Below are 70,238 nucleotides of genomic sequence, written 5' to 3'. Positions count from 1 at the left end.
CCTTTTGGGCTTGAACCCCAAAGCCCAGAGTTTGAGCCACAAAGCCCAGAATTTGAATCCCAGAGCCCCAGGTTTGAATCTGAAAGCCCAGGGTTTGAATCCCGAAGCCCTGGGTTTGTGCCCCCAAGCCCTGAGTTTGCACCCAGAAGTCCTGAATCAGATCCTCAGAGCCCGGAGTTTGAATCCCAGAGTCCTAAGTATGAGCCCCAAAGCCCTGGCTATGATCCCAAGAGCCCTGGCTATGAACCTGGGAGCCCTAGGTATGAACCCAAAAGCCCAGGGTATGGTTCGAAGAGCCCCGAATTTGAATCTCAAAGCCCAGGGTATGAATCCCAGAGTCCTGGGTATGAACCACAGAACTCTGGAGATGAAGTTCGGAATTCTGAGTTCAAAACCCATAGTCCTGAATTTGAAACTCCAAGTTCCAAATTCCAGGAAAGTGCAGAAATGCTTCTGAACCCCGAGGAAAAGAATCCATTGAGCATCCCTCTAGGAGTTCACCCCCTGGATTCCTTTACTCAAGGGTTTGGGGAGCAACCCACAGGAGCACTGCCCCTAGGGGCTCCATTTGACATGCCTTCGGGGGCTCTGCTGGCCACACCCCAGTTTGAGATGCTCCAGAATCCCCTGAATCTGACAGGAACCCTTCGTGGTCCAGGCCGGAGGGGTGGCCGGGCCAGGGGTGGGCAAGGCCCTCGACCTAACATCTGTGGCATCTGCGGGAAGAGCTTTGGTCGAGGCTCGACCCTGATCCAGCACCAGCGCATCCATACCGGTGAGAAGCCTTACAAATGTGAGGTGTGCAGCAAGGCCTTTTCCCAGAGCTCTGACCTCATCAAACACCAGCGCACTCATACAGGCGAGCGGCCCTACAAGTGTCCCAGGTGTGGCAAGGCCTTCGCTGATAGCTCTTACCTACTTCGCCACCAGCGCACCCACTCTGGCCAGAAGCCCTACAAGTGTCCACACTGTGGGAAGGCCTTTGGCGACAGCTCCTACCTCCTGCGGCACCAGCGCACCCACAGCCACGAGCGGCCCTACAGCTGCCCCGAGTGTGGCAAGTGCTATAGCCAGAACTCATCCCTGCGCAGCCACCAAAGGGTGCACACTGGGCAACGACCTTTCAGCTGTGGCATTTGTGGCAAAAGCTTCTCCCAGCGGTCAGCACTTATCCCCCACGCCCGCAGCCACGCCCGTGAAAAGCCCTTCAAGTGCCCGGAGTGCGGCAAGCGCTTTGGCCAGAGCTCCGTTCTGGCCATCCATGCCCGCACCCATCTGCCAGGCCGCACATACAGCTGCCCCGACTGTGGCAAGACCTTCAACCGCTCCTCTACACTCATTCAGCACCAGCGCTCCCACACAGGCGAGAGGCCATACCGCTGCGCTGTGTGTGGCAAGGGCTTCTGTCGCTCCTCCACGCTGCTGCAGCACCATCGCGTGCATAGTGGGGAGCGACCTTATAAGTGTGATGACTGTGGAAAGGCCTTCTCGCAGAGCTCCGACCTCATCCGCCACCAGCGGACCCACGCAGCCGGCCGCCGCTAACCAGTCACGGGTCGGGGGGAGATGATGTGCAGAAGAGATGGGGTCAGGGAACTTAAACTGCTTAAGAGGATAGAGGAAAAGCTGGAGGAGAAAAAAGGATAAAATATTCTAGAAGATGGGTCAGGGTGCAGGAAGTCACATGCCCTCAAGAAGTATGAGAACTGGGCTATGAAGGGGTTGGAGGGAGTTCAGACAGGCAACAGGAAGCACCAGGAGAGAGCCATGCTGTTTGCAGCAGTGAGCTCTTCATCTGCGACGCCCTGTTCTGGCAGAGCACTAGATGGGGAGGGGGGAGGGCAAGGGAGTGGCAATTAGAGTAGGGTAGCTTAGATTGGTAGCTGCTGAGACCCTTGTGAAACCAGGAAGAGGGCAAAGGTAGGTAGTTGGGAGGTGAGGCCCAAGAGTAGGGTCTGGACCGCAGAGCAAACCCCATCCTGCCTTGTCTTCCTCAGGCTTTGGAGCCGTTTGAGTTCAATAAAACTTTTATGTGGTAAGAGATTTGTCCTTAAGCTGTATATGTGGACAGTTTCCTGAGCAATGGGAGACACCAGTCAGAACTGCAGCTGTCGGGGGTCTTGCCAGGGTCTTGTCCCAGAAGTGCTTTTATAATCGGTGGTTCAGTGATCTTAGCATTTTAAGTTCAGAGAATAGTTTATTTACCCACGGGCATCGAAGTTCATGTGCATGCCGCATAAATTTAAAGGGACTGATTGTGGGAGGTGTGAAACAGTCCTCAGCTCTTTCTAAACTCCGTCTGTGCTTATGTCAGAAAAACACACCTGGGTGCTCCTACCTTATGGCTGTTCCCCATCCTTGACTTACCCCACCCTGTCCCTGAGGTGCCACTTGCAGGCACCTCCAGTAGATCTTTTCTCTAGGTTCTTGAGACTGGAGCCGGCAGCTACACTTACGCCACCCAAAGAGGAGGCCAGGTACTTGTTTGACCAAGACTAAGGAATCACTTCTCCAGCCCCTTTACCAACCCTTGGGCCCAGCTGGGCTTGCTTGGTCTGCTTTCTCTGGTACCCTGTTTCAGTTAAAGGGACCTCCTTGCTACTACCCTGTTTTCCCACCCAAGTCCCAGACTCAGGCTGATGCAGACCTACTATCAGTGAGAATAGAGGGTTCTAGAGTAAGGAGTTTTGTGACCTTAGCAGAGAAGAGCAGGCACACCATGGGGAGTCTTTTGGGAGCACATTTTGAGACAATGCCTAGTAGGAGGGCCTGATGAAGCATCTGAAAGTTTGCTCCTGTTTCACAGAAGTGGAGACAGGCCACCACAGAGGGCAGTGGCTGTTAGTCACTGTGTGTCTAAGACCAGATTTGACATTCACAGTCCATTTACCTAGCTCCACCCCTGCCCAGAGCTTGGCCACGTGGACACATTTGTGTGTGTCTTTGGTCTTTGGATCCTGGTGACATTCCCATCCTTGGGGCCTTCAAACTTATAAAAGTAAATGGCTTCTCAGGCCGTTTCCATCCAGCTGGTCCTGCTGCAACTCTGACTCAATTCCACCTGCCTGGTTTTCAAAATTAAAAGTACCTTTGAAAGTAGAACATTATTGTTCAAGTGAAATCTTACAGTAATTGAAAGACCTTTCTGAACTTGATGCAAGCAAGCAAGCTGCTGCTGCCGCCTCCTCCCTTTCCCTCCCTCCTCTTGCTCCTTCCCTTTCTCCTCCTTGAAATGGTATGTCACTATATAACTCACCCTGGCCTCGAACTCAAGACCTTACTGCTGAAGTCTACTGAGTGTTAAGAATACAGGCGTGCAGCACCACACCCGGTTTATATAAGGCTGGGTATTGACCCCAGGGCAAAGGGGTCCCATTAACTAGAGTAGAAACCCTGCTTACACGCTTAGACCAGCCATTACCAATACTTTCAGCACTATACCAATAGAGCTATGTCTAAAGACTTCATACCGGGCATTTTATTTTATTTTATTTTATTTTATTTTATTTTGAATTAGGGTCTTTTTATGTAGCCCCAGCTGACCTGGCACACACTGTGTAAACCAGGCTGGCCTCAAACTCACAGAGATCCACCTACCTCTAAAGCATGAAAGGCATGCATCATTATTCCTGGCCTCACACCTGGCTTTTAAACAGTTCTATCGTGGTTTTATACTTGGATTTATTTATTTTATATTTGGATTTATTACAGGACTGGAGCTAGAGCACAGGATGTGGTATTTGTTAGGCAACTGTTCTAGCACTGAACTAAACCTTCAGTTTCAAATATTTTTGTTGTTTTTCCTTTTTGGGTTGATTGGTTTTGCTTTTTGAGGCATGGTTTCTCTATGTAGCCCTGGCTGTTCTGGAGCTCTGTAGACCACGCTGGCCTTGAACTCAGAAATCTGCCTGCTTCTGCCTCCTAAGTGCTAGGATTAAAGGTATGTACCACCACTGCCTGGCTTAAATATGTATTTTTAATTTTTTTATATAGTCTCACTATTTAGTCCTATTTAACCTGGAATTCCCAATGTAGACCAGGCAGGCCCCAAATTTGCAGAGATTTGACTGCCTCTGTGTTCTGATGGAAAATGCATGGGGGGGGGGGGGAGAGGGGGAGGGGTAGTAGTGGTACATGCCTTTAGCAGACAAATCTTTGAGTTTGAGGCTAGCCTGATCTACAGAGTGAGTTCCAGGACATCCAGGGCTACACAGAGAAACCCTGTCTCAAAAAAATTTTATTTGCTGAGTTTTTTTTTTTTTTTTTAAGATTTATTTGTTTTAAGTATATGAGAACACTGTAGCTGTCTTCAGATACACCAGAAAAGGGCGTCGGATCCCATTATAGATGGTTATGCGCCACCATGTGGTTGCTGAGAATTGAACTCAGGACATTTGGAAGAGAAGCCAGTGCTTTTAACTGCTGAGCCATCTATCTCTCCAAACCTATTTGCTGGGTTTTTTATTGTTGTTTTTTGTTTTTGTCTTGAGACTGGTCCTTATTCTCAAGGTCTAGGCTAGCCTGGGATTTACTATGTAGCCCAGGTTAACCTTGAATTCATGGCAGCCCTCTTGCCTTTGCTTCTCAAGGGCTGGGGTTTCATGCAGAGCTCTCTGTCTTCCTTAGAGTCAATTTTTGTTTTTATAGATTTAAAGTGTTTTGCCTGAACATGTGTATGTATAGTAAGAATGTTCCTGGTGCCAGCAGAGAGAAGGGAGTGTTGGCTCCTCTGAAACTGGAGTTACAGATGGCTGCTGAGAACTAAAGCTAGGTTCAATGTTTTTTGTTTCTTGGCGATGTTTCTTTCTAATGAGTTCATGTAATAAGAGTTCTTGACCATCAAGACATCTCTTCAGCCCCGAGATTTTTATCTTTTAACCCATGATTTATATGGATTATATATGTAGGCATGGACTTTGTAACAGGGCCACAGACCTTATCATGACTGACTCCATGATGGAAGAAGTGTCATTCAGGCCATAGCATGTAGACAGCAGCGCCTGCCAAAACTAAAACAAAGGCTTAATCTATCAAAGTCATACTTCCAGGAAAGTCTCTGAATGCACTAACCTTGCTTTTTGGCTTCTGTACTTATGCTTCTGGACTTCTGGCTAACTGTTCTTATTAACTGAAGTGTGTCAGCCCAGACCATGGTTTTTGTGCTTAAGAGCTCATCCTGAAGAAGGCCCGGGCTACACTGGGATCCCAATTACCCAGTGTAGTCACCAGTCAGCCAATAAAGCCTTTTTATTGGCTTAAACCCATATCGAAGCAGTCTTCTCTGGTAGATAACCCCTAACAGACATGACATGGCTTGTGGCTACACTTGTGGGGGCCAGAGGACTATTTGCAGGGTTCTCTTCTCTCTCTCTACCCTGTGAGTCCCAGGAGTTAACTCAGGTTTTCAGGCTTGGTAGCAGGTGCCTAGAACACATTTATACCCTGAGCCACACAGACTCTGTCTTCAGAAATTCAGCTGAGCCCAGTTTCAAAAAAGCATTCCAGCTGGGTTTCAGAGAGGGGTGGGGAGAGCCAGGGGACCCTCACCGGAGCATCAAGCTGCTCCATACTACCTGATATATTTAACTGTGCCCTAGTTGCACATGGCCTCAGAGAGAGAAGCCACAATATATAAGCTGGGAGAATGTGGGGCTGGCAGCTCTGCATTCGTATGTGGGAAAGCTGTAATTCCTGCTAGGTTAAGACTTTCCTGTGCAGCCTGTCCTTAGGGGGAGCACCCACACTTCTGTAAGCATCCATCACCTGTGCTCTGGAAATGTATCCACTAAACTCACTGGTTCTCCAGAGTGAACACTGGTGAAATAGTGCCTAAGTTTGTGGTTGGGACCTTGGGAGATGGAAGGCTGGTTGTTGTTTATGTCTCCCCTGGGAAGGAATTTTAGCAACATGCCTTTACCTTCTGGGCCATTTTGCTGGCTCCTGGAGCACATTTTTAAAATTTATTTTTCCTTTACACACACACACACACACATATATATATGCACACACACACAATATTTTGTTTTTATTTTATTTGTCTGAGATTTTACCTTCATGCATGTGGACACGTATGCCTGGTACCTGAGGGAGCATAAAAGGGGATCCTCTGGAGCCATTACAGGTGCTTGTCCTCTGCAAGAGCAGCAAGTGCTCTAAGCACTGAGCTGTCTCTCCAGCCTCCCACCCCCAAAACAGGTTTTAAATTCAGTTTCTAAACATGTTTGTAGGCCCTTGAAAGCTGGGAGGCATAGGCAAAGTGTATGGGGCGGGGGGACTTATTTGAAAAGCAACATCTTGTGGGCACAGGTCTTCCATATCACATGTCTTTTGGTATCTGGGGTGGGGCGATCCACTCTGTGACACCAGGATGACACTATGACATCGCAGGATGCTCAAGATCATCATAGAAGAAAAACGATGATGTACTTGCAGTTGACTTAGGTGCGCTCCCCCTAGCACTGATTGATGGTAATGTCGGGAATGGAACACACCTTTTGTAAGCTCTGCCACTGAGTCACATCCCAACTCCACCCTCACACTTCCACTTATTTCTATTTTTTAACGTATGTTAGTACACCGTTGCTGTCTTCAGACACACCAGGAAAGGGTATCAGATCCCATTACAGATGGTTGTGAGCTACCATGTGGTTGCTGGGAATTGATCTCAGGACCTCTGGAAGAGCAGTCAGTGCTCTTAACCGCTGAGCCATCTCTCCAGCCCCTCTACTTATTTCTAGATTCTTCTAAAAGCTAGTATAGCACAAGCGCTCCATATCTAATTTACTATATTAGGAAATAATGATGAGGAAAGAAATTTGGTATACATGTAAATGTATTTCTTGGAGGTGCCGAAGATCAAAACCAGGGCCTCAATGTGCTAAGACAGTCCTCAGGGTCCTGAACACTTTTAATTTGTGGTTGGTTGACTTAGCAGAAACCTGAGGACAGATAGAAATCAGACTGTATCTAAAAACAGATCAAACAAATGAGCATGGGACAGAGCTGCTCAGACTCCACCCCTTTCTTTCATGCAGATCCTCAGGGACCGCCAGAGTCCATCTGGAGTAGAGCAACCCTGTTAGGGCACATTTCCCAAAAGTCCACCACAAGGTCATGAAAGAACTCTGAGAACTCTAGGTCTGTACTGGCTGGTTTTGTGTGTCAACTTGACACAAGCTGGAGTTATCACAGAAAAAGGAGTCTCCCTTGAGGAAATGCCTACATGAGATCCAGCTGTAAGGCATTTTCTCAATTAGTGATTAAGGGTGGGAGGGCCCATTGTGGGTGGTGTCATCCCTGGGCTGGTAGTCTTGGGTTCTATAAGAAAGCAAGCTGAGCAAGCCAGGAGAAGCAAGCCAGTAACATCCCTCCATGGCCTCTGCATCAGCTCCTACTTCCTGACCTGCTTGAGTTCCAGTCCTGACTTCCTTTGGTGATGAACAGCAATGTGGAAGTGTAAAGTGAATAAATCCTTTCCTCCCCAGCTTGCTTCTTGGTCATGATGTTTGTGCAGGAATATAAACCCTGACTAAGACAAAGTCTGACACTAGGTCTAGCTGTTCAAGGTCCCACATGTTATCTGTGGTACACTGCCCTACACAAGGAAATGGTGGTTGTTTGATACTGTTGGTGAGTTCAGGCCAGGAACAGGCTAAGCAGACTTGTTTCCTTCCTTCCTTCTTCCTTTCTTTCTTTCTTTCTTTCTTTTTTTTTTTTTTTTTTTTTTTTTTTTTTTTTTTTTTTTTTTTTTTTTTTTTGAGACAGAATTTCACTATGCAGTCCTGGCTACCCTGGAACTGACTATGTGACTATGTAGACCAGGCTGACTTCAAACCCACAGAGATCTGCCTTCATGAGTACTGAGATTAGATGAATGACCCACTATATCCAGTCCAATTTACCATCCCCCAGTGTTGAGGCCCACATTCTGCCTCAACACTTTTGCCTCAACGCTTTTGGGGCTAAGTGCTCTGGTCAAGAGAGAGAGGGGGGCTCTTGGGGCAAGAGACGTGAAGAATGGAGACAAGACAGGGCGTCTGATCAAGTCTCGTATCAAGTCTCTCTTATTGAAGGGAATTCTGAGCTATTTATAGGCTTTTGCCACGTGCCTTGTAGGCGCGTGGATACCATGTGCCTTGCAGGTGTTGATATGACGTAAGCCTTACAGGCGTCTATAGCGTGGATAGCATGTGCACTGTGCGCCTTGCAGGCGTGGATAGCATGTGCGCCTTACAGGCATGTATGGCGTAGATAGCACGTGGACAGCACGTGAACCGTATGTCTTGCAGGCGTGACTACCACATGCACCTTGCAGCTGGGGCCAGTAAACAGCAACACAAAATATGTGGGATATCAGAGTGTGCTTCAGCTGTTGTAGGCTGTTGAAAACCAAATCTTTCGTCAGGGTATATGGTTCCAGATGGCTGCAAAGTTGATCTAGCCGCTTTCTGCTAAAGTCGGCTCCCAACACCCCAGGGACTTTCTGTGCAAAACAGGCTTGACTTGAACTCACTCCCCAGCCTCCGTCTTCCATATTGCTGGGATTACAGGCATGCACCTCTGTGCACGGCTGGGCTTTGCCCTCTTCATTTTCAGGATTTCCTAGGGCCCATGTGGCACATGCTGACATATGTCATTATTCTAGTAGCTCACAAAATGAGGGGCTGGGGGTTGTCTTAGGGTTTCTATTGCTTTGATAAAACACCATGACCAAAAGCAACTTGGGGAGGAAAGGGTTTATTTCATTTTACAGTTTGGAGTTCATCATCCAGGGAAGTCAGGGCAGGAACTCAAGGCAGTGACTGATGCAGAGGCCAGCGGGGATTACTGCTTACTGCCTTGCTCACCCTGGCTAGCTTGGTTTGCTTTCTGATAGCATCCAAGACCACAAGTCCAGGGGAGGGACTGCCCACAGTGCCCTAGGCCCTCCCACACCAATCATCAATCAAGAAAATCCACTAGAGGCTTGCCCACAGGCTAATCTGATAGGGACATTTTCTCAACTGAGGTTCCTTCTTCCAAAATGACTCTAGCTTGGGTCAAGTTGACATCAAACTAGCCAGCATGGTGGTGGTGTATTATTTTATTTCTATTTTAAGATCTAAATTAATAAATATCAGTAGATCTAACCCATGTCAAAAAAAAGGCATTTGGAAGATCCTCAGTATTTTTAAAAACTTAGAAATATATAAATATATGTCTCTTGTCTCTGTTTGGCTACGGGCACATGAGTGCAGGTGCCCTGGGGCCAGCAATGGTGGATCTGGATTCAGGAACTGCCTGGTGTGGGCCCTGAGACCCTTTGCAGGAGCCTTGTGCTCTCTTTACTGCAAAGCATCTCTTAAGTTTTTTTCTTTTTAATTTGGTTTGGTTCTTCAAAACAGGGTTTTTTCTGTTTGTTTGTTTGTTTGTTTGTTGTTTGTTTTTTTAATATCCCTGTCCTGGAACTGGATCTGTAGACCAGGCTGGCCTTGAACTCACAGAGATTCTCCTGCTTCTGCCTCATGAGTGCTGGGATTAAAGGAATGTGCCACCATTACCCAAGTCTCTTCAGTTTTTAAATAGAGTATATAGGGTTTCTGAGATCAAAACATTTGAGGATCACAGAATTCAACACTTACTGTGTGCTTCCTTTGTACTAATCCTGGGGAGGGCCAGATGCTGGTAACATATGGGTAAGGCTTTCTGTCTCCTTCGGGGACTCAAAAGAAAGGGAAGCCTGCCTAGAAGCAGCATGATGAGCCCCAAGACATGGAAGCAAAATGCTGGTGGAGAGGTGGAGGTGAGAACAATTTCAAAGGGCAGGTAGCACACACCCTTGTTTTTAACTGATTATTTGGGAATCTCACATCATGCATCCCAATCAGAATTACCTCCCAGTCTTTCCGTATCCTCCGTGGCCTCTCCCCTTCCCCCAAAAAAGAAAAGCAAGCCCATTTTGTGTTGACCATATTCATTGGAGCATGGTCAAATTCCTATTGGCCAGCCCCGGAGGGAGGATGAGTCTTTCTCTTCTTACATCTGTATCAGAAGCCATCAACTGAAGAGAGCTAAGCTGCTGCCAGTGCATTCCAGGGCCAGCTCTCCCTTGAGGAGCAGGGACAGCTTTCTGATGCTCACACTACCACCACTGGGCCAGCTCTCCCATGCCCATGGGTGACACACATCTTTAATCTCAGCACTTGGCAGGCAGAGACAGGTGGATCTCTGTGAGCCTGGTCTACATAGCAAGTTCCAGCATAGCCAAAGCTATGCAGAAAGATCGTGTCTCAAATCTGCTGCCCCCAAACCCCCCAAAAGAAAGGAATGTACTAAGGGTCTTAAAGTAATGACTTTAGACAGCTGAAAGCCAGGTGTGGTGGCACACACCTGCAGCTCCAGCTGTCTAAGACACAGGAGCCTGAGAATCACCTGAACTCGGGATTTGAAGGCCAGCTTGGCAAACATGGCTAAACCATGTCTCATAAACAACAATGGAGCAGGCCAGTGAGAAAGTTCAGTGGGTCAAGGTGCTTGCCATCAAGCCTGATGATCTGAGTTCAAATCCCAGAACTCAGAAGTTGTCCTTGGACATTCACATCTCTCTCTCTCTCTCTCTCTCTCTCTCTCTCTCTCGCTCTCGCTCGCTCTCGCTCTCTCTCGCTCTCACACACACACACACACACAGAGAGAGAGAGAGAGAGAGAGAGAGAATTTTAAAAATTGTACAGCTATTAGCACACAAGTGAAAGAGTACACAGTGATAGGGAGAGCAGAATGTTCAAAGGCCCAGAGGTAGCTGGGACAGGATGGATTGGCAGAGAGGGGCTGGCTGGACAGGTATAGCCCTTTCATCCTGAAAATAATGTTTTCAGAGTCAGAGAATGTGCTGGATAGTTCTGTGTCAGCTTGACTCAAGCTAAAGTCATCCAATAGGCAGCAACCTCAAGTAAGAAAGTGCATCAATAAGACCAGGCTGCTGGCACGCCTGTAGGGCATTTTTAAAATTAATGACTAATAGGTAAGGAACCAGCCCACTGTAGGTGGTGCCATCCCTGGGCAGGTGCTCCTGGGTTATATAAGAAAGCAGGCTGAGCAAGCCATCAGGAGCAAGCCAGTAAGCAGCACCCCTCTGTGACTCCTGCATCAGCTCCTGCTCCCAGGTTCCTGCTGTTTGAGTTCCTGTCCTGACTGCTTTCCATGTTGGACAGTGCTGTGGACGTGTATACCAAATGAATCCTTTCCCCCCCGCAAGTTGCTTTGGTCATGGTGTTTCATCACAGCAATAGTAACCCTAAGACACCCTCTGATCTATGTAAGATAGCTCGCCCAGTCATCTGCTATTTTATTTTATTTTATTTTATTTTATTTTATTTTGGTTTTTGGAGACAGGGTTTCTCTGTGTAGCTCTGGCTGTCCTGGAACTCACTCTGTAGACCAGGCTGGCCTCGAACTCAGAAATTCGCCTGCCTCTGCCTCCCAAGTGCAGGGATTAAAGGTGTGCGCCACCACCGCCTGGCCATTTTTTTTTATCTTGATGTGATTTTTTTTCATGGCCTCTGTCTCCAACAGAAGTCATTTTTCTACTTGTACCCTGTTTGCCCACTACTGACAGTTTCCTGAAAAGGGGACTTGACTCCTTCATTATTCCATCTTCTGTGCCCCAATAGAGTCTCACACAAAGCAGCCAAGAAACAAATGTGCAGGGCATGGTTGTGTCTGCTTACAATCCAAGCACTTGTTAAACCAAGGTAGTGACTCTCCAGCTCAAAGCCAGAAGGGGCTATACAGAGGGGCAGTCTGGACTACATAGGAAGATGTCGCAACAAAAGCAAACAAATGAGCACACATTAAATCAATGTTTCACACCCCCACATGGTGCTTGTTGGTTGTTCTGTGGCATTCCTGGGAAGCTCTGAGGGCTGGGGAGAAGGCTCAGCAGGTAAAGGCAAATGCTTTTGGCCAAGCCCGGTAACTTCAGTTAGATACCCCAGGTCTCACATGGTAGAAAGAGAACTGTCCTCTGACCACTTCCAAGCATGTACTGTAGTACACATACACTTAAACACATGCACACACTAAATAGAACGTAATTAAAACAAAACACATTATCTTCCCTTTCTGGAAAATGGTTACACTTCATTACTAGTGTCTTCTTAATGAGCCCTTCCCATGGTTCCTTGGGGTCATATCAAGCAAAAGGCTGATGTAGCTGGAGAGGTTGTTAGGTTCTACGATGACAGTTAAACATTGTTGAGACAGCTGGGGCAAAGGACGCGCATACTGGGCCAGGGAGAATAAGAACCAGAGCAGGTCCCAGACAACTGAATGATGACGGTCTTGTGTCTTTCATGCTGGGCTTAGAAACGTGCATATACCCTCTTGAGGCAGAGGAGGACCGTCAAAGGTCGCTGCCGGGGGAGTCTCTGGCTGCTTTTCTATATGGGTGGGCAATTTTCTTTTTTTCCAAGTACTGGGATCCATTCTCTGTACTTGGGGAGAATGCTGACCACAGAAGATTAGTGATTGTCTCTTTCTATGGCTTCTAGATCTCAAGGGAGTCCATATTGCTTTAAATAAAAGATGAGAGTCCCCTTGCGTCCCTTGCCTTTGTTCTTCAGTATATAGACAGACCTGGGAACTCATGAGCACCAGACAAGCTCTCTACTCCTGAGCTGAACCTCCAGCTCCTAGTAGTCCCGTCTCTCTTAGTTTGGTCAAATAGCCCAATGTGGCTGGGAATTCCAGATCTTTCTGCTTCAACCTCCCAGGTGGTGTAATTACTGTGGTAACCATCATTCCCAGCATGTATTACCCCCATATTGTGAAGGTTTGTTATTTTTAATCATGTGTATGTATGTTTCTGTGTTTACATGTAAGTGCAGGTACCCTCAGAAGCTAGAGGTGTCACATCCCCTTGGAGCCAAGCTAGAAGCAAGTTGTGAGTTGCCCAACATGTGTGTGGGAACTGAACTCAGGCCCTCTGCAGAAGCAGTCTGTGCTTTTAACTGCTGAACCATTTCTCCTGACCACATATTTCTATTTCCCAAAGAACTGCTGGGTTGTTCTTAGCATCTTCTTGCATTTAGTCTCGTTCTCTATGCTTCTGTTTAGAATTAACCCACCATGTTAGCTTCAGGTCAAGGTTAGCTGCCTGAGATTCATGATGGCAAAGGAGGAGAAGGGTGTGAGATCTGAATGAGAAACGTTATCTGTATGTTCATGTATTTGAACACATGGTCCTCAGCTGGTAGATGTTGTTTAGGAAGGACATGGGAGCCTCATTGAAGGAAGTGGGTCAGGGGTGGATTTTCAGATTTTATATCCTCCTCCACATCCTGTTTGCTCTTTGCTTCCAGACTGCCCATGCAGTGGGACAATACTCACGTTCCTGGCACATGACTTCCCTACACGATGACTTACAGCCCCTCTGAGAGCATAAGCCAAAATAAACTGTTGGGAAACCAGGTTACTTCAGGTTGAAGTCTACCATGTCCAGATAGCTCCTTTGAGCCTGGAGCAAAATGGAGGGCTCCCTTTGCCAGCAGGGCTTTCCCTTCTCTGCCTGATCTGAGGAACCTCACCCCAATCTTCTACCCGAGGAAGGTCATGTTGTTCTTGGCAAACTTACAAGTTCAACTCCTGCTTTCCTGATAAGAACCGACCCAGCAAATACCTGGATCCCTGGAATGCCTCTCCACGCAAATGAGGCATTTGAAGTACATTAAGCTCCAGTCAATGATTTTACACTCACCCTGAAGACTCCTTCCCACTCTCCAAGGTTCATATATAGCCCTTGATCACCCAAATAAAGTGTATGTGCACCAGCTGTTTCATTGAGTGTCATCTAAAAGAGCTGTAACACTAAAACCCTCTGAGAAGGCCTTCTCCTTGCTGGCACTCCCAGGCGGTCCTGCAGACCCTACCCATTCCAGACTTCACTGCATCCTTCCGGCCTGGACACCCTGAGAGAGGAGATAGAGGATGCAGGACTACAGCTGGACCCCAAGACAAGTATCATAGCTGGTGCCTGGAACATGGGGCCACAGCTGGAGGAAGCACACACACATACCTCAATAAAGTGCACACACATACCTTTCCCCATAAGTTGCTTTGGTGCTTTATTGCAGCAACAGAAATCAAAACAAAAACCCAACCCTAATACAGGAGAAGAGAAGCAGGGCTGATTATTTTGGTTCTATCCAGTACAACATTTGAGGAAATATATTCATTTAAATAAGCCAGGCTGGAACACTGCACTAGCACAAAGCCATTAGAATCAAACAGAATTCCACATTTACTGGGTAAACAGATGCAGGCATGTTGCGTTAGTTGCTTTTTCTGTTGCTATGATAAACTATCACACTCAAGAAAGTTTATTTGGGTGTATGGTTCCAGAGAGTTTAAGAGTCTTTGATGACAAAGACACATAGCAGCCAGCAGCAGGCAAGACAGCAGCCAGCAGCAGGCAAGACAGCAGGAAGCACAAGAGCAAGCACATCAACTGTAGGGATGAAGTCGAGAGTGAACTTGCAGTCTTTAAACCCCCACAGCCCTTCTCCATGACATGCTTCTTCAAGCAAGGCGGTGCCTCCCCATGACTTTTCTCAGCATCCTATGGGGACTAAGTGTTCAGATGCTCAAGCTTACGTGGGGCATTTCTCATTCAAACTACCACACATGTGCTTTGTATTGGAGCTCCTTGAACCACTTTTGGGTGGGAGCTGGGGAGCTTAACAGGGTGTGATGGAGCCTGGCAAGGCAGAACCTTGAAGGATGCAATGCCAAGGGCCCATCCAAGCTATTTCTCTACCAGAGCCTCCTTCATCGATTCAATAAAACTGTACCTACTAAATCTCTCCCTAGCCTATGATGTTACCAGAGATTCCCAGGGAGAACAGGATGCATACCCTAACCTCAAGGAGCTCAATGACAGGTAGAAATTAAATAAATCGTCAAAGAGAGAATAAATATAACCTGGTGGACAGAGGCAAGGACAGGCTGGTGTGAGGTGCACAGTGTGAAACCCTCCTTAGCCAGGACAAGAGGAGGCAGAAACGTTCCAGGGGGAGAGGACATGAGCTCAAATATAGCACTAGGAAGGAGAAAGACTCCGAAAAGGCTGGGATAGCTGCAGCCTGGGAAAGGGAGCTGGGTCCTCTCCAGCAGAGGCTGGGGAGGCCACTGGGGCCTGACTTTATAAGGCCTTCTAAAGCTCATCAAGGAATGTTTTCTCTGACTCAAGAAGGCATCTACAGTAGCCATGCAGTGACACAGATGGGATTTGCTATCTGGCAACAGAGTCCAGGCTAGACTCCAGGCAGGGAGAGAGTGGGGGGCAGATCCAGGAGGTTGGGCAGCCGAGGGCAGTTGGGAAGGCTGGAGTATTATTACTGGGTCCTGAGATGGCAGTTTCTCCAAGTTTACTCCTAAGATTCTCTCAGAGGGACAAGAAGGCAGGCTAGCAGAAGACAGGCTTCACCGATGGCCTCCCTTAGCCTACTTGCCATGCACCTGTAGATAACATAGGAATGAGCTCTGTGCTCAAGACAGGGAAACTGAGGACTAGGAAGAGCCATGACTAGCCAAGGACAGGATTCACAGTGGCATGCGGCTGGAGCTGGTCAGCACCAGGACTCTCAAGTCTATTCCTGGACCAGCAGTGTATCAGGCCTCGGCCTTAGTCCTTGTCACTCTCATGGAGGGGCTCTAGACAGCCCATGTCCTTGGTCTCTTCCCCAGGTACTGACAGAGGGTCAAGGTCTTCTGGGGGGCTTCCATTTGGAACACTTCCATCAGCTTCCATCTTCTCTTTCAGGTTCCGTTTGAAGAAGCCAACCTGTCAGAAGCACACACAGAGTGGGCAGATGTCCAGAGACCAGCTGCCCTTGCAAGATGTAAAGACATCCTATACAGACAGATAGGATACACCACAGTCAAGTGACATCTGCTCCAAGGACAGGAGGGTATCTGTATGCTTGATTCTTAGAAATATTTCTTTTTAAGAAGCAGTGAGACCAGGTGTGATGGTGCACGCCTCTAATCCCAGCATTGGGGAGGCAGAGGCAGGTGGATCTCTGTGAATTCAAGGCCATCCTGGTCTATGAAGTGAGTCCAGGATAGCCAGGTCTCTGCTACACAGAGAAACCCTGTCTCAAAAAACAAAACAAAAACCTAAACAACAACAAAAGCAGCAGCTGTAAGATGGTTCAGTGGGTCAAAACATTTGCCACACAAGCCTGGACTGCTTGAGTTTAGGTCCCAGAGCCACAGTGGAAGGAGAGGACAAACTTCCTCAAAGCTGTCCTCTGACCCATGACCCACACCTATGCACTATGGCTCCCCCCACTCCCCACCAATAACAAGATTTTTAAAATTTAGATTTATTTGTATTATTTTGTGTGTGAGAGTGTTTTGTGTGCATGTGTATCTGTGCACCAAACGCATGCCTCGTGTGTAAGGAGGTGGTGAGCCTCCATGTGGGTGCTGGGAATCAAATTTTCATCCTTTGTGAGATGTGCTCTTAACAACTGAGTCAACTTTCCAGCCCACTAAAATAAAATAAAATAACCCTGGGTGTGGTGGTACACGCCTTTAAAGTCAGCACTCTGGAGGCAGAGGCAGGAAGATTTCTATGAGTTCAGGGCCAGCCTGATCTACATCAGGAGTTCTAGGCAGCCAGGACTACACAGTGAGACCCTGCCTCCCATGCCCCCCAAAAGAAAATAAAATAAATTTGGTTTTTTTTTAATCTTGTGAATACTTTTTAAAGCTTTAAGTTTGGTAATTTATTTTCTACACTCCTCTGAACACCATGTTTCAGCCAGGCAAGGTGTCCCAAGCTCATAATCTCAGCATGCAGAAGGCGAGACAGGGAGAGCTTGAGTTTTAGCCACTTGGCCTACATGCTGATACTCTCTTTAAAAAAAAAAAAGTCACATAGAGCTGGGTGGTGGTGGCTCACACCTATAATGCCAGCACTCAGGAGGCAAAGGCAGGTGGAATCTCTGAATTTGAGGTCAGCCTGGTCTACAGAGGGAGTTCCAGGACAGCTGGGGATACACAGAAAAACCGTGTCTCCAAAAAACCCAAAACAACAATAAAAATGTTAAGAGCACTGACTGCTCTTCCAAAGGACCTAGGTTCAATTTTCAGCACCCACAGGGCATCTTGCAAGTATCTGTAGGCTCCAAGAGATCAACACTCTCGAACAGACATCCATGCAGGCAAAATACCAATGCACTGACCCAACCCTCCAGCCCCTCACCCTGATATTTTGAGGCCCCTCGTGCTGACCTCGTGCTGACCTTGAACTTTCGGAGATTCCACCTCTGACCCCAGGTGCTAAGATAACAGGTGTGCATCACTGCACCCGACTTCTTTTCTGAAACCCTGGAGCCTTTTTCATGGAACATTGGGCCCCTGCCCCTCTTCACCTCTGAGTTTTACTTGTCTAAACTTTAGTTCAAATGTCACCTCTTCTTGGTGGCCCACCAGCCTGAGCAGGCATCTCCATTACAGGTTCCAGAGTAGACAGACCCTAGTGTATTCCTCATTAACCTCGCGCATGCCCATGTCCTGAATTCTGACTGTGAACCTCATATGAGTGAGGACCATGTATATATTACTTGTCTCTGTTTCACGGGGCCTAGTGCAGTGCGTGCTACCAGAAGGTCCTCAGTATATGGGTGCCCCTCTTTCTTTCCTCCCTCAGTCCTGGCTGGGCCAGGGTTGACCTGAGTGGTGGTGAAGTCTCTCTCACTCGAACTTGAGGTCTTACAGACCTAGCTGTAGAAGGAAGGAGTGAACTGAGGCCTGTTTGGGCTCTTTTCCTCCCCAGTCCGTATGCGCCTCCTGGTCTAGGCCAATGTTTCCTCTCTGCCCCCAGCTTAACCTTCTGGAAGCTCCTACCTTGTAGAGCGCTAGGAAAATCAGGAACAGTAGCACGAGCCCCCCAATGCCACTGACCACATACAGGTGGAGCAGCTCCTTCTCGTAGATCACATCAACCTTCATGATGACCTGGGGAAGAGAGCTAGCTGAGGGCAGGAAAAACCCACCCACCCCAAACACACACACACACACACACACACACACACACACACACACACACCCGCCATGTGCCTGCTCCATCCCCAGTCTCACCCATATGTGTGGGTTGCACCACAGCATTGGGCTCTGGCCACAGATCCTCTCCCACAAATGTGTCACACTCTCTGTACTCACGAGTCACTTGGCCATGTGTACCACAGGCTGCCCTGTGACTCATACAACCTGCACTGGCCCCAGGAGGAAGGGCCTCAGCTGGGCATTCAAAGCCCCGAAGAGCCACTCTCGGTGTTTAGATCCATCTCTGGCCACACTGAGTTGCCTGAACCCTGGGCCTCTGTGCTCACTGCCCTCTGCTCATTGATGTTGGTGGCCCTCTGCTAAGGCGCCACTGCACTGATCTTTAGATCTGAGTCTGTGGGGCAGCTCAGACAAGACTGGAGTGGCTTGCTTTTCAGTGAGGTGGGACCTCCCACTTCACAAGGATTTGGATTAGATTAAGGTCTGACTGGGCCAAGCTCCCCTTCTCCCTTTCTATGAGCTGTACATGGGGTTCAGGAACTTCTCTGCTGCCTGGGCTTGGCTTCTGAGGTACTTACCTGGGCCTCGGAGGCTTTGCTGCCATACAAATGGAAATGCTTGTTGCTGTTGAAGGAGACAGAGAGTGAGCTGCAGAGGCTGAGTGTGGAGGAGGCCTGTGGAGGGAGCAGACTATCAGTCAGAACAGGACTGAGACCCTGGACTTAGGCCCATTTGCACAGGGAAGGAAGGGAACAAAACCTGGTGAGGGGAACTCATTCTCTCCTTATCTTATTTCTCGACTGAGATGGTCTAATGTGTCACTCACTCCTCAGTATCAGAAGGGGAGTTTCTTAGATGGAACGTGTAACTACCTTTGGTACACAGGTGTGGTGGGACACAGCTCTAATCCCAGTTCTTGGGAGGCTAAGGTTGAAAGATCACGAGTTGCAGGCTAGTCTGGCTACACAGTGAGACCATAACTCAAAAGCAAAGCTATGTGTGGTAGTTTACCTAGCCTTTAATCCCAGCCCTCAGAAGGCAGAGGCAGGTCAATCTCTGTGAGTTCTAGGCCAGCCTGGTCTATTTAGAGACTTCCAGAATATTGTTTTCCAAAACCAAAACCAAAGGGGGAAAAAAAATAAATAAATAAGTCTTCGACACAAAACCCAACCCTACAGACTTCAAACACATCCACATGGCTTTGCTGTTGTTGGTTTGCAGCTGTGCAAACCTGGGTGTTTACTCAAGAAAAGACAAATGGAGGGGGCTCATGTGGGAAACCCATCCCCACCACTCCTAAGGCAAATGGATCCTCACTGACAACTACAAGCAGGTGCTACCTTGATTTCCTTGGAGAGTTCCACAGTCCCTGTCACTTGGATGAGGGTCTCCCGCCTGAAGACAATTGGGCAGTGAAACTGGACTCCAGGCAGACAAAGCTGCAGTAGTGAAGAACACCAGTCAGCGGTCAGCCAGGCCCGCCATCACCAGCTGACTGCCCACCTCCAGCCTGACATGCCCATACCTCAGCTTCACTGGATGGCCTCTTCAGGTCCACACGGTGGCAAGTGACAAGGGGATCCTAGGAATTGGAAGTGGGGTCTCCAGTAGGTCTGTGGCCACTTCCTACCCCATAGAAAGGGCATCCTCATTCTCCTCCCCAAGATAACCCTTGTCTAACCCAGACATCCCTGCCTTCCTACGCATAGCAGTTCAACGAGGTTGTCTCCCACCTCGGACCAGCTCACTTTGCCCTCTTCTGAGTGGTACTCACCATCTGTACACTCCATGTGTGGTTGATGACACCCTCACTGGGAGGCTGTGGCACCCCAACCAACGCCTCCAGTATGGGCATGTCTTGGTCATAGGCAGACGGCTGGATCCTCACCTGGGAAAGGGCAGAGACCACATAGAGCTTGAACAGAGCTACCCTGACTAGCAACCAAACACCCTGTGTGACCTGAGGCACTGCCTGGGTGAGTTCTAGAGCCTGTTATTAGCTAGGCCGTGCATCATGATGGACCGGACCATATCCAGCCCTGTCCTAGTGCTTTCGGTTAAGAGCACTGGCTGCTCTTCTAAAGGACTCAGATTCAGTTCTTAGCACCTACATGGCAGTTTGCATCCATCTATATAGCTCTAGTTCCAGAGGATCCAACACCCTCTTCTGGCACCAGGCATGCAAGTGGTGCACAGACATATATATATATAGCCAAAATATCCATACATATAGAAAATAAATAAAAGAAACCATGGCTTTGAGGGCCCTTCCTTATAGAAGCTCATACCTGGTAGATATGCTGGACTTGTTGGGTCTTGGGACCTTTAGGGGTGAAACTGATATAGAGTGTGGAGTTCTCCTGGCTGTGGAGAGAGACATGTACAGATGGAAGGGTGAAGGCGTGCAGTCCAGACCCCAAGAAGCCTCTGGGCCTCCAGCACTGTGCCGGGGCCTTCAGAGGCACCTTGTCATTTAGAACTTCAAAACTAAGGCCAGTAAAGAGACAGGTCTGAAGCTCTGGAAATAGGGTCGCACCTTGAGAGCTGTGTCCTCACTACTACATGCCACCTTCATTAGTGTGTCAACTCAGCTCACTGTCTAAATGACCATCTTTTCACGTGTGCCCTTCCCACGTGCACTATTGTAGGGGGAGGTGCTGATACTAAAGTCAGGCTCCCTAATTCCTGATTCGCTTCTTGATTTGGTCACTAAAGGAGGCCAGGAGCCAATTGCTGGGCGGAAGGGACAGGTGGGACTTCCAGGTCCCAGGAGGAAAAAGAGATGCAGAGAAAGGGAGGGGCTTTTCAGTCAGGCTTTGGAAGAAGCATGAAACAATCATGTAAGGTCTTGGGGAAGCTAGATCCAGCAGCCTCCCAACAGCGAACAGCCAGGGAGGTCGGTGAAGCTAGCTGATACAGGCTGGCTGGTAAGTTTAGGGCAGAAGATTCTTTGCTTAGCAGTTGTGCTAGCAAGCAAATTCTAAAGTAATAAAGCTGTCTGAGTGTTTTTCATCTGCAGAGCAAAATGGGCAGAGAGGTGGCCAGGTCACAGCTGGCGGCGGCGAAGCTAAGCAGGGAGGAACAAAAGATAAGTCGTCAGCCAGTGGAGCGTATCAGCTCCCCTGGCAAGCCAGGAGTGGGACTGGCAGCAGCCGATCTCGGAGCTAGGCCGGGAGGGGCCAGGGCACAGGCCAAGGTTTCCAGGCAAAGGTGGGAGCATGTTTTTAAAATTACATGCAACACAATATCCTCTGACTTCCACTATTTCCGGGTGGCTGCAGCTCACCTGGACTCCATCTGTGTGAGTCTGCTCTGACTAGATGGTGCTAGAGGGCAAAAGTCACTCTGGAAATGTTCCTCCCTCTCTTCCGGTGCTCTGACCCCAGGACAGGAGGGAAGTCAGCACAACTGGACATGGCCAAGTGCTTTGGAATGAGAGAGATGTGAGTTCCTCTTTCCTAGTTGCATGGCCCTGGGTAAAGGGCGAATTTCTCTGAACCTGTGTTCATCACTAGCATCATGCAAAGTGGTAAAGCTTATTACAAGAATAAAGAAAGTTGCCGGGCGGTGGTGGCGCGCGCCTTTAATCCCAGTACTTGGGAGGCAGAGGCAGGTGGATTTCTGAGTTCGAGGCCAGCCTGGTCTACAGAGTGAGTTCCAGGACAGCCAGGACTACACAGAGAACCACTGTTCTCTCGCACCTGCTGCCAAGTGTTGGAGGCTCCCCGCTTGCTTCCCCACTCTCAAGTTCTTGCCTTTGCTTATTGTGTTCTGCTCACTGTCTCCTTCCTGTCCTCGTTCCAGTGCCTCTAGATCGAAGTCCAAGGTCAACTTTTTCCATGAGCCTTCCATCTCTCCAACACCTGCCCTGCTATTTCATATCAACGCCATCCTGCCTGACAATATTCAGAAACACTGGAGACTTGAGCTCAGACATGGGCTCTGTCCTCACCACATAGAGCCAACTTCAAAAAGCCACTGTGCTTTGTATAGTAACCAGAACACCCCACTAGAGACCCCTTTGAGTCCCGCTGCTACCCACTGCATGCTGACACCACTGACTCCATCTGTGTGAGTGTGCTCTGACTAGATGGTGCTAGAGGGCAAAAAGTCACTCTGGAAATGTTCCTCCCTCTCTTCCGGTGCTCTGACCCCAGGACAGGAGGGAAGTCAGCACAACTGGACATGGCCAAGTGCTTTGGAATGAGAGAGATGTGAGTTCCTCTTTCCTAGTTGCATGGCCCTAGGTAAAGGGCGAATTTCTCTGAACCTGTGTTCATCACTAGCATCATGCAAAGTGGTAAAGCTTATTACAAGAATAAAGAAAGTTGCCGGGCGGTGGTGGCGCGTGCCTTTAATCCCAGCACTTGGGAGGCAGAGGCAAGTGGATTTCTGAGTTCGAGGCCAGCCTGGTCTACAGAGTGAGTTCCAGGACAGCCAGGACTACACAGAGAAACCCTGTCTCGAAAAAACAAAACAAAAACAAAAAAACAAAACAAAACAAAAAAAAGAATAAAGAAAGTTTCAGAAAGAATCTGCAACCAAGCAGCCAACAGCACGATCCTTCACTGGTGAATGCTGACCTGACTGATTCAGACAGAGCTCTTAAAGAGTCTCCTTGTAATGCTGGGATGAGCTCTGATCAAACCTGAGATGTTGGAGAAGGATGAGGGATGGAGGTGGTGGGGGAGCTTGGGTGGCAAGGTCACCCAGAGGAAAGGTTTAGGTAGAAGGGATGTGTGATTGAGCTCTGGCACTCACCCCTCAGTAAGGATGTTGACAGGGTACAGGACAGGAATGCGGGTGGTGGCTGAGTTGTCTTTCCAGAGGGTTGAGTTCTCGTTCTCACTGCATGGGGCAAGGTGGAGAGACACTTAGAAGAGCCTGTCCAGGTTTCCTGGCAGTGTAAACCTAGCACACGCATGTGGATGGTTCTGCTCACCAGTGCACAGTGCCATTGAGCTGGACAAAATCTCCCCAGGAGCTGTTGAGCAGCGTGTTAAACATCACCTGGAGGCTCACCTGGCAGGGAAGCAGAGAGAAGATGGAGGAGTCTCAGGAGTAGCCAGAGTACCTCATGGTCCAAGCTGGGTCACCAGCCCCACAGTGACCATGGACTACATGCTTCCTATGTCTCTGGCACTGGGTAGGTGTCTCATCCCCACTGGGCAGGTGAAACTGAAGCTCTGGGCAGCTGAATTAGTTGTGCAAGGTCATAAAATACATAACCCAGTCTCGGATTTTTCTCATCCCCAATCCAGGCTCAGATACACAAAGCAGCTCTGTATACTGTCCTCCTTGGCCAGCCACCTGCTCCCTCCCCAGAACCAGGGTCTTCTCCCTGTTTGCCAGCTCAGGCCCTTGTGAGGGAGCTGCCCAACACTCACCTGTTGGCCTGCTTTGAAGATGGGAGAGCTTACATTGCATTTCAGTGTCTTAGTCAGGAGACTTGACTCCTTGCTGAGCTCCTCACAGCTCACAGGTACTCGGCTGTGTGGCTGAGAGTGAAGAAGCTTGCTGTGGGACAAGGTCTAGGGTTCCCAGAGGCTGCTAACTCTCAGGACTTGTAGCTCCTAGAACTCTGTTGTGCCATGACACATGCTCAGAGAGGCCAGGCCAGAGAGGGCAATGAGGAAGGCATGGCTGAACCTAACTGTGCATGTCTCTCAACAGGTGGATTGTCTGACCCCAGAAGTTTAAGTCTGACCTGGGCAACACTGAGATACAATATTAAAAGAAAAATCCAAACAAAACAAACTAAATCATGTAAAGTAAAAAAAAACCACATATATGTTGTGAGTCCACTTGCTACATGCAGTCTAATATGTAAAGTTGCAGAGCAGTGTATGGGAAGTTGGCAAGAGATGAACGGGGAAGGGCACTTATTGCTTAAGTGGACATAAAAGTTCTGGAAAGAGATGGTCATATGGCTACACCCAATGCCAGTGGGCCGAGTGCCTAGGAACTGTTAGAAAGCTAAACTTACATTCACCACCACCACCACCAAAAAAAAAAAAAAAGCTAAAAGTCTCAGCCTGAGTCTAATCCCTGGGAAGCACATGATGGAAGGGAACAGTTTCTCCATGTTGTCCTCTGCCCTTCACATATGCCATAACATGTGTGTTCTGACACATGTGCACACCTTCATATATATGCACACATGCATATACACTCAAAGTATAAAAACTTCAAAAATTTAAAAACAGCTGGGCTGTAGTGGCGCGCACCTTTAGTCCCAGCCCTTGGGAGGCAGAGGCAGGTGGATCTCTGAGTTGTAGGCCAGCCTGGTCTACACAAAGAAACCCTGTCTCAAAAAACCAAGCAAACAAAAGGAACAGAAATTGCATGTTCAAGGCCCTAGATTCAGTTGTCAGTGTTGTATACATGCATACATGCATACATACAGACAGACAGACAGACATGTAGTAATTGCTGAGCTGTCCATATAAACTCTTTGAATTTCTCTGTAATTCCCACATTTCCATGGTGACCACTTATGATTTTTAAAGCAGTATTTGAAAGTAAAAGTTCTGTCATTTTGAAGACATCTCACTTGGAGAATCTCAAGATTCCAGACTAGTCTTTAACTATGTAGCCAAGGAGAGCTTGACCTTCTAACCTGCCAGCCTCAACTCTGGCCACCCTTGCACCCTCCATCCCGCATCCCCAGGTCCACCTCCTCAGTGCTGGGGTTACAGGCAGGTACCACCCTTCCCTGCTGAAGTCAGCGCTGGAAGGAACACAGGGCTTCATTCACGCTAGGCAAGCACTCTGAAAGTTGCAGCCCCTAAAAGGTCTACTCAAAACAATGCATAATGCTGCTCGAAAGGACTTCAGCCATCTGAGGAATGGACCTGCACATTTCCAAGTGCACATTAGATGCCATCCCACCCACTCAGGCAATCCAGGCTACCCAGAGTGCACTGTGGGAACTCCAGCCAGCAGGAAACTCCACAGGCAGATGGTACCCTGGGGCTCACTTGAAGCATCTCCACTTTTCGGAAGGAGAGTCCCAGAGGGAAGTCCAGGTCCAGTCGCACCCAGTAAGCGTCTTCTCCTGAGTTCCTCAGTGTCCACTCCACAGCAAGGCTGGCAGAGGATATCAGACGCAGAACTTCGGATCTGGGGATTGGGAGGTGATCAGAATCAGGGGGCCATGACAGCAGGAAGCAGTATCTAGGTGAGGACTGCAGAGCTGAGGGAGCCGGTCAACCACAAACACCAGCTCCCATGTTCAGCTCAGTGTCCTAACACTACCCCACCACAAGCTCTGCTAATGACTGCCTTTCTCAGAGAAGGAAGTGCCCCCCCTAGTGGACACAGCCCATGGGTGAAGGGCCTTTTGACACTGTCTCAGTGCACTTTGCAGCTACCTTGGGAAGATGGAATTAAACTGAAGACAGCATCAATGGACAAAGGCTTACAGACCTGGCAGGAGATGACAGGGCCAGGTCTGCCTCACACTTCTTGTCTTCACCACAGTTCTTCTCAAAAGGGATCTGAAATGTCAAGAAGGGACCAGGAAGGAAGCTCAAGCCCAGACCCAGCAGAGCCAGACAGGGGCCCCAGGCCCACCTGTTTGCCTCTTTCCCCTCTTACCTCCGTAGTCACTGCGTGGATTGAAGGTCTCAGGATGGGCTGCATGTCCCTGCCCTGTTGAGCATGGAGGAGTGAAGACAGGATGCTCAGGTGAGTAAGGTCTTGTGATAGCACAAGAGAGACCCTGGGCTCAGCTGGAATGACTGTGGTCTTCCCACAGTCTTACCCATACACAGCCAGGTCCACGGTCCTTCTCTAGTGACAGCTACAAGATGGAAGGACGAGGCTCCATCTCACAGATGGGTATCCAGGCTGGGACAAAGCAGCCTACAGTTCCACCCTTGGCAGGAGCTCTTGACTGTTCAACATCTGGCCTCCCCTGCCTGCCCAAGGCCCTTTCTCTGTGGTTTGCCTCTGCCCATCCCCCATCCTCCTAGGCCTGTTCTCCAGCTCCTAGAAATTCAATGCCATTTTTCCCCAGCATTTCCTGAGCTTCTCCTCCAGACTAGCCCCCACCCTACCCTCATTTCTGGGCACATGTCAACGTGTAAAATAGGCACAGAAGGAGAAAGACAAGGCGATGTCCAGAGTGAGTAAGGGGTTATGTTGACACAGTACAGGAAGGCTTCAGAGCATGGGAAAAGGACTCTTGACCAAGACAGGAAGTGTCCTGCAGCAACGGCATCCCCACTAACTGCTGTATTTGGATCTAGAATGCCCACCTCTGCATGTGTTAAGGGCCTGGTCCCAGCCTATACTGTAATGGGAAGGTGGCAGAGCCTCTAAAAGCTAGCTCATAGTTGGAGAATGTTATGCCATTGGAGGAGTGTCCTTGAAGCTGGCACTGGCACCCCAACTCTTCCCTCCTTTCTCTTTACTTCCCAGCCACAGTGTTGAGGGTTGGTAGCTTTACAATGCACGCCCCACCATAACATGCCCCTGCCATCGGTGCAACAAAACTGATGATTACGGACTGTAACCACTGAGATCATGAGTCCAAATGAACTTTTCTTCTTTATAACTTGATTGTTTCTCTGAGTATTTGTTACCATCACAGAACACTGACTAGGGCACTAAAAAAGTAAAAGGATGCCAGCCAGGTGAAGGAAATGGAGAAGAAAGTTCAGAGAATACACATGGCCTGAGGCCTGACAGGCTGTGTGTGCTTCCTGCCCCACCCCAGCCACCCCACCCACACCCCCAGGAAACTGGTCTAGCTCCAGCACAGTCCATCAGAAGGATCAAGAAGGCAGAACACAGTTCTGGTTCCACTAAGCCTGTGGGTAATGCTGGGGCACTAAGATTATATTCTAAAGGCAGTGAAGCCTTAGAAGGTCTTCACAGGTTATCACAGCTGGATCTTCTAGAAGCCTCCTCCAGCCTCCAGCCTCTTCTTTAAATGGAAAAAGTCTTAGTGCTCTCTGCTGATGGCCCCCCACCCACCTCAGCATTCACCCAGGCAACCATGAGCCACTTGCTATCCAAGGCCCTGACCCCCTCAGCTGTTTTTCTGAAAGAAGCAAGGTCTGTCTCCCATCTCCCTTGACCATATTAGCACACCTGACACACCTGACACACCCGACATACCTGCACACACACAACTAATTCATTCATCTTGTAAAACCCAGAACTAATGACATTTCCCAGGAAGGTGTTCTTGATATTAATTGTGACCTCAGGTGCTGGGTCCTGCTGTGCTGGGTTTCCATTAGTGGCTGAGGCAGAGACTGGTAGCAGCCCCTACACAGGGGTCCTCACCTCTTGCCTTTGAAACAGTCTCCACTTCAAAACAAAACCAAACCAAACCCATCTTCAATCTGTGGACTCCTGTTCTTAGCCTTTCTTGCAGCTGAGTGTGACCATGCTGGCTATGTTTTAATCCCTGGGATATCAATAAAAGTGTTATGTAGCTTTTTAAGGAAATACTCTTCAAGGGAAGCTGAGTGTGCCACTCAGTCCTCCTTGGCCAGGTGTGACAGCTACAGCCCAGGCATCTCCGAGCACAAGATGCAGCCACCACAGAACCCACCCAACCCTAAAAGCAAAAAGCATGTGCTCTTTGGTTTGTGGACTCCTGATTTAGAATCTCAGAAGCCACACCAGTCTCCTCCGGTCTCATACAGGAGAAAGACTTCCCCACAGGACAGAAGGAGAGAGCTGACTGACATAAGTTACTCTCTCTCTCTCTCTCTCTCTCTCTCTCTCTCTCTCTCTCGCTCTCTGTCACACATACACACATACACACACACACACACACACACACATTCAATATATGTAATACAAGAATTTTTTTTTGATGTACATCACTTTTAGCTGGGTGTGATGGCTCATACCTGTAATCCCAGTAATTTGGAAGTAGGCAGGATTATCAAACATTCCAGACAACATTTTCTCCAAACAAACAACAAAGGAAAAACAACAACAACAACAACAAAACCAAACATGCAAATACAGCCAATGTTAATGGAAGCCTCTCTTGTGTGACGTTAAGTCGCCCCACAGGTATCTGGGCCCTGCCTAGAACTAGTTGCCTCCTGTGTGATTCAGAACCCAGATCCCACTCATTCTAAGGCTGAACTCTCTAGTCCCCTTTCCTGACATAGTTGTGCTCCCTCTAGTGCTCCCTGCAGGGGAGTGTCATCACCCACCCAGATGCAAATGACAAATGACCATTGCCATTGCCCTCAAAGTCACCACCCAAGCTCCCATTCTTTCCAAGGTTGTTTTAAATACAAACTCCTATGAATTCCTTTCCTGCTTAAGTAACACATACTAGCTTTACTACTGCTAAGCAGATTTTCCAGTCTTCCCTTTGAACACCCATCTTCCATCAGTCTTACCACCTTTTGGTCCCTTGGTGTTCCTTCTTCCTCCAAAAGAGAGAAATTCAGAGAGACATTGATAGGGGAGATGAGGTCTTGAATGCAGACCTGAGGGCAAGAACACACTGTCATGATGGATCTGAGAGTGTACATTATCACTGGATGAATCTGAGAGCAAGCCTCATCTGAGAGACTGCACATTATTGCTGTGTCTCATCAGTGATGAGAGTCTAGTCGCTATCTGTTAAGACCTTAACACTTTCCGCTGCCTACACTTAAATACACTAAGCAAATTATTTATGTGTCAGATGTTTATAATGTCCTTCCCAGCACATGCCAGACATCACTAATCAATCCCACAGTTTTCCATAGGCTTGTGATGGAAGCACTTGAACCATTTGTTTGAATGAGAATGACCCCTATAGGCTCATATGTTTGGATACTTAGTCTCCAGTTGGTAGAACTGTTTGGGAAGGATTAAGAGGGGTGGCTTTGTTGAAGGAGGTGTGTCACTAGGGTGGGCTTTGAGGTTTCAAAAGCCCATGTAATTCCCACTTGGCTCTCTCTGCCTCTTGCTTGTAAAGCAGATGTAGGCTGTCAGCTACTTCAGTGCCATGCCTGCCTGCCTGCCTACCTACTGCCACACTCCCTGCTATGATGACCATGGACTCACTCTCAGAAACTGTAAGCAAGGCCCCAACAAACTCTTCTAAGTAGTCTTAGCCATGGTGTCTCTTCATAGCAATAGAAAAGTAACTAAGACACCATTATTAAATTGATCCAGTCATGGTGGTTCATGCTTATAACACAAGGACTTAGGAAACTGAGGCAGGAGGGCCACCAAGAGCTTCGGGGCCAGCCTGGACTACAGAGCAAGATGTTTTTCAAACAACTTTTTAAAAATTGCCCTAGGGAGCTGGAAAGATGGTTTGTTTGTTAAGAGCACTGGCTGTTCTTTCGGAGAACCCAGGTTTGGTTCCCAGCACCTATATGATGGATCAGAATTATCAGTAACTCCAGAACTAGGGAATCCAATGCCATCTGGCTTCCTTGGGCATCAGGTATGCAAGTGGTACAAAGATATACATGCAAGCAAAACACACCTATATACATAATATATGTACACATATAATATATAATATGTATTATTATAATATGTGTTATGTATATTTCTGTTCTAGGTACACATTATCAAACTTCATGCAAAAACATTCCAGAATTAGGAATGTTTTCAGAACTATTAGGGCTATTAGTCCTTGACAACAGAGTTGGCCATAACAGCCCAGATAGACTTTCAATTTGATCTTTGCCTAAGGAGCCTGTTGATTGTAATGGGCGGGCATGATCATTCTCTATTCACAATGACGAAAAGAGTTCTAAAACCTGAGCCAATTGTCTTCGGACAATTAGTGGAACGGAACTAGGAACCCACATACGCAGACTCAAGGCTCAAGGTCCTCCCAAGCCATGTTGCTGTCTTCTCTGGCAAATTTATGTTTTAAGTTTCCAGAATCAGAAGGGTGGAATGTGAGGAACAGAGGGACACAGGACGTAGTTAGGAACAAACTGAGACTGTGAGTGGCTAACTGTTCAATGTGGGTACCGACTACTGGAGCTATGTTTCCAAATCTGTATGTTTCACATCCCAAGGAAGAAACCTTGTAGAAGAAAGAAGAAACAAGCAAATTCCATTGGGACATTTTGAAAACTGTCCAAAATAACATTAAAAAAAAATTGGGCCAGGGGCTGGAGAGATGGGTCAGGGGTTAAGAGCACCAGCTGCTCTGCTCTTCCAGAGGTCTTGGGGTCAACTCCTAGCATGCACATAAGTGGCTCACAACCATCTGTAATGGGTCTTGATGCCCTCTTCTGATGTGCAGGCATACATGCGGATAGAGCCTCAAAATACATATACAAATAAACGTTTTGGGGAAAAAATGGAATATGGGTGGTGGTGAAACCTTTAATCCTAGCACTTGGGAGGCAGAGGTACACAGATCTCTAAATTTGAAGCTAGCCCGGTCTTTGGAGCTAGTTCCAGGACAGTTAGGAATACAAAGAGAAACCCTGTCTCAGAAGCCTTTGCTCTCAAGTACTCCGGCAGATCTCTATGAATTTTAGGCCAGCCTGGCCTACATACATGGGTTCCAGGCTACATAGTGAGATTCTGTCTCAAACAAACAAAAATCACATTTCCTGGTATGAGTGCTGATAATAAATTCCCATATTTCCATATGTTCAGGTAAGTAATGATACACAGTTATGACTGGGGAGCAGAGTGGCAGCGTTGCTACAGGAGAGAGGAGAGTGTTGAGTATGCTATAATTCTCATCACATCAGAATGCCCAGGCTGGGCATGGTACCACATGCTTTTAATTCCAACACCCAGAAGACAGATATGAAGATCTCTGTGAGTCTGAGGCTAGCCTGGCTTACATAGTGAGTTCCAGAACAGACAGGGCTATAGAGAGAGACCCTGTCTCAAACAACAACAACCCAAACAAACAAAGGAAGCCAGTGTAGGTGCAGTTGTACATACTTATCCTAGCACTCAGAAGGCTGAGGCAGGAGGAGGACATAAATGCAAGGGCAGCTTGGGCTCTGTAGCAAGCACCAAATCAGCCAGGGTCACATAAACCGACAGGGTTACACAGCATGACCCTCTCTACACAAAACCAAAGTGCATGCAGATACAATGAAGACTAGAGAGGACATCCCTAAAGAGTGTTATGTCAACTACTGAACAACAGAGGAAATGGCAAAACAAAGAAGTCAACGTCACTTGTCACAGCTATATGGTGACAGCTAAGCCTACACCCTCGCTGCTTCTTACTGCAGCCAGCCCCTCCCAGAACCCCAGCACGGCTCCCTTACAGGGAAGTGGAAGTGGAAGTCCATGCAGGATTTATCTGGGGTGACAGACGTGTTTCCACTGAGCTCGTGGCTTCCTCCTGGGAACAGGCCTCGGCTCCTCGTCCGGTGGCCATCCAGCTGCAGGGTGTAGCTGAGGTTGGCAAGCAGGCGACCTGAGCAGGGAGGAAGGCAAGAGTTGAATGACGGGAGATCTTCCCCAGGCTGGGTTTGGGGCAGCTCTTCTGGGAGCATGGAGGAACCAACCTTGAAACTGAGGCGTGAGTGGCCGGATGTGGAAGCACACCTTGAGCTTGACACCTGCCTTCTGCTCCTGACTGGCTAAGTGGGAGCACTCCACCTCATGCACTTGAATTTCCTCTGGGGAGAAGGACAGCTCAGTGACAACATCCACCACCGGCCTCGAGCTGTAGAGCAGAGAACCACTAAATGTCTCCTTTGGGCACACCCACTGGGCTTGTGACACATATGTGGGAGCTCCATCCAGCAGAAGACAGAGGACTCTCCTTCCATGTCACAGTCAGAAGTCTCCCCAAAGTAGCAGTGACAATTAGGGTGTCCCTAGTTTACTACAGCCTTGTGATCTATTTTCCCCCCATTTAAAAGAAAATGACCTTTGAAAACAGAGAAATCAAGGCCAGTGAGCTGGCTCAGTAGGGTAAAGGCCTAGTGAACTGAGTTTGGTCCCCAGGAACCACATAGTATAAGGAGAGAACAGACTCCTTCACATTTGAACCATGGCACGTGCACACACACACACACACACACACACACACACACACTAGAAATAAACAAACATAATTTCTGTTTTTTGAGACAAGGTTTCATTATACACCTCGAGCAGGCCTGGAACCTGCTCCATAGACAGAATGAACTAGAATTCCCAAAGCCCCACCTTCCTCTGCCTCTCAAGTGTTAGGATTAAAGGAGTGAGCTACCACATGTAGCCCAATAAACATACTTTTTCAAAAGCAATGTCTGTGATGTGGCTATGCAGGTAAAGGTATTTTCTACCAAGTCTGAGAATCTGTAGCTGGTCTTTGCTACTTGTGGGTTCCTCTTTCTTCCACCCTTCTCCACCCTATTTCCACAATTTCAACCCCCTAACACTAGATAGGAGAGAAAGAAGGACAGGGGATGGGGGTGGGGTGGAGGAGGGAGAGAGAGACAGAGAGAGACAAAGAGAGGTCCCTGAATTTCATTCCATTCCCTCCCTTTCTTCTTCAACCACGGCTACTAACAAACAACAACACTGAACAACTAATAACTAATAACCACCCACCCCACCTCTTGGGGCCCTAGCATTTATATATCCTCTAAAAAGATCCCAGAATGCCAGCCTTCACATAATTGCAGAAAGCAGCTGTAGCCAGCAAAAACTGCACCCTTGCTAGAGCACGAGGCAAATCATAGTCAGCTGCTGTGGACAGTCTGAAGCAGACCCCTATCCCACACCTGGGATTAAAGTGAAAACATGTTTTTATAATATTTCTGTATTTATAAAGAACCTAAAATTCAAAAATTATCAGTAAAAGAACCTACATGATGGAAAGAAAAAGCTGACACCCATCAGTTGTCCTCTGACACCCTCTATGTGCATATCCACAAGCACACACTAAGCAAATAAATATGTGGGTGGATGGATAGATAGATAGATGTTTTCCTGAAGAGAGAGAGAACAAGAGAAGCCAGAGTGGGCACACCTACAGTCCCAGTACTGGTAAGCCTAAAACAGAAGACCACAGCCTGGAATAATGAGGCCTAAGAGGGAGCAAGAGACCTAGTTATGCCACATGATACTGGGGGAGGGGTGTTCTATGCTGTGTTTTGTGGTATTGGGAAATGAGCTTAGGGACAAATATATATATGTTTTTTGTTTTTTGTTTTTCTTGAGACAAGATCTTAGTCACCCCTGGCTGATCTGAAAATCACTATGTAAGCCAGAATAAACTTCAAGCCTTTTATTACCCATGATGCATTGCCTGTCTCAATCCTACCACACTGCCCTGGGGCAATCACACTCCCATCTTTCCTGTCAGCCTTCCACTTTTCTTAAGGCTGTGGCACATGCTGGGCTTTCTGTAAAGCTCTTAACCTAGGCTTCTGCTGGCCTGACACATTCCCATCTTTCAGTTCTCAGCTCCAACCCCAGCCCCTCAGAGAGGCCCCACCTGCAATGGGTAGCCTCTGCTGCTGTCTCACAGGAGCCTGCTCACTTCCTTGTAGCGCTCAGTGGTCTAACCACCGACCTAAATTTTCATCATCATATTCTTACACACACTTGGGGCCCAGTGTCTGACCCTGACTTCAAGCAGGTGCTGGGCATGGTGGTACATTCCCACAATCCAGGTGAAAGAAGGTGGAGACAGGAAGACCTTGGCCTCAAGACCAGTCTGGGCTACCATACTGAGCTCTAGGCTAGCCTGCACTGAATTGTGATCCTGCCTTGAAAAGGCAAAACAAAATCTTCCAAATAAAACAAACAAAGCTATATAGAAGGTGACAGGGCTGGGGGGAGGAGGGGTGTGCAGTGACAGAGAGCCTTCTTAGACTGCACAAGGTTCTGGGTTCCATCTCCAGAACTGCCACAAAAACTAAAAGGGGCCAGCAAGATGGCTCAAAGGATAAAGGAGCTTGCCTCCAAGTCTGACAACTTGAGTTTGATCCCTAACCCACAGGGTAGAAAGAGCTGACTCCCAAGAGTTGTGCTTCCCACATGTAGTGTGGGTTGTGCATGAAAGCAAACACACACACACACAAATAAACACAATTTTAAAGGCACAATATGTGATAATATTAATTCTCTGTATCATATCACTAACAAAGCAGGAATGTCACTGCCATTTTTAAAAAAAAAAAAATGGAGAAACTTGGGTCCCAAGGACCCAAGCTGGCAGATTTTAACATCATACAATGAGAGACTTGGGTGCAGATCTCATCTGGGCCTCTGAGTAGCAGCTGCTGAGCCTGGGATATGACATGGAAATCAGGAAGAAAGGCCAGCCCCAGGGGCTTGTGATGTCAGGGCAATTCAGGAAACCATCTTACCTCAGTACAATCACCTGGCCCTCGGCTCCTACAACCACATCTGCCAGTTTGTCCCCTCCAAGGTCCTTCCCCCCATGGATGGAGCGTCCAAACCACCGGATTCCTGAGGACACCTGGGTTCCTTGTATACGCTGGATACAAGAGAGAAGTGGATGCTAAGCCAGGGAGTCAGGCTCAGACTTAAACTTGGAGGCTTCAGGGTGTGTGGGATCCCAGCTTGATGGGCAGGCAGGGTACCTCACCTGGCTTGGCTGGGGACTGAGCCCACCAGGCTTCCCATTGAAGACATACACAACCCCCTGATCCTCCAGAGGGGCTCCCACCGCCACATCCGTCAGCCCATCCCCATTGATGTCTGTCAGGGCTGTTATGGCTGCTCCAAATCGACCAAGTGGGTAGCCAGAGTCACCCTGTAGCTCTGAGACCATTTCGAACAGCGACTAGGAAGGAGACACACATTAACCTCTCAACCGCAGCAAACTCTCCCAGAATGTGGCAAATGTGGTAAATGCACAGAAGAGCACAAAAGAAATGTGTGACCAGGTCCCTTGAGGCATCAGAATGCTCCTGTCAGGCTGATCTGAGCTAAGTACAGCATAGTTTGTTTCTGTCTGCATGCCCTGGTGGCTCTAAAGAATGAGGAGGTCTCCTTAGCCTTGTGTTCACATTTGTAATATAAGAATTGTACGTAGCTTAGGAGATGATCAAACAACAAAATGAGGCCACGTGTACACGGTGCTTGGCACCCAGTCTTGCACAATATACCACAACTATCAGCTGTTGTTTATTGTTTTAAAAGTTTGGTTGGTGTAGCAAAGGAGAAGCCCTTCAGAATAGCCCAGACCTGAGCAGGACTTCACACCTTCACTCTGCTCTGTCACTGCTGGGGTCCTGGTTCTCACCTGTTTTCTCTGGTAGGTGAACACTCGGCCTCCTCTCTGCTCCCCATAGAACAGGGGTGCTCCAATCAGCAGCAGCTCTGCCTCGCCATCTTGGTCCAGGTCAATGCTACATAGTTCCCCACCAAAGTAAGATCCAATCTGTGAGGATAGCAAGACATCTGAGGAAGAGTCAACAGGGCCAGTAGGAGGTTCAGGTCCTCTCCGACCCCTCACCCATACCATGTCTACCTTCCCCAAATGCACCATCTTGAGTTCATGTGAATTAAGACAAGTTGGGCCCCTGGGTGGAGAGTCTCGAGATGACATTTACCTCTGAGGTTGCTCTAAGCAGCAAACATGACTTATCTTACCACGTACAGTGTTTGCAAGACATAGCAATCTACTCATGTCCCTCTCACCTGAGTCCCTTCTATCTTCTGGGTCTGGTTCCAATGTCCTCCAGCCTCTGGGGCTTGGAAAAGCAGCACTTGTCCCACATGCTGGTACCGTGGGGCTCCTGCTGCCAGCAGTGGTCTGGAGCTCCGGGAGGCCAGCCAGGCCACAGTGTAACCTGATAAAACATCTGGAGTTAGAAGCGCAAAGGCTGCTGGGAGGAGAGCCCAAGACACTGAGCTCATAACCAAGACGCATGGAAATAGCCAGGAGGCCTTTTACCTGAGAGGGGCAGCCATATGCATGCCACCCCAGCACCGTTCAATCGTATGCTCACCCAGGGGGCAGCCAGCCATCTGCTTCGGACACAGTAAGCATATCTGCTGAGATGTGACTGATTTTGTTTCACGTACATGAGTGTTTCACCTGCACATACATATATATGTGTCCCATGTGCATCCTTAGCAACCATGGAGACCAGAAGAGGGTCTCAGATCCCTTGAAATTGGTGTTACAGATGGCTATGGATCACCATGTGGATGCTGGGACTGAAACTCCAATCCTCTGCAAGAGCAGCCAGTGTTCTTAATCAGGAAGCCATTTCTCCAACCTTTTAGTTAAACAACCAAAGAGGGGGAACACACCCTGAATGTGAGCAGTATCCTTTCCTGCTGAGTTGACTACAGATGAACGGTGACCTCCAACTCTGGCCGCCATGCTCCACCACCGTGTGCGGTGCCTCTTCCTAAACTCTGAGCCCAAATCAAGCCCTTCCTTCCCTTTGCTGCCTTTTCAGATCTATTGTCCTAGCAACAAGATAAGTAATTTATACAATAAGCTCAGAAGAGGGCAATGAGCTGGGCAGTGGTGGCGCATGCCTTTAATCCCAAGCATGTGGAGGCAGAGCCAGGTGGATTTCTGAGTTAGAGGCCAGCCTGGTCTACTGAGTGTGTTCCAGAACAGTTGGGGTTGCACAGAGAAATCCCTGCAGAGTTGATGTGCACACTGAAAACAGCTGATATGTTGGTGCACATTTGAACTCTTAACACCCCAGGGCCAAAGCAGGGGGTCTGTTAGTCCCACACTGGCTACTCACATGAAAAGGACGGGAAGGGAAGGATACTTGAGAAATTTCCATTTTAAACATGTTAGTTCAAAACCTTTTTCAGGGCTGAAGAATTTGTTTAGCAGTTAATGGCTGATTTTTCCCCTCCAGAGAACCCAGATCTAGTCCCAGTACCTATAGTGGCTATATGACTCCCTCTTCTGGGTTTCAAGGGTACTGTGTGCATGTGGTACACAAGAATACATGCAGGCAAAACTATACACATAATATATGTGTATATATATATATATATATGTATATATGTGTGTATATATATATGTATATGTATATGTATATATGTGTGTATATATATCAGAAACAAAAATCTTTTCACCAAGATGGCACCAAATGTTAAAAAAGAAGTCCCCATCCTTCCCAAAGCTGAAACCAAAACCAAGGCTTTGAAAGTTATGCAAGCAGTGCTGTGTGACATCCACAGCCACCCAAAGATGATTCTCATGACACCCACTTTCTGGTGGCCCACACTACTGTGGCTCTGGAGGCAGAAGAGCCCCCCAGGAGAAATAAGCCTGGACCCTGCACTGTCACCCAGCTCTCCTGATCACTGTACACAGACAGAGGCGACAAGACCAGAGCAAGCAGGCTGCGAAGACCTCTAAGCCACTGCACATGCCCCCAGCTGCTGTTCTGGGTGTTGCCACAATAAACAACTTAAGTAAATATGGTGTCAAGCACTTTAACCCCAGCACTTGGGAAGCAGAGGCAGGTGTATCTTTGAGTTTGAGGCCAGCCTAGTCTACATAGTGAGTTCAGGTTGGGAATTTTTGTCATCCTCCCTGCCCCCAACACACACACACACACACACACACACACACACACACACACACACACACATAAATATGGTTCAAGATTCTATCTGATTCTTTTTGCAGAGCAACTAAAAACAAGCAAATCCCAGGCAAGGAGTGGGGAGAGACTGCACCTCATTCCTGTTCAGTTCATATACTTGTGAAGCACCCACCTGAGGGATGCCCTTGGGAGTCTGAGACATGGCTTAAATCTCAGTGTTCTGACTTTCTAGCTGAATGACCTGGAGAAAAACATCCCATGCCTCCTCTCAGTCTGTTTATAATTAAACAACGAGAGAGACAGACAGAGAGACAGAGAGAACAGCAGAGCTGCATGGAAGTGGTTCTGAGAATCAGAGAAAAGCACAGACATAGTGCTTAGCTTGGCTCTAGTGAGAGCTAAAGGCAGCTAAGAACACAAAAGGCAGACTGTAGGGAGTGAACTGAAGGAGCCTCAGTGTGAGGCCCCATGGCAGCCTGGGAAGAGCACCTCAGGTGGCTTAGCAGCCTGGAGCAGTGCCGGGTGAGAGCTCAGCAGGGCATGAACAGACTGACACTGGCAACTGTAACCAGACAGACACATGTCTTTTTCTCTGTGCCTAGCATGAGTTTTATTTGTCTGGTTTTGGTTTTTCAAGACAGGGTTTCTCTGTGTAGCCCTGGCTGTCTTGGAAATCACTCTGTACACTAAGCTGGCCTCAAACTCAGAGATTGGCCCATCTCTGCCTCTGGAGTGTTGTAACTAAAGGCATGTGCTCCCACTGCCTGGCAGATTTTATTTTTACTCTGTGTGTGTGTGTGTGTGTGTTCTGGGGGGCCAGAAGAGGGTATCAGAGTCCCTGGAGCTGGAGTTACAGGTGGTTGTAAGCTGCCCAGAGTAGATGCTGGGACCTGAACTCTGGTCCTGGGCATGAGCAAAAAATATGTAAACTCTGACCTCTCATCCCAATCCCCCACCCTCCCCTTCCTTTTAAGACAGTGTCTCTATTTAGGCCATGATGGCCTCTGAATTCACAGTCTTCCTCCCTTAGCCTCCCATAGTGCTGAGATTACAGGCTTGAACCATCATCATCATGACTAGATGAAAAGAATTCTTGAAATTAAATAAAACTGGGCTGGTGAGATGGCTCAGCAGGTACAGGCTATTGCCACCAGAGTAGACGACCTGAGTTTGATCCCTGGAATGCACATGGAAGGAGGAAGAACAAATGCTTGCAAGTTGCCCTCTACACATCCCCATGGCATGCTCACACGAGCCGCTCTAGAATGCATAATAGCTTGTCTCAGAAAAAAAGGTTCACACCTGTAATCTAGTGTTTGGGAAGCTACAATAAAAAGCTTGCAGTGAGTCCCTGGCCAGCCTGGACTAGGAAAAAGGAGTCTGTCTCAAACTTTCCTCTCCTAAGGGGGTTGTGGGGTGGGGAGAGAGAGAGAAGGAGAGGGAGAGGGAGAAAGGGAAGGAGAGAGAGAGAGAGAGAGAGAGAGAGAGAGAGAGAGAGAGAGAGAGAGATTTCACTATTATTTTGAAAACAAGTCTGAACTACATTCTGGCCTCTCCAACCAGGGGGAAAAAAAAACAAAACAAAACAAAACAAAACAAAAAAAAAAAAAAAAAAAAAAAAAAAAAAAAAAAACAGCAGAAAAGCAAAGTGCTCACCCAGATAACCTTCTTCCACATCTGAGGTCATCGGTTCATGCCCAACAAATGTGGCACCCTGAAAGTCTTCATTCAGGTCCAGAAAGCCCCCGGCCCAATTCTTAGCTCCAACGACTCCCACAACTGCATGGCCCTGCCCAGGGAAGGAGAGGACCAGGGTGAATGTCGCCTCCAAGCCTGCTGAGTCAGCTGTACCCCCAGCACCCTCAGCTCATCGATGCACACCTTGCTGAGGTCCGAGCTGATCCCGCTGGAGGAGAGTTCCATATTAAAGGATGACTGGTCCTGTTTGCTTGTGCCTGAGGGACAAAGGAGACCCAAGGAACAATAAGAAAGAAGATATTTGTGTGAACAGTGAGCAAGAGGCACGACACTGACCTCTGGACAAGGTAGAAAGCATAGACCTGAGTGTCCCAGTCCTTGTAGTTCAGGGGTCTGACTCCAGCGGACTGCTGGGGTCACCTATGTGAATACAGGCAGCAATAGTTGGACCCAGACTATTTATTGTTTTTTTTTTTTTAATGGGGGCTAGACATCAGGAGGAGGCATGGGGGCGTTCTGGAAGGAGCTAGAGGGTGAGAGTGAGAAAATGATTAAAATACACTATACACTTAGAGAGCAACTAAAGCAAGGTTATTTTAAGACAACTAGTCTTTGGTACTTTGTTACAGCGGCCACAGCAGCTAAGTTTTACATCCATGAATAGCTGGTATTGTCTTTTATCTTTTTGTGGGGTGACAGGGTCTCTCTATGTAGTCCTGTCTGTTCTGGAACTCATTCTGTAGATCAGGCTGATCTTGAATTCAGAGATCCACCTGCCTCTGCTTCCTGAGTGCCGGGACTAAAGACATGTACCATCATGATCCGTCCTTATTGCTCTCAAATAACAGAAAAGAGCAAAGCAAACAGAGAAGGAACGGTTTCTGTCTGAGGTCACACAGCAAGTAAGAGGCAGCAAGGGGCTTAGACCTGGTCTACCTAGTGCCACCCTGCACACCACAGAGTGTCTTCCACTGAGGTGGGCACCGAGGCTGTGTCCCGGTACAGGGGACTTCCCTATGGATCCTGACTCCTACAGGCACACTTGGCCGCCTAGAGAAATGCTCCCTCCCTTATCAGTCCTCTGTCTGCTGACTTTGACTTTGCTTTTCCAAAACCTCTTTGCATTCTAGGTCAGGAAAGAGTGCGTCTGGGCACCCCTCACATCCGGCTCCTGCCATGTTGTCCATCTTCTGTAATGTGAAACCTGTAATCAGTGAAGGTGTGCTGAGCCTTCTATGCAGCCCCTCCTCCCCACAGCTGCCAGCATCTGGGGCTCACCCTCAATAGCATAGATCTTTTTCTGCAGATCAGTAAATAGACCCTTGAGCTTCTCAAATGTGTCCAGAATCTTCACAAACTCTTCTACAGGCTCTGAGGCAAATTTGTGGAGTGTCTTCTGCCTTTGTACGGTTGAAAAATGCTTGCCAACCTGTGAGGGGGGGAGAGGGAAGAGCTGCAGCACCCCAAAATCTCTGACCAGTTTTCTATCAGTCAGAAGACCTTAGCAAAGTGAGGAGGGAGCTTGGGCCTCAGAAGAAGAAGAGGTGAGACTACAGGGCCTGGAAAGCATACCCCGATGATATAGCGGGTTATGCCTTGGGCTGCACTGATGTTGCCTTTGTCAGTTGCTTCCCCATCTGTAATGATAACAAGCACCTTGGTAGCATCCGGCCTGGCACCAGACTCTTCTTTGAACACGTGTGTCCTGTGTCCAAGGAAAGGGAATGTGAGAATTCTCCCACAGCAGAGCCCAAGGCCCCACCCCACTGCTCACTGAATCATCATCCAACCAATCACTCAAAAGCCTCTCTCTAATCTAACAGGCAAGTGTTCCCAGCCTTCTGGTCTTCTCTTACCCCCGATCCCTTGCCCTTTGACCACCCTTTCCCTCTGGATTGGTGGGCTTCACTCTGTTCTGGGTAGTCCAGAGGTGTGTCCCAGAATCCACTTGTAGAAATGGGGAAGTTTGAGAAGGGGTTACTCTGGGTTTCACCAACCCTCTATTCTAATCACATGACAACCACAATTTAGTCAGCTATAGGTACCTGTCTATATGAAAGTCCAATGGGGAAAAGGACTCTGCCTCCCTGCCTCTCTGCCCCTCTGCCCCTCTGCCCCTCTGCCCCTCTGCCCCTCTGCCCCTCTGCCCCTCTGCCTCTCTGCCTCTCTGCCCCTCTACCCTCTGTCCCTCTGCCTCTCTGCTCCTCTGCCCCTCTGTCCCTCTGTCCCTCTGCCCCTCTGTCCCTCTGTCCCTCTGCACCTCTGCCCCTCTGCCTCTCTGCGACTCTGCCTTTTGAAATTTGGAGTCACTTTTCCCAAGCAAGCAATTTATCAGCAGCTTCTTCCTTCCCCACCATGTCTTCTGCACAGCAGAAGAATCTTTTTTTTTTTTTTTTTTTTTTTTTTTTTTTTTTTGATTTTTCGAGACAGGGTTTCTCTGTATAGTCCTGGCTGTCCTGGAACTCACTCTGTAGACCAGGCTGGCCTCAAACTCAGAGATTCACCTGCCTCTGCCTCCCAAGTACTGGGATTAAAGGCATGTGCCACCACTGCCCGGCCTTTTTTTTTCTTTTTTATTTATCTTTTTTTGAGACAGGATCTCACTATGCAGCCCTGGCTGGTCTAGAACTCATTATGTAAAGTAGATTGGCCTCGAACTCCCAGAGATCCACCCACCTCCACTTCCAGAGTGCCAGTGTGTGCCATGACACTCAACTCAAGAGGAATCTTTTAAAGAACATAAATCAAGAGTTGGGTGCAAAGGTATAATATGCCTTTGATCCCGGGACTTGGAAAGTTAAGGCAGGAGGATTGTGAGTTAGGAGCTAGCCTGAGCTAAAAGAATAAAACACTATCTCAAAAAATAAGGCAAAACACAAATAAATATAAGTCAGACCATTGCTGCTCTGCTCAGAACTCCCTATGACTTATTCCGGAGAAGCCAAAGCATCACTATAGACTCAGTCCTCTCTCATCTGGATTCTACCACCATGTCTCTCACCACATCTGCTGTGTCCCCTCAGTCCTCTCTCATCTGGATTCTACCACCATGCCTCTCACCACATCTGCAGTGTCCCCTCTTCTTTATTCTCCCCAGCCACAGAGTTGGCCTGATTCCCTTTTCTTTTTTCAAGATTTTGGGTTTGGGGTTTTTGTTTTGTTTTGTTTTTAGTTTACTTATGTGTATTCATATGTGTCTCTGTGGGAGTGAGTACACAAGAGTCAGGTGCCTGCAGGGGCAGGAAGAAGGCAATAGATCTCCTGAAGCTGGAGTCACAGGCTGCCCAGTATGGGTGCTGGGAACAAAACTGCTGTCCTCTACAAAAGCAATACAGGGCTGCATTCTGTAGGTCTGGCTGATCTAAACTCTCTATGTACCTCCGGCTGATCTAAACTCCACTTGTACTTCAGGCTGTCTGGAACTTGCAGCAATCCTCTGCCTCCTGAATGCCGACATTAGACTCATGTGCCACCACATCTGGCTCTTCTTGAATATTCCAAATTTGCTAAAGTGTCCTCCAAAGCTTGATCTACTGAGTGGCACTGTCGGCAGCTGGTGGGGCTTTCAAGAACTGGAACTTAGTGAGAGGTCTGAAGTCACTGAAGGGGATAACAGGACCCTGCCTCTTTCCTCTTTCTCTCCTTGACTTCTGGGTTACCTCTCTGCCATACCCTCCTGCCATGATGGACCACAACAGTCCATAGCAGTAGAACCTGGATGATCATGGACTGACATTTCCAAAACTGAGTCAAGGGTGGGAGCTTGGTGGGAGCATGCTTGTCTAGCATCATGGGGCCCCAGGCTTTAATCTCACCAGCACAAAACTATATGCCCAAGCAACCTGTCTCTTTATAGGTTGATGGTCTATGATGTTTGTGATGGAAAGCTTCCTTGGGGTCTGTGTGGTTGAGGTCCTCACACCTAAGGGGTCTTATTAGCAGGGTCCCTCTCTAGCTGGGTATCGTGGTACACGTCTGCAATCCCAGCACTTGGAAGATTGAGGCAGGAAGATTAGGAGGAGGCACCCTCATGCCTGGCTGAAGGTAGGTTTAGGAAAATTTTCTAAAGATTTATGCGTGTGTGCACGTGTGTACACATCCCTGCACACTCCAGTGCAGGTCATAAGGAGACACATTGTGTCTTCCGATATTGCTCTCTGTAAATTTCACAATAGAATCTCTCTTTGATCCCAGGGCTTATGTGTTCTTACCTAGACTAGAAAGCAGCAACTCTCAGTGATCCTCCTGTCTCTATCTCCTTCAAAACTGGGGTTACAAGAGTGTCCTGGGTACTTGGCTTGTTACATGAGTATTTGGATCCAAACTCAGGGTCCTTTTAACTGCTAAGCCATCATTCCAGTCCCTAATTTAGGGGTGGGGGAGTTGAAGGTTGGGGGGGGGGACAGGCTGGGTATGTAGCCCAGGCTGGCCTCAACCTATAAAACTCAAAATTCTCCTTCAGAAGCCTCCCCAAGCTGCAATTTAGGTGTGGACTAACCACACGCTGCTCTCCACTTGCATTTATACAATCAACTGCCATACTCTGCACCTGCCCATTGGCTTTCTGTCGTCCACCACTAGAAAAGCTAGCTCACATAGAACAAATGCCTAGACACAGGCATGTCTTTCCTCAAAAGGGGACTTACACCACATAGTTGATGGCACGAAAGGTATTGGTCAGCAAGAACATGGGCTGCACGTTGCCTAGCAGAACATCCGGGTTCTTGTTCTGCTTAACGTAGTCCAAGAAAGTAAATTCTATCCTGCACTCTGTGGAAAACTGAACAGCAGCAAACTAGGAAAGAAAGACATGGTATAGGGTTACAGGTCCCTCTCACTGTCTGCTCCAGGCTCAGCTTCCCCCGCAGCTGTGGAACCCAGGGACTTGTGATTGCTGGGCAAGTCCTGCCCATTCAGATAACTTCCCAACTCCTGTCTCTCCTTCTTATGCAGACCCCAAGTAACGCAACTTCACTTCCCTGCCTCAAATTATTCTTCAGAAAAATTAAGATAAATATAAACAGGTGTAGAAACAAGATATAAGAAGACTCTGCTTTCTTACCTAGAGATGTGTGCTGGGCTCCTGGTCTCTAGGCCCACTTAACTCACCAGTATGGATAGCTCCCAGTAACTATGTCTGTAAAGAAAACCCCCTAAACTAGACAGAGTTAGCTCGACCAGACAGTCACCCAACTGATGTTAGGCCAGCCAGAATCTCTCGATAGATAGATAGATAGATAGATAGATAGATAGATAGATAGATAGATAGAGATTGATTTTTCGAGACAGGGTTTCTCTGTGTAGCCCTGGCTGTCCTGGAACTCACTCTGTAGACCAGGCTGGCCTCAAACTCAGAAATCCACCTGCCTCTGCCTCCCAAGTGCTGGGATGAAAGGCGTGCACTACCCAGAATCTCTTTAGAATTGGGGCTTTGCAGAAGGAAGTAGTTAAAGTGCCTTTCTGGAAGTTTATCATGCATTTCCTACCCATGAATCTACAGAGAAAAGGGAGCCCATCTACAAAGAAAGCAGAGAGGAAAGATGGAGACAGACACAGAAGGAAACAGTTCCAGAGAACTGGGCTGCTCTTAACTCCTGACTCTTGATTCAACCACGCCCATGCTTTCTGAAGACAAACCTCACAATACACCTAATGGCTTTAGCCAGTTCAGTGGGCATCTTGGGTCTGTGTCTGAGGCCCTGGCATCTGGGTGTACATGGGTACCTGGGTCTGTGTCTGAGGCCCTGGTGTCTGGGTATACATGAGTACCTAGGTCTGTGTCTGAGGCCCCGGCGTCTGGGTGTATATGGGTACCTGGGTCTGTGTCTGAGGCCCCAGCGTCTGGGTGTACATGGGTACCTGGGTCTGTGTCTGAGGACCCGGCGTCTGGGTGTACATGGGTACCTGGGTCTGTGTCTGAGGCCCCGGCGTCTGGGTGTACATGGGTACCTGGGTCTGTGTCTGAGGCCCCGGCGTCTGGGTGTACATGGGTACCTGGGTCTGTGTCTGAGGCCCCGGCGTCTGGGTGTACATGGGTACCTGGGTCTGTGTCTGAGGCCCCGGTGTCTGGGTGTACATGGGTACCTGGGTCTGTGTCTGAGGCCCCGGAGTCTGGGTGTATATGGGTACCTGGGTCTGTGTCTGAGGCCCCGGCGTCTGGGTGTATATGGGTACCTGGGTCTGTGTCTGAGGCCCCGGCGTCTGGGTGTATATGGGTACCTGGTAAGAAGTGTTGCTGAGTTTCCTCATCACATCCTTCATGAAATCCAGGATTTTTTCAAAGTCCTTTCTATCCAAGCTCTGTGAGCCGTCGAACAGAAACACCAGGTCGACATTGCCCTTCAGACACTCTGCAGAGACCACATGCAAACAGGTCTGACTGATAAAGTTTAGCCCACTGTGCTGGTTCCTGTGGAAGCCAGCTTCTCAAAGGTATTTTTACCCACTGGGTCTCCAATTCCTCACCCTGATAGGCGGGACGATTTACTAACATACGTCCCTCCAGACTCTGGGGAAAGAGGTAGCACAGGCCACTGAGGTAGGTGTTCTGGTCACATGTTCGAGATAGTCCAGGATCACAGGCCTGAAAGGCACAAAGCAGGGAAAGTAAGGCTTCCTTGTGCTTTGGGTCTTTCAGGTATTGGCAGCAGAGAACAGGAGCTTCCAGAGTCCTGCCCCCTCCCTCACTTCCAAAGGGTTTTCAAAGCAAAGCATTTTTGCCTCTAAGGGTCCCCACATCTCCAGCACCCGAATTCTGTAACAGTAGATGCTCACTTCTATGGACGGCATCTAACTTCGTAGTTCATCGTGGGTTCTGTGTACAGCTGGGCATCGCCCCACAGTTCCAGAACTTGCCCCTCCCAACCACACATCCTGTATTCACTTTTCCAGAACAGACAGTACTGTTCTTGCATTTGCGACTACTCTGTTCTGTCAGACAGCAGTTTATAGACAGGACTTTTGTCCTTTGTACATCTTTCTATCTTACCCCATGGAATCTCACACAATGCCTGATCTGTGACAGTAGTTAAGTAAACAAGTGACAATTAAGCACTGCATCCCATGAGGCCTAGAGGCATATGCCTGTGATCCCAGCACTAGGGAGGCTGAAGCAAGAGAACAGCAAGTTCCAGGCCAGCCTGGGCTACATAATAAGATCCTGTTTCAGTTAAAAACAAAAACAAACAAAAACCCAACCAACTGGGCAGTGGTGGCACATGCCCTTAATCCCAGCACTTGGGAGGCAGAGGCAGGTGAATCTCTGAGTTTGAGGCCAGCCTATAGAGAGAGTTCCAGGACAGCCAGGGCTACCCAGAGAAACCCTGTCTCGAAAAACAAAAGCAACTATTAGAAAATTAAAAATAGAGCTGGAGAGATGGCTCATCGGTTAAGAGCGCTGACTGCTCTTCCAGAGGTCCTGAGTTCAATTCCCAGCAACCACATGGTGGCACACAACCATGTGTAATGGGATCAGATGCCCTCTTCTGGTGTGTCTGAAAGCTGCAGTGTACTCATATACATAAAATAAATAAATCTTATAAATTAAAAATAAACATAAGCAGTCTGTATACAGCTCAGTTAGAAGCAGAGGCTTCAGTAGTTCAAGGCCAATCTCAGCTATGTGTCAGTTATGTATGTGCAGACTCTGCGAGAAGACTCAGTAAGCCGCAGTTCAATCAACTCTCGGGTGCTACTAACAGTTTGTCAGATCTTTTTATTTTTTTTTTCTTTCTGAGATATGATCTCATTATACAGCCTAGGCTGGTTTGTAACTATGCAGTCTAGGCTGTCTCAGCTACCCCTGTGCTAGGATTGCAAGTCTATACCCCAACGTCTGGCTCCTCCTCCCGCCCCCTTTCAACATTTCTATACAGTGTAGAAGTGTGTAGTTCATCTATGTAGCTCAGCTCCACAGGCTCTGATGCCATCATACAAAATTCTTACCAAAAGGCTTCCCTTGGCAGCATCTGTCGCCAGTGTCATTCCTAAGTACTTGGAGGTATGGTTAGAACCTGTAGGCACAGGAAAGGCAGTATGGAAGGACTCAGGTAGTCAAACGTGTTAGGGTCAGCCTTGGGTTTCCTGGGAGCCCAGTTCCCCTCACCTTCCCTCCTTACTCACCATGTAGTCTGACTGGCTGACAGGAACCACTGCTTGGATGACAGCGGTAGAGGCTTCCTGTGCTGTCCCCCTCTCCTGGAGCTCCCACGACAACCCTGATGAGAAATCTCACGAGTGAGACCAAGCTGCCCAGGACTCACCAGCCCCTCTTTTCTTATTCCCTACCCATTCCTTCTTCTTTTCTTTCTTTTTTCTCCCTTCTTTGAGACAAGGTCTCACAATATAGGTAGTCTTGGCTGTCCTGGAACTTGCTATGTAGACCAGGCTGCCCTCGAACTCACAGAAAGATCCAACTTTCTTCTCTTTTCCAAGTGCTGGGATTAAAATTATGCACCACAATCCATTAAGTTTTTTTTTTTTTTTTTTTTTTTTTTTTTTTTTTTTTTTTTTTTCTGAGACAGGGTTTCTCTGGGTAGCCCTGGCTGCCCTGAAACTCACTCTATAGAACAGGCTGGCTTCAAACTCAGAGATCTGCCTCCCAAGTGGTGGGATTAAAGGTGTGCACCACCACCTCCTGGCTATGTGTCTTTTTTATTTCTTAATTCACTTTATATCCCAACTTTCCCCCACCCCCTCCCTCCTCTCCTCCCAGTCTCATCCTTACAAATCCCTCCCCCCATTACCCTCTCACCTTCTCCTCAGAGAAGGGAAAGATCCCCTTGGGTACCACCCCACCCTGGGACATTCAGTTGCTGTAGGCCTAAGTGCATCTTCTCCCACTGAGGTCCAAAACTATACAATGAAAAAAAGAAAGCATCTTCACCAAGTGGTGCTGGTCTAACTGGAGGTCTGCTTGTTGAAGAATGCAAATAGACCTGTATCTATCACCCTGCTCCGTATCTTTTTTTTTTTTTTTTTTTTTTTTTTTGGTTTTTCGAGACAGGGTTTCTCTGTGTAGCCTTGGCTGACCTGGAACTCACTCTGTAGACCAGGCTGGCCTCAAACTCAGAAATCTGCCTGCCTCTGCCTCTGCCTCCCAAGTGCTGGGATTAAAGGTGTGCGCCACCACCGCCCGGCCCCTGCTCTATCTTAACAAGCACCTCAAAGTGATGCAAGGCTTGTTGTCGACAGCTAGTGAGCGGACATGCTTAGCAAACTTGAGAACCTCAGTCTGAGTTGCTCTCCTAAGCAGTAGAAGGAGAGAACCGACTCCAGCAGGTTGTCCTAACCTCCACATGTGCACGGTAGCATTCACCACACACACTGCCCAACAACAATAACAACTATATGCTTAAAACTAGCTGCCAAGGCAATGCAGCTCTTACTCTTCAGGGGAGTTCCGGGTACCCCGCTCTTTCCTAATAGCCAAATAACATAATTCTAGAAGTTAAGGCTTCTTTTCATTTGCATTCTAGAAAATTCAGGGCCGAAAGAGTGTCTGTCAGGTGGGCACCTTAGAACTTCCTTCACTTAGTTGTCAATTCAAAAGCTCTCTGTGACTAGGTGTGGTGACACAGGCTACTCATGAGACAGACAGAGTCAGGAGGACAGTGGCCCCAAGCCAGCTGTGGAAATTTAATAAGACCCTATCACAAAAAAAAAAAAAAAAAAAAAAAAAAAAAAAAAACCAGGTCTGGTGGCATCTGCCTGGGATGCCCAGCACCCAGAGGAAGAAGATAGAGGGTCAGAAGTTCAAGGCTGTGCTCAGCTATGCAAGTGTGGAAGCAACCTGATCTCCAGAGACCCTGTCTTGAAACAAAGAAACCTTGATGCAGCTCAGGGGAGAGCTTGCCTAAACCACAGACCTGGTATTCAAACAGCAGCAGCACCACCACCAACAACAAAGCCATCAATGCCCAAGCCTGTCCTACTATGTGCTTAGCTAGGCTTTGGATTGAGAAGCAGAAAGGAGATGGTCCTCAGACACTCACGTAACTCTTATCCATCACCCTCATTCTATGGCACTAGACAGCCTTGCTCCCGTTTCAAAGATTCCACCTAGCAGACACTTGGAGAAGGGAGGCCAACCCCTGACACGGGATAATCTGCACCCCAACGCAGGAGCTGCATGCCCCTGGGCAGATGCAGGGCCCTGCATACTCTGCTGCTGGAGGGTAGTTGAAAGAATAACAGCTTACCCATCTCCAACCTGCAAGACCTGGTACCCAAAATGTCTTCCAGCTTGTGCCAAGAAGATCTGCGCATGCCGTGTGTCCAGGTTGTAGCTCCAGGCTTGGGCTGTGGGAAGTGAACCGGTTAGCTGATTCCTATCTGGACCCCATAGACCAGTGCTGCCCCTGAGGCCTGTTCCTCCAGACCCACTCAGCCTCTGAGGCTGCCTACACCCAAGCGGAGAGGAATGGCTCCAGGGCTTTCCCTCCGGGGCCTGGATGGGAAAATAGGAAACCACACAGTCTGTCTCCTAGGGGAACTCCTCCCAGACCCTGAGGACTCAACTTCCGCTTGGACCTAAGGGGAAAGAAGGAAGGGTAAAGAAGGCGGAGGCCCATGAGAAAGAAGCCAGGGAAGGGGCCCGCCAAGCAGAAAATGGTCAGGTTCCCAGGCAGGGACCAAAAGAGTCTACCCTGAGGCCCCATGGCTACTTCACACACTGCTTCTCTGGAGACCTTGCAGCCCAGCACCTGAGAACCCCAATAGTCAGCCTTAAGGAATCACCATACCTTGAACCCAGCATGTGACTGAGTCTAAGTTCCCCAGCTCTACCCACCAGACAGACACAGGTATCTTCCAACCTTTTAGAATCCAATACCCTTCCCCTCCCTCTTCTCAGGCAGCTAGAGTGTCTTCTGCAGCCTCTAAATTGTCCTTTTCTGACCCAACTTTCCTTGCAGAAAGACTTAGCGCCTTGTGTCCTGGATGTCACAGATGAGGGTACTCTTCACCTCCCTTCAGGTGAAGGAAGGGGAGGCCTTGAAAGGAACTCCAAGGAGATGTAATACAATGGAGGTGGAGCAGTAACCTCACCCAGCCTTCTCCTCCCATGCTGGGTCCTTCCAACCATCTACCTAAACCCTTGAGGGCCTATTCTGCCTCCCATGCGCTCGCTCTCTCTTTCACGCCCTTCGATATCATGTTTCAAGTCTGTGTGAGTTCCCACATCCCTCCTCGGGATTCCTGGGTCCCACATCACCTACACCACCCACCCCTTGGAGTAGCTCCTCAACTTCAGCTCTACGGAGCCTTCTGGTTTCCCCTGTCACAGACAACATCCCTTTCCCATCCCTCCTGGATTTCCTACCGAACAGCTGGAGTCCCAATAGCAAAAGTCTGGCGGCGGTCCGGAAACTCATCTGCGCCCAGGAGGGACCTGTGGGTCCGGACTCGATCTCAGAGAGCTCTTGAGATTTGTTAGCAACCGAGACCAGGAGGAAGAGGGAAATGGTGGTGCTTCTTGCATGGGGCCCCTTCCAGTGGAACTTTCTCAGGGCTTCCAGGCTGATGACACTGGGTGGGGGTGGAGGGAGGGGCGTGCTCCTGTCCGGGTTGTGAAACCTCTCTGTTCAGAGAGGAAGTATAAGCAGGTTAGATACATTTCCTGTGCCTACTTGCATTTTCACATCATCCAAGAGCAGACAGCAAGGCGGTTAAAGTGCGCCACTTCAGCTAGGCAGCCTCCGCTCTCAGCTCTCACACCAGGCCCCGGAAGACTCTTCAAAGCCTGAGAGAAAGGGGGCCGGTGGGGGAAGGGCGGGTTGAAAGGGAGGAGGGGAGAAGTGCTGTAATTATATTATCTAAAACAAAAAACAAACAAACCAGATAGAGGGTTGCTCAGGAAACATCTCTAAAGCTTCTCTGCTTGAACCACACAAGAAGATTGTGGGTGACAAAAGGACAAGAGAAAAATAGAGCCTGGAGCTAGCTGCAGAGCTGCAAGCTTCAGAGCTAATTTGTTTCTTTCTTTTCTTCTCTTTTCTTTTCCCTTCCTTTTCTTCCTTTCTCTCCCCCCCCCGCCCCCTTCTTCCTCCTCCTTCTCCTTTTTTTCTTTTTTTGGATTTTTTTCAGAGACAGGGTTTCTCTGTGTAGCCCTGGCCGCCCTGGAACTCACTCTGTAGACCAGGTTAGCCTTGAACTTAGAGATCTGAGATCCGCCCACCTCTGGGTGTACATGCACCACCACCGTGCAGCTAATTCTGTTTCTTTTAAAAAATGAAATAAAACCCTTAGAATGGGAGAACGTATTTGTAAAGCACACAGTTGATGACACAGGTGCACTCAAGAATACAAAGAACTCAGGACACAAAGACAACATAACAATGACTTTAAAAAGACAAAAGACAACTTTGTGAGGCTTCTTTTTTTATTTTTTCCTTATTTCTTTTCTTTTTAAAAAAAATCTAATACCAGTACTTGGAAGGCAGAGGCAGGCAGATTTCTGAGTTTGAGGCCAGCCTGGTCTACAGAGTGAGTTCCAGGACAGCCAGGGCTACACAGAGAAACCCTGTCTCACAAAACCAAAAAAAAAAAAAAAACCACTGGGTCCATGAGATAGCTCAGGGAATAAAACGATTTGAGGTGCTACCTTGACAGTCAAAGCTCTACCCACAGAACCCACATAAAGATCAAAGGTCAAGGTTGTCTTCTGACCTCCACATGTGCTCCCTCCATCCAACGCACATAGTAATTCTTTAAAAAATCAAAGTTTGGCTGGGTGGTGGTGGCGCAGGCCTCTAATCCCAGCACTTGGGAGGCAGAGGCAGGCGATTTCTGAGTTTGAGGCCAGCCTGGTCTACAGAGTGAGTTCCAGGACAGCCAGGACTACACAGAGAAACCCTGTGTTGAAAAAAAAAAAATCAAAGTTTTATAAATAAATATATTTTTCAAAATTAGAAATCACAATATTTTTCACAGTGCAGGGATCAAACTGATGAATTACTGCTTACTGCTGAGTCCCTCAGTTCAGATTATTTAGGGTTTTTTTTGGCTTTTGTTTGTTGTTGGTTTTGGGTTTGGTTTTGTTTTTATTTTTGTTTTGTTTTGAGACAAAGTTTCTCTATGTAGCCCTGGCTGTCCTGGAACTCACTCCGAATACCAGGCTGGCCTCGAACACATGAAGATCTGTCTGCCCCTGCCTCCAGAGTTCTGGGATTAAAGGCGTGTGGCATCAAACCCAGTCATTTATTTGTTTTAAACAACCATTCTCCCACTAAGCTACATCCCCAGCCCCGGCAGATATTGCTTTAACTATGAAATACAATTGGTTGACAAGCACATGAAGGAATGCTCACAACATTAGATATTACAGAAAGAGCAGAGCAAGGCATGGCAGCCTGTAAGGCCTGCAGTTAGGAACGGAGACAGGCATGAGATACGACCAAGGCAGGCTACAGCACACACAGACACAGTTTAGCAGCCAGACACAGTCTCACAACTGGAATTTAATTTGAGTGACATGTCCAGAGTAAATAAATTTTTGCATGTGTGGTGTTGGAACGCTAATGTAGTGCCTCAGCCTTCTGTTTCAGTTGTCTATCATTGAAGTACCTGTCCAGCCCCCAGACAGACAAGCCTAAAGAGATAAAGAGTGGAGAGCGACTATCAAGGAGGGTGGGGAGCGGCTGCTGATGGTTTAAGTTCTTTAAGTAATGTTTAATGTTCTGGGCTGAAATGATAGAGATGATTGTACAACTTCATGAGTCATATGAGAAAAGCTCTTAAATGAGTGTGTGTCTCTGTGTGTCTGTCTGTGTGTCTGTCTGTCTGTCTGTCTGTGTCTCTTTCTCTGTGTGTGCACGTGCACATGTGTGTTTGGTTTTTGTTCAAGATAGGCTCTTGATTGGCTCAGGCTGGCCTAATCCAGCAATTTTCTGTATTAGCCTCACAGAAGCAACACACTAGATCTGAATACATTAACAGTGGCTGAACTGGCCACTCACTTTTGACATAAGTGTCAAAAAATGTGCAGTGGAAAGAGCACTTAGTACTTTGTGCTTGCAAGGCTGGGTGTCTAACTACAGAAAATAAAATGAGAGATGTCTCTTACCTGGAAAAGTCAACTCATCCACTCAAAGTGGATCAAAGTCGCCAGGCCGTGGTGGTGCATGCCTTTAATCCCAGCACTTGGGAGGGCAGAGGCAGGTGGATTTCTGAGTTCGAGGCCAGCCTGGTCTACAGAGTGAGTTCCAGGACAGCCAAGGCTACACAGAGAAACCCTGACTCAACAAAAAAAATTTTTGACACAGTAAAAGCAGATGGATCAAGAGTTCAAGACCATCTTCAGCTGTTTTGTGAATGCAAGGCCAACCTGGCATTTATGAGACCCCATCTCAAAGACAAAACAAAATAATATTTGTATGTGTACATTTTGAAAATCTCAAGGATAAAGCTAGTGAAATAATTCAGTGTTGTGTTATGGCACTTGCTGCAAGCCTGGTGACTCGACTTCAAACCCTGGGACCCATACAGTAAAAAATCAAGAACTAACTCCCCCCAAATTGTCCGCTGGCCCATACATATGTGCCCTCCTACAATAAACAAACACAAATGTATTAAAAATAAAAACCTTGCCAGGCACGGCGGTGGTGCACATCTTTAGTCTCAGCACTCAGGAGACAGAAATAAACAGATCTGAGTTCAAAGCCAGCATGGTCTATACAGCGAGTTCCAGGACAGTCAGGAACTCTGCATCAAATAAATAAATAAACAAACAAACAAATAGCATGCTGCTAGACCGCTGAGGGTGACTGGATATTCCCGCCCCCAGCACCGCTGTGCCGGGATCACCACCCTGTGCCACCGTACCTGTTTTACAGAGTGCTAGAGTGACCGAGGCCTCCAGTCCTCCTAAGTAAGCAACAGAGCGACAACCCTCCACAACCTGATCCTGTAAAATGAGCCTTAAACATTTCTTTATTAACTGTTCTTTTTTAACAAGATAAATGTGTAATTTTACTATTTATTTTAAAAAGCATGGGGCTGGAGAGATGGCTCAGCGGTTAAGAGCACTGGCTGCTCTTCCAGAGGTCCTGAGTTTAATTCCCAGCAACCACATAATGGTTCACAACCATCTGTGATGAGATCTGATGCCCTCTTCTGGTGTGTCTGAAGACAGCAACAGTGTACTTGTATAAATAAAAATAAATAAATATTTTTTTAAAGCATAAAACCAGGGAATAGAGTCACATAAACCAGTAATCCCAGCTACTTGAGAGGCTGAAGCAGGATGATGGCAAGTTTGAGCCTTGGTAACTTAGTTAGGAAGACTCCGTCTCAAAAGCAAAGGGAAGAGGAAGCTGGGGCCACAGTTTAAGGGCGCAACATTCAAGATGTGAATACGCGGCTCCGGGTTGTCTCTCATGCTGACAACAGATGAAATAAGACTGCAGAAGTATTGTATTACAGTTTAATTCTCTTTGTCTTTTCAGCCTGCAAGGTCAGAGGCCTTCCTCACTGGTCTCCCTCCTTCATGATCCTCCCAGTCCATCTCTGTCTCTGTCTGTCTCTGTCTCTGTCTCTGTCTCCCTCTGTCTCTCTCTCTTTCTCTCTTCCCCTCCCTCCCTCCTTCCTTCCTCTGGATGTATGTGTCTTTCTGACTGTCTGACTGTCTGTCTGCCTCTGAGTTTTCTCTCTGTAGCCCTAGCTGGCCTAGAACTCAGAGGTCCACCATTCTCTGCCTCCCAAACGATGGGAGGGCCACTACACTCAGCTCCTAAACTGTCACCTCAGTTGGATTCAGGTAGAACTTAACATATGGTTTATCCTGAGGCTGAAGCCCAGATCTTCCTCCAGTTTTGAACCTGTCACATTGAGCAAGTTCTGAGCTTCCAAAACTCTGTGGAGGAACAGAAGTAGAATGAGTACTCTCATTACAAAAGGGGAAAATGGGAAGTTAGACGCCCAGCGGAGTGTGAGGGACAGGGAGACGGAAGGAAACCCTCACAGCTGGGTAATCCCACCAACGCAAGGGAGTTTTGTGGCATTCAAGGTCAACCTGAGCTACACAGGGAGATGGCTCAGCCTGAGCTACACAGGGAAATGGCTCAGCAGACAAAGATGCCCAAGTTGGTGGCTCTCAAATTCCTACCGCTCCAGCTCCAAAGACCTGATGCCTCCATCTGGCCGTCCTGGACTCCCCATAAATTAAATTAAATACAGGCTTTTTAAAAGAGAAAAGGACAGACTATTCCTTGAGACTGTTTATGGGGCACTAACACTGCCTGTAAGGGCAAAGCCCTCATAGCCACTATGCTAAGAGGAAGGGACGGGAAGGGGCAAGCATGACAGCTGGGCATGGTGACACACACACACCTTTTATTCTGGGAATTGAGCCCAGGGCCTCAGCCTAAATTCTACTGAAATACACTTATTCTCACTTGTTACTCTCACCCTGGAGTCTGAGTTCCAGTATGTTCATGGAGAGACGGGTATATTTGAACCACAGCAAATACTTTGTTTGTTTGTTTCCTTATTGTTTGTTTTTCCTTCTGTTTAAGAACTATGAGGCTGGGGCTGGAGAGAGGGCTCAGTAGTTATGAGCACTGGCTGCTCTTCCAGAGAACCAGGTTCAATTCCCAGCAACCACAGCTCACAACTATTTGTAGCTCCAATTCCAGGGGACCTGACACCTTCATAGACATACAAGCAGGCCATGTATGGAAGGAAAGGAAAGACTAAGGCATAATAATAATATAAATAAATAATAATAATAAATCTTTTTTAAAACTAATAATAAATAAATCTTTAAAAAAGAAAAACAAAAAAACTATGAGGCTGAGGAAGCCATGAGGCTCAAGAGTTACAGGAAGTCAGTGGTCAAGCCAAGAGAGTGATTCCCCTGAGGAACTTGGCCACAAAGATCTCAGGCTGGGACCACATTGGGGAAGTCCTGAGCATATGCGTCTCTGTCTCTTTGTCTGTTTCTCTCCCTCTCCCTCTCCCTCTCCCTCTCCCTCTCTCCCTTTCTCCCTTTCTCCCTCTCTCCCTCTCTCCCTCTCTCCCTCTCTCCCTCTGTCCCTCTGTCCCTCTGTCCCTCTGTCCCTCTCCCTCTTTCCCTCTCTCCCTCTCCCTCTCTCCCTCTTTCCCTCTCTCCCTCTCTCCCTCTTTCCCTCTGTCCCTCTGTCCCTCTGTCCCTCTGTCCCTCTGTCCCTCTCTCCCTCTCCCTCTTTCCCTCTCTCCCTCTCTCCCTCTCCCTCTCTCCCTCTCTCCCTCTCCTCTCCTCCCCCTTCCCTCCCCCCTCCCCCCTCTCTCTCTTTCACATACACACAAACACAAAGACACACACACCTTCCTAGTCATTTATATCCTTTGAACTGTCTTTCATCCTCATCCCTTCTCTTCAGACTTTTTATTGATTCCTCCTGGAACTAGTGGTCATAACACAGCCCTTCTCCCTCAGTCTTCTCCCTCAAAGGGACTGCCATATTAACTTCAGAAACCTGAATGTGGCCCTCTTCAGCTTTGTAAATTTCTTCAGCTGGCATGATAGCACACCAGTGTAATCCCAACATTTGAGTGTTGAGTCAGGAAGATCATAAGTTCCAGGCTCAAAGCTAAGGCTAACCTAGGCTACATAGCAAGACCCTTCCTGAGAGAGAGAGAGAGAGAGAGAGAGAGAGAGAGAGAGAGAGAGAGAAGAGGATGGGAGGGGAGGGGAGGGCAGGGGAAAGGAAGGAAAGAAAAAGGAAAGGAGGGGAGGGGAAAAGGGAAGGGAAGGGTGTAGTGACATACACCTATAGTCTTAGCATTTGGGAAGAGATAGAGACCAGAGGGTCAGGAGTTCAAGATCATACCAAGACTGAAACTATTTAAGCTAAATAAGACACTGTCTCAGAAAGCCAAAACCAAAGAGGAAAAAAAAATGGACTAAATTGCCAAGCATGGTGGCGCACACCTTTAATCCTGCACTTGGGAGGCAGAGGCAGGTGGGATCTCTGAGTTTGAGGCCAGCCTGGTCTACAGAGCAAGTTCCAGGACAGTCAGAACTATACAGAGAAACCCTGTCAAAAAAAAAAAAAAAAAAAAAAAAGGTAGATACAAAATATTCTTTTCTCTAAAAGTACAGTTAACTAACTTAGAAAAATAAAAGTTTGAAAACACACCACAAATTTAGGTGAGGAATTTTTAAAAATAGTTTAGATGGCTACCAAGACTAACTTCTGAAAACGACTTTTGACACATACCAGCACAGCATGCTCTACTAGACTCCCTGTGTGTCACACCAGCCACTGACACGCCCGTCTGAAGCAGAATCTGGCACTAAGAGATCCCAGGTGAGTTTCCCTACAGTTTCTTCAATGAAATGTCTGCTGCCCCCATGCAGTCCCTAAGACCTTCACAGTCTAATATCAAAAGCAGGCGCAAGAATTGGAAAACCAAAGACTGATACCCCCCCCCCCCATTTGCAAAATCTTACAAAAGGAGAGACCAAATCCACTCACTGATCTCTGGAGGAGAGGCCCTGCCTGCTGAGGACGCTCAGGGAGCTGAGGGCCCAGGCTGGAACTGTTTAGGTCATCGGTCCGTGCTAACAGGGCTCAACTGGAAACCCATTTCTAGCACTACACTCTACATTCCTGTTTCATACTGGTGAGGTAATGACAAGAAGCCCTGCTTCTAAGGTGACCTCAATGCTTAGACAGAAGTCAACAGTGTAATCAGGAAATGGCAACATGATTTGCAAGATTTGTCACCACAGGATTGTTCCCCTTGCCTTTGTTATCAGTCAAAGAGAGCACAGATCTATAGCTCTCCATTAAGCATGGTACCACCCACCTGTAAGACTAGCACGTGGGACTGTGAGTTTAAAGCCAGCATGACCACACAGTGACATTCTGTGTTAGTGTTCTATTGCTGTGAAGAGACATCATGACCACAGCAACTCTTTTTTTTTGTTTTTTGTTTTTTGTTTTTTTTCGAGACAGGGTTTCTCTGTGTAGCCCTGGCTATCCTGGAACTCGCTCTGTAGACCAGCCTGGCCTCGAACTCAGAAATCCGCCTGCCTCTGCCTCCCAAGTGCTGGGATTAAAGGCGTGCGCCACCACCGCCCGGCCACAGCAACTCTTATAAAGAAAAACATTTCACTGGGGCTGGCTTATAGTTTCAGAGGTTCAGTCCATTATCATCATGGAGGAAAGCATGGTGGCTCACAGGCAGATACAGTGCTGGAGAGGTAGCTGAGAATTCTACATCCGGATCAGCAGGCAGCAGGAAGAGACTGTGAGACACTGGCCTGGCTTCAGCTTCTGAGACCGTCAAAGCCCATCCTGTAGTGACATACTTCCTCCAACAAGGCCGTACTTCCTAATAGTGCCACTCCCTCTTGGTCTATGGGGGCCATTTTTCAAACCACTACACATTCAGAATCAAAACATAACAAAACAAAGGCTAGGTCTATATCTCAGTAAAAGGGTGTTTCCCTTGTCTGACAGCTGTTCTTGGTTATCAATTTGCCTGCATCTGGAGTTAACTAAAACCCAAATGGCTGGGTATACCTGGGAGGGATTTTTCCCCTCCACTGGATTATTTAAAGTGGGAAGACCTACCCTAAATCCAGATCTTCTGAGGTGCAGTGATCTACCTTAAATCTGGGCCATACCTTCTGCTGGCAGCCTATACAAAGGACATGGGAAAAAGAAGCCATTGCTCTTTACCCATTCTCTCTCCGTCTTGCTGGCAAGTCTATGCCTTCACTGGCACTGAGGCCTACTTCTTCATGATTCTGGTATATGCTGAAGACCAGCTGAGGCATCCAGCCTCAGGAACTAAGTAACCACTGGATTCTTGGACTTTCTGTAGGAAAACAGCCATTGTTGAACTAGCCCTACCACAGCCTGTAAGACACTCTACTAAATCCCATACATATCCCATACATGTGATAAATCGTGCATGTGTGTGTGTGCGTGTGTGTGTGTGTATAAAATCATCGTATCCGTTCTGTTCCTCAGAGGACCTTGACTAATATACCTGCTTGTATGAGAGGCCCTGGGTTTGATTTCTAGCTGTGCATAAATAGAAGAGTCAGTAAGGTAGCTCAGCAGGTAAAGGCAGCCATAGTGAAGCCTGGTGACCCAAATTTAACCTCAGGAACGCACACAGTGGAAGAAGAGAGCTGACTCCCGGTAGCTGTTCTCTGGCCCCCGTGTGAGAACATACACACAGACACACAGACATACAAAATAAAAACGTAATAACGTTAAAAAAGTAGAAGAGACCAGGTGAAGTGGCACACATCTTTAATCTTAGCACTTGGGAGGCAGAGGCAAGTGGATCTCTATGAATCCAAGATCAGCCTAGTCTACATAGTGAGTTTCAGGGCACTCAGAGCTACGTAGTTGCGACCCTATCTCAAAATAAAATAATATAATAAAGAAAAAGAGAAGGAAGGAAGAAGAAAGGGTGGGGTCAGGGGGCTTTTCCTTACAGGTACAGCTCTGAGCCGGCACCAGGCAGTCATGGCTTGGCTCAAACACAGCGGAGCATCTGGCCTGAGTGTTGGCTGCACTCACTGAGCCCCTGAGTTGAGATGACCTTGAAGGGTTCTGCCTAATAAAGGGTGAGGGTCAGAGGCAGGTCAGCCAATGAGCTGACTCTGAGAACCTTAACTGGAGAGAACAGAGAGGATGGTCCAGTTAAAGGTGAGAGGAGGGCTGAGGATGGAGCTGTGGAGGACTTGCCTAGCATGCAGGAGGCCCTAGGTTCAAACCCCAGCATTCCCAAAAAAGAGAACCTTCTCTAAATAAATACATACAATTTTCAAATCAAGGCTGGAGAGATGGCTTTGCAGTTAAGAGCACTGGCTGCTCTTCCAGAGGTCCTGGGTTCAGTTGCCAGCACCCACATAGCAACACAAACCTGTCTGTAACTCACACCCTCACCCAGCCATACATACAGGCAAAACACCAATGCACATGAAATAAAAATTTTTGAAAATGTGTTTTCAAATGAAGTAGAAGTGAAGGGAAGTTCTGGTGAACGCTTGCCTAGGGTGCCTAGAGACTTGGCAAGCCTGGGGGTAGATCCCCAACAACACACTGATAAACCAAGGGGATTGGAGAGTGGAGACAGGAAAGAGATGTATTGTATTTCAATTACAACTGAACTAAAATCTTTTTTTAAAAAATGAGCAAAAGTGCATGCATACAGAGAAATAGTCACCAATGTCTTGTACTCTGACCCAGGGGATCTATAAAGACCACTAGCAGTAACACGGGCTCATTGGTTAAGAGCACTTGTCGCTCTCACAGAGGACCTGAGTTCAGTTCCTAGCACCCTCAGCGTGGTTCACAACCATTCCTAACTGTAGTTTGAGAAGACTGAATGTCCTCTTCTGACCTCTTCAGGCAACAGGCACCCACACACAGTTTACACGCATACATGCATGCAAAGCACTCATATAAATATAAAAAGTAAATATAACAAAATAAGAAAAGGCTATAACTGTAAAAACTGAACGGCCTCCATACCTAATGGCCACCCTAGTCAGTCTGTATGCTGGTGTATTGCTGCTATGGCTCTTAAATCTTGCATGAGCAAAAGTGTGGCAGACAGGGAGCCTCTGGCCAGCTTGGGGCCTATGGACCTCTGACAAGAAACTCTGGCTCACTAGCCAGCTGGGGCCTCCTTGCTTTCCCCCAGTCCCACCAAACTGATCACCCACAAGCCATGTACAAACTAGCGAAATGTCTCTGCAGAAGCACATACTTAGGGTGGCTATGCTGGCTGCTGTCAGCTGGTGTCTCCTGGCTTAGCTCCATACCTACCACTTCCTCTCTGAGGTGGTGACACAGGAGCTTTGGTCATCTGACAATAGTGTAGGAGTCACCACAGTGCTCCAAGAGATAAGAAGACTCTGCCTTAGAGAGAGGACGTCTCTAAAGTCTACCACCATATTCCAAGATATCCTGTATCACAGATCTCATAGTAGGTGAACATGGACATTCTAAAGTTCTAAAAAGTTGTATCTTTGGTTTTTTTGAGGGCAGGCTAAGCTGAACATACCATAGGTAAGTGTTTTGTCAGGATGGTATCTCTTGGGGGTTGTATTCATAAAGAGCAGGCAAGAGTCACTGGGTGACTCATGCCAGGGCCTTCCTTTCCAACCTCTGGGTTGTGGTTGATTTTGTGAATGGTCAAAATGTGGTTGGTTTTGTGGATGGCCAAAAGAGCATGAGGTTTACAGCCGGCGACCTGGGAGGCAGTGACTGGCTCTGCTGTGGCTGTGCTGTCAATCAATTTCCTCTGTGAGCCTGGGACTTCTGCTCCCACCGCTCTGATCCTACAAAACATACCATCTCTGCATCCATACGGGGATAGAGGCTCCTGTCGATGCCTTGCCAGCACCCCTCATAAACAGATTGACTGGAGATGCCTCTTAGTGGCAACCTCAGCTCCCAGGTTCACATGCACTGAACTGAGAAGCCTTCAAGGCAGGTGTGTGTGTGTGTGTGTGTGTGTGTGTGTGTGTGTGTGTGTGTGTTCAGTTTCCTATCTAAGTAGGAATAGGTAGGAAACCTCCAGGTCCAGAAGAAGGCACAAATGACTACGTTATAGTGAGATGTCATGATCAAGGGAAGTCCAGAACCCTCTCTTATTCTATACCAAACAAAGGCAAAAGAACAAATGGTAACAGGCAGACAGCAGGCATCATCAGATCAGGGCTCACAGTGAGGCTGAGACTGAGGCAAGAAAACCAAGCTCCCAGTTGAGCATCTTCTCCAAGGATGAGCTTCCCATCTCTTTCCCACTGTAGGCATTTTATACATGGTAAACTGTTGGGAATGATTTGCCCACAGCTGTTCTGAAGAACACATTTTTATGTGAGTTTGGAGTAGGGTTTTCTTTCTTTCTTTCTTTCTTTCTTTCTTTCTTTCTTTCTTTCTTTCTTTCTTTTTTTTTGAGACAAGGTCTCACTATGGATCCTTGGCTGGCCTGAAACTTCTGCTTGCCTCCACCTCCCAGGTACTGGGATTCAAGGCATGTGCCACCATTTCCAGCAAGGATATCAAGGTTTTTGTTGATATCTGCTTGTTGTTTTTTCCTGCTGTAGAACTTGAGGAGCAGGTTGATCCAGAACCAAGGGTTTTGGAGGAGACAAGCATAGACCTTCTTGCTCTTGGGACCTGCTTTCAACAAATTGAAACAGCATATGGCAATTAACCAATATAATTTATATTGCAATAACAAATCTGTGTGTGTGCGTGTGTCTTTTCTCCTCCTAGAACTCTAACCTGGGGCCTGGCATGCTCAAGGCCATCACTCTACCACTGAGCGACACGCCAGCCCTTCTCTCCCTCCTAGTGTGCTATCATAGGTATTTTGCCCTGTGATGAAAAGCTAGCTAAAGACTGACTAAGCAGGCCCATGCTTTCTTTTTAGCCGTGCGTCCTGCTGTCCTTCCTCCATCTTACAGGCCTCAGAGTGTGCATTTCCCCATCATTACCTCCCAAAAACCTCCCCAGCTTCTAGGCATTGTTCAACTTGGCTTTGCTGTTCTTCATAATGCCTTTGCCTAAGGGAATTTTCCAGGCAAATGGACTTTAACAGTCATCTAATTCTAGCCTTCCCCACCATGCGCAAGTCTTCTCTATGTCCCTACTATGTGTTCATCCAGCTTTTGTGTCTGTGCCTCCAGAGACCCTCCAGGCAGCTCTACCATGGAATAATGTCCTGTAAAAATTCACCTGCTTGCTGGGCAGGCAGTGGTAATGTACACTTTTAATCCCAGCACTCAGGAGGAGAAGCAGGCAGAGCTTTGAATTGAGGCCATCCTGGTCTACAGAGCCAGTTTCAGGACAGCCAGGGCTACACAGAGAAACCCTGTCTTGAAAAACCAACAAATATACAAAAAAAAAAAAAAAAAAAAAAAGCCTGCTGTTCTATCTGACTCTGAAAGGCCCTAGAAAAACTTAGACAGGGCCTCTGCTGCCTGTCAGTCTTCTCTCTTCCATGCAGAACCTTAGCAGTTAATCAAACATTTCCCATAAGGCAACTCTGATGTCCTCTTCTGGTCATATGAGGAAGAACACCTATTTCAACATCCTTCCTAAATTGTGCTACTTCACAGTCAGTATAACGAGAATGTTTCAGACAAGAACCCTCTATGTAGCCCTGGTTGTCCTGGAACTCGCTACGTAGACCAGGATAATTTCCAACTGAGAGAATCTCCTGCCTTTGCCTCCCGAGTGCTGGGATAAGGCACTATTTCTCTCTTCCAGAAAATCTTTCAATAAAAATAGAAAGGTGAGCTAGGGGATGGCTCAGTAAAGTGCCTGCTGAGGATGTTGGTCTAGATCCTCAGTGCCCATTTCAAAACCAGGTTCGAGGACTCACCTGTAACCCCAGGGATAGGTAGGTAGGGCCTAGGACCAGCCAGCCAGTCTAGCAGAAATAGCAAGCTCTAGGCTTGTCTCAAAACAGAGCAGAGAGCAATGCTATGTATGCACACGTACAGGGGCACACATACATACACATACATTTATCATACATGCAAATAAATAAATAAATAAATAACACTTGTCCTTTAAAAGATAAAAGAAACAGAAAGATGAGGGCTGATGGGGAAGCTTCAGTCAAGTGGATCTCTCACACACCCAGGCTCTGGATTTGATCTTCAGCACCACACAGCACATGGAGGACAAGGAAATAAGTATCCAGCAGTGATGAGTTAGTTAAATCAGCTAAATACCCATTTTAAGCCAGGTGATGGTGGCACACGCCTTTAATTCCAGAATCTGAGAGACAGAGGTAGACAGATCTCTGAGTTCGAGGTCAGCCTGGTCTACAGAGTGAGTTCCAGAACAGCCAGGACTACACAGAGAAACCCTGTCTTGAAAAACCAAAAACCAAAACAAAGCATTTTAGCAGGAAATGATGATTTTTGGCCTTACTCCCAGCACTCAGAAGGCTGATTCTGGGGACCCTGAGTCCAGCCTTCTACAGCACATAAAGACTCAAGTCTTTATACTCATGTATGCACATGGCTTCGTGTGTGTGTGTGTGACAGAGACAGAGAAAGACAGAGACAGACACAGACAGAGAGACAGAGACACAGACAGAGACAGAGATGGCGGGAGAACATGGACACATGTGGGTGTATGTGTGTGTGATAGGGCACTATTTGATATTTAACAATGGAGAATGAGCTAGCATAGGTTGTCATGATGATGTAAGCAGAATGAACAAGCTACAGAATAGATGTGCTAGCCTGCTTATCTCCTAGACAGGAAGTCTTTCTTTCCTGCCACTTCTCTGCCCCCTTTTTTAACCTCGAAGAGTGAACTCCATTGTGCATGTTAGGTAAGGGCTTGCCCCCTACCTTGTCTTAAACAGTCCTTAATAAATGTGTTTGAAAAGGGATATTTTTAATGATGGCATTTTTACTATTTCTACATCATAGAGATGTCTTGAGCTGTATCTAGAGACAGAAGATGAAGTTTTAAGAAATGTCTAGGGCCTGGGGACCTGCTCAGTGCTTAACGCTCAGACTCTTCTGCCTGAGGATTGGGCACCTAGCACACAGGTGGTGTACATACATATACACGCAGGCAAATCAACCATTCACTTTAGATAAAAATAAATTAAGAACTCACAAAAGCCTCTTTATAAAACAAGAATGAAACTTCTGTGGGCTACTATGTATGTAAATACATATGTAATTTTTAAATTAAAAGTCCTTTCCCCCTGTGCTGGGAACCAAACCTGGGGCCTTACATTTGAAAGGCAAGCACTCAACCACTGTGCTAAATCCAAAACCCATTCTTCATCTTTGTTTTGTTTTATTTTGTTTTGTTTTGAGACAAGGTCTCTTGTGGTTCAGGATGTCCTCAAGCTGACTCTGTAATGAGGATAACACTGAACATCTGGTTCTCTGGCCTCCAGTTCCCGGGTGCTGAGAGCTCAGATGTGTTCCATCACACCTGGGGTGCTGGGTTTGAGACTGTTGGGAACAAACAAAAGAAACTTATCCTAAGTACTACCATTTTGTTTTCAGACTCCATTTAATCATAGGGAGAAACTAAATTCAAGGTCCCAGGTCCTAGGGGAGCTGGGGACTTCCCAAGAGCTGAATACCTTCTATTATAAGGAAACAGTTGTCAGAATCCAGACATCTCAGGGACAACTTGTAAGGAGATAGTTGTCTGAGTTCAGACATGTCAAGGACAGTTACTGGCAGGGTCAAACTGAGTTCATGTTCCCAGGCCCAGGCACCTACTCCTAACCTGATTGATGGAAACTCTCTTGCTCAACCTTATGTCAAAAACGACTGGACAATGCTACAGCCCACCCCTCCCTTTGTGGTCTCACTCGTTAACTATGCTGTACAATGTCCCTTCAGGGTCACACTCAGGTCCTGAGCAGTTGCTTGATTACAATACATTTTTGTCATTTGCATTGACCTGGTGTTTGAGTTATGTTGGATTTAAGTGGATCCACAACAGGGGCCCAGCATGCCAGGCAAGCTTTGTCTTCAGCTCCATATTACTTTTGTAATTAGAAAAGAATAATAAAGATTTCCAATGTTTTGGTAAACTCCAACAATGGCAGTATTGGCTGGCCTCTTCCCTATTCACATAAGAAAAATACATCTAGCCGGGCGGTGGTGGTGCACGCCTTTAATCCCAGCACTTGGGAGGCAGAGGCAGGCGGATTTCTGAGTTCCAGGACAGCCAGGGATACACAGAGAAACCCTGTCTTGAAAAACCAAAAAAAAAAAAAAAAAAAAAAAAAAAAAAGAAAGAAAAAGAAAAAAGAAAAGAAAAGAAAGAAAGAAAAATACATCTAGCAAACACGTGAAGGGGTCTCCAGCTTTTTCATGTTATGAGGTAGTGTTGTCATTTACAGATGTGCTGATCTTGTTCCTAGATATCCAGGGATGCAAGCTTTCTTTGAGCTCTGGGATCACAGAACCTAGTGACGCAAGCTTAGGACAGGGATGCTTCCCTGGCATCCCAGAATGTGAGCTTCATTCTGTGTGAAGACAGCAGTGCTTTTTGAGCAGAGAAAAAAAAAAAAAAAAAAAACTGGCAAAGGGCTTTTGAGTGGTTGTGCCAAGACCCAGAGGCAGATGAGCACTGTCCATCCCCTCCTGACACCTCACTGTTCAAGTCACCCTGTACTCACGGGGCATCTGCTGTCTACTGCTTCTGCAGTCTGTGCTCACCCTGCAGCCTGAATGGCCTTCCAAAAAGCACAGCCCAGCTGTGTCATCCCCAGCTAAAATCCTCCTCTGCTGTCTTCTGGGGGGCGGGAGAGAAGAAAAGCCTTTCCTTAATCCTTGACAGTAGTGTGTGTGTGTGTGTGTGTGTGTGTGTGTGTGTGTGTGTGTGTGTGTAGAGAGAAAGAGAGAGAGAGAATTCTAGGTATTTTGTTTTGTTTTTGAGACAGATTGTTATGTAGCTGAGATTGGTCTTCAACTTGGTATGTAGCTGAGGATGGTCTTGAATTCCTAAACTTCCTGCTTCTACCTCCTAAGTGCTAGGACTTTCAGTATGTGCCAGCATAACAAGCCTATAGAAGCTTTCATACAGGAAGTTCTGTTGGCTTTACCTTGAAAATCTTTCTAGAGTCTGGTGTCAGCATGTGTGGCGTGCCCAGTGCAGGGCACACCACTGTTGTTCCCTGGGTTCCAGCAGGACATTTGCAGCCCTTACTCTGCTTCAGCCTCCCACCCCACCTACCTTCACCCAAGCCAGAAGCTCATCAGCCCTCTTTTCTAAAAGCCCAGCACATCCTGGCCCTCCCTGGTATCCCTGACAGGCCTCCTCTTCTCCCTCACCCCTTGCTGCCTCACTGTTTCTCTCACACACCAGGTTTGCTCTACTGTGGCCTTAGGCGCTGTGCTGCCTCTGCCCTAAAGGCCCTTCCCCAGATTACCACTTTACTCTTTCAAATCCATCCTGCTCCTGCCATCTCTGTGTAATTCCTGTGTAATTCCTCTGGGATTCAGAGACAGCCTCCCTCTACCCCCACTCCCACCTCTCCCTTTCCCCACCTCACCCCTCCCTTCCCCCACCCTTCCACTCCACTCCCACCCACCTCTCCCCCCCCACACACAGGAGGTTCACCCAACTCTGTCACTCAAGCTCTTCCTCCGTGTGAGGGTGGATGGTGGACCAGGTGTGAGGGCTGTGGTTCTGGGTGTCAATCTCAAGTCTTCCCAGGCAGATCCTGTTTCTAGAAGCCCCCACAGATCAAGTTCCAGGAAGGTGGGGGCTGGAACCGAGGCTGAACTGGACCTAAACAAGACAGCAGCAGCAAAGTGCAGGGAGAGAAGGCACCACCGCAGAGGCTGTAAGCCTGCAGGTTGAACTGCAGAATAAAGTGGACTTTTAAATTTATTGCTTATTTTTAAGTGTCTATGTGTCTTGCCTGCATGTATGTGTACCATGTATGTGCACAGTGCACAGTGCATGTATGTGCATCATGTATGTGCACAGTGCACAGTGCATGTATGTGCACCATGTATGTGCACAGTGCCCACAGAGACCAGAAGAGGACACTGGATTTCCTGGAACTGTAGTTATAGGTACTTGTGAGCCACTGTGTGGGTGCTGGATTGAACCTGGATCCTCTGACAGAACAGTCAGTGCTCTTAACTACTGAGCCAGCTCTCCAGGCCCCCAGAATAATTTAACAACGAAGCCTGTTAGTGTAGCCCAACGTTGAAGTGCTTGCCTAGAATACACAGACTCCTGTAACAAAATGAAACTGTTAGTCATACAATAGGTGAGCCTAGAGGCTACGGGCCCTGCTGCTTTCTTGTGAGGCTCTGAATTGTCTGAATTCTTCCCTCAGCTCTGCTTTTCCCCTCTTCAGGCACAAGTTGCACACCTTTGCTCCTCAGACAGTTACACACTCATTTCATTCAGTCCTTCAAAGTCTCCGTCTCAGTAAGGCCTTCCCTGGCCACCATCAGGACACTCCCTCATAACCACACCTCCCCTTCTGATCTCCCCTTAGCCTTCATCTCTAGTGGATGCTCTTGGTTGCTGTCTTGTCCCTCTAGTGTGAGGACAGCAGGCCTTAGTTTCTTGCATGTGTGCCTCTGTGTGTGTGTGTATATGTGTGTGTGTACACGTTTAGCCACACATGTGAGCCACTGCACATATGTGGAAGTTAGAGGACAACACGTAGGAATCAGCTCTCTCTTTCTACCATGTCAGTTCCAGGTATTAAATTCAGAAATGCAGTTAGGCAACAAGAGTCATTACCCAATGAACTACCTTGTCAGCTTGACAGTGGGCTTTGTCTGTCATGCCCATTGCTGTGTCTCTGATGTCTAGTGCAATGCCTGTCACAGAAGAGGTCAGACATACTTTTTTTTTTCAGTTTTTGAGATAGGGTGTCATGTAGCCCAGGGTAGTCTGGTACACGCTGTGTAGCCAAGCATGACTTGACCTCCTGATTAACCTCGCTTCCAGCTCCCAAGTGCCTGGATTTTAGGTAAGTGCTGCCTCTCCTGGTTCCCAAGCTTTTGCTTGTTTGTTTAACTGAGGCATAAAAACCTAAAAGGTATGTCTACAAAAAGAAAGAAAGAAAGAAAGAAAGAAAGAAAGAAAGAAAGAAAGAAAAAAAAAAAAAGGTATGTCTACTAGTCGGGTATCACCGTTGTAAGCGTTCTGGACATCTGATACTTAATCTACCAGTAGAATTATCCTGCTTTTGTGAAGAGAAACACACACACACACACACACACACACACACACACACACACACTTAAATTTAAAACAAACTCAAAGGAACTTTCGTCTTGTGACTTTGGTCCCAGTGGCTGGCCCCATTGTTTTGGGCCTGTAGAGAGACAGAGCATCACTGCAAAAGAGTGTGGCAGAGCTGCAAGCTGATGGCTGTGGCAGAGCTGCAAGCTGATGGTTGTGGCAGAGCTGCAAGCTGATGGCTGTGGCAGAGCTGCAAGCTGATGGTTGTGGCAGAGCTGCAAGCTGATGGCGGTCAGGAAGGAACCTGAGCAACAGAAAGGAGCAGAGAGAAGACTCACCCTTCAGGACCTCCAGTGGCCTACTTCTGACCGAGTCTCCTTCCTCTAGTTGATAATCCCCTCCAAAACCATCAAGTTATGAATTCATTCGTGGATCAGTCTATTGATTAGATCAGAGCCCTCAAGGTCCAATAACCTCAATCAGATCCATCAGCTGGGGCCCAAGTGTACAACACATGAGCCTTTGGGGGACATTTCATACCCAAACCGTAACATGAACCTACATGACTGTCATCAAATGGGACAAATTTTAATTGTGAGGAGAAAGTCGAAAGGACTTGAGAGAAAGTAAACACTGGGCCTCCAGGACGAGTCACTGTTTAACTTGCCAGCTGGTGACAGACTTTGTTTTTCCCTCTGAGACAGGAGGCTCCTTCAAGTGTGCCACATGCTGAGAAGCTGCAAAGGCCTTTATGCTTGAGTCTTTCATCACGCTAACTCCTAAACAGGAGTTATGAGCCCCCATTTACTGAAGTGGCACGAAGGGGCAGGATGTCTATCATTTCCTCAAGGTCACAGCTTGACTGCACTGAGATGCATGCCATGGCCAAAGATCAAAGGTCAGGGGGTGGGGTGGGGTGGGGCGGGGTGGGGCGGAGGATTGCAAAGCTCTTTAGTAACTTGGCCCACATCCCCTAATGACCAAGGCAGGAGGATGAAGGAGGGCTAGCCTGGAAAAGAGAGAGGTCAGCAGAGTGGAGAGGGATGGAAAGACCTATGGGGCTAAATATGATATATTCAAGAACTGTCATTTGAAATAAATTGTTATATATAATTAATATGTCTTAAGAAAACCCTAAAAAACTCCAAAGGTCTTATGCTTCCACAGCTATTGTGTTTATTGCTGCACCATATTTTGCTTTAAAAAAAATTCTAAAATATATACTTTACTTTTCCTAAATTACGTTTTATTTAGTATGCACATGTGTGTGTGCTTATATGTGGATGTGAGTGTATCTGTATGTGTATGTATCTGCAGTGTACGTGTGCATGCATATATGGGGCCCTGTGGG

General features: G+C 47.6%; 2 protein-coding genes across 3 annotated transcripts in view; one reads left to right on the top strand and one right to left on the bottom strand.

The window, feature by feature from the left end:
* The window catches only part of Znf768 (zinc finger protein 768), a 2,860-nt gene extending 821 nt beyond the window's left edge, over nt 1-2,039 (top strand). Inside the window, exon 2 of the mRNA XM_034486957.2 lies at nt 1-2,039. This exon is cut by the window's left edge and continues 74 nt beyond it. Within this exon, the coding sequence (XP_034342848.1) occupies nt 1-1,545 (1,545 nt within the window). The 3' untranslated portion in view covers nt 1,546-2,039.
* A 12,043-nt stretch (nt 2,040-14,082) lies between these two features.
* Nucleotides 14,083-69,481, bottom strand: Itgal (integrin subunit alpha L). Of its 2 annotated transcripts, none has more exons than XM_034506239.2 (32): nt 69,226-69,481; nt 50,536-50,793; nt 49,415-49,514; nt 47,337-47,431; nt 47,160-47,227; nt 45,681-45,798; nt 45,435-45,565; nt 43,862-44,010; nt 40,788-40,920; nt 40,494-40,644; nt 39,399-39,472; nt 39,174-39,306; nt 35,629-35,780; nt 35,231-35,368; nt 34,571-34,768; nt 34,329-34,459; nt 31,527-31,687; nt 31,284-31,435; nt 28,428-28,517; nt 25,648-25,701; nt 25,477-25,547; nt 25,029-25,170; nt 23,436-23,546; nt 22,991-23,070; nt 22,810-22,896; nt 20,337-20,412; nt 19,823-19,936; nt 19,574-19,630; nt 19,389-19,487; nt 18,627-18,722; nt 17,890-18,000; nt 14,083-15,817 (listed from the first exon to the last, which is right to left on the bottom strand). In XM_034506239.2, the coding sequence occupies exons 2-32, from the start codon at nt 50,585-50,587 to the stop codon at nt 15,659-15,661; spliced, it is 3,483 nt and encodes a 1,160-aa protein (XP_034362130.1). In that variant the 5' UTR covers nt 50,588-50,793; nt 69,226-69,481; the 3' UTR covers nt 14,083-15,658. The 2 variants fall into 2 exon arrangements, with proteins under 2 accessions (XP_034362130.1, XP_034362139.1); XM_034506248.2 differs by having other exon boundaries at nt 28,431-28,517.
* Between the last annotated feature and the right edge of the window lie 757 nt (nt 69,482-70,238).

This window comes from Arvicanthis niloticus, chromosome 1 (assembly GCF_011762505.2).
Source record: "Arvicanthis niloticus isolate mArvNil1 chromosome 1, mArvNil1.pat.X, whole genome shotgun sequence".
Lineage (NCBI taxonomy): Eukaryota > Metazoa > Chordata > Mammalia > Rodentia > Muridae > Arvicanthis > Arvicanthis niloticus.
The sequence above is the reverse complement of the archived record's forward strand: the minus strand, read 5'-3'. Positions and strand labels throughout refer to the sequence as shown.

Excerpts from the sequence above, each read along its gene's own strand:
- Itgal (XM_034506239.2), bottom strand. The coding sequence starts at position 50,587 with ATGAGTTTCCGGACCGCCGCCAGACTTTTGCTATTGGGACTCCAGCTG. Across the intron at positions 34,460-34,570 it reads TCAGTCCCCAGCCAAGCCAG|CGTATACAAGGAACCCAGGT; the intron begins GTGAGGTACCCT and ends TCTTGTATCCAG. Across the intron at positions 25,702-28,427 it reads CACCAAGGGACCAAAAGGTG|GGCAGGGACATGCAGCCCAT; the intron begins GTAAGACTGATG and ends CATGCTCAACAG.